The 72089-nt window shown below is 44.1% G+C and overlaps 1 protein-coding gene across 4 annotated transcripts; it reads right to left on the reverse strand.

Annotated features, from left to right (window-relative positions):
• Positions 1 to 34095: 34095 nt before the first annotated feature.
• LOC123119402 (uncharacterized) lies at positions 34096 to 38162 on the reverse strand. Of its 4 annotated transcripts, none has more exons than XM_044539207.1 (5): positions 37518 to 38162; positions 36563 to 36657; positions 36432 to 36460; positions 35728 to 35775; positions 34096 to 34471 (listed from the first exon to the last, which is right to left on the reverse strand). In XM_044539207.1, exons 1-5 carry the CDS (start codon positions 37797 to 37799, stop codon positions 34455 to 34457), a joined length of 471 nt encoding a protein of 156 aa, XP_044395142.1. In that variant the 5' UTR covers positions 37800 to 38162; the 3' UTR covers positions 34096 to 34454. The 4 variants fall into 4 exon arrangements, 2 of the variants coding, with proteins under 2 accessions (XP_044395142.1, XP_044395141.1); XM_044539206.1 differs by having other exon boundaries at positions 34096 to 35594; XR_006458646.1 differs by lacking the exon at positions 37518 to 38162 and adding an exon at positions 36760 to 37509 and having other exon boundaries at positions 34096 to 35775.
• Between the last annotated feature and the right edge of the window lie 33927 nt (positions 38163 to 72089).

Consider the following 72089-nt stretch of genomic DNA (forward strand, 5'->3'; position numbering starts at 1 on the left):
GTGCGCGAACGACGCCGCTCGCCAGGCCCGGACCATCAGGGCGATGTGGATGTTCATGGGTCGTGCCACGGGTCCTCTCCGCGACTGGCCCGCTGTCGGTCCGCACCGGTACCAACCCGGCAACCGATCGCCGTGGTCGCCTTCTTCTTAGGAGCCATGGCGATGAAGAACAGCTAGGTCAACTACTAGACCAGATTCTCACAACAGCGCTCCCCTACCTGGGGCGCCAAAGATGTCGAAGGGAAACGACACCTATGGGATCACTAGAATCCCTTCTACGGTTGCGGGGTGCGGGGATGGTGAGAAGGGCTGGACCAGCAGACAAAACAAAGGGATTTTACCCAGGTTCAGGCCGCAAAGGTGCGTAAGACCCTAGTCCTGCTTTGGTGGATGTATTTAGTGTTCTTGAGCTCTCGAACTAGCTCTAGGTGCTGCGAGGTTCGAAAGAGCCGAATCCTTTTCCTGGTCGCCTCGGGCCTCCTTTTATAGGGAAAGGGGTCACCACAGTGGCAGGCAGGAGGTGGAAAGGGTACAGTGCTGCGAGGTTATCCCTCGCATTACAGGACAAGATGCATTTAATGCATCGCTTAGGTGTCCTCTCACTTTATTGGGGATGGGAGCGAGGCCCGTCCCATCCGTCGCCGCTCCTCCTTGCTTCGACACGCGCCTTGGCCAGCGATGCATGCGGTGCCATGTAGGCAGGCAGGCAGCTGAGGTGGCGCGGTGGTGGAGCCTCCACGAAGGATTGCATGCCGCCACACAAGTGCCTGCCCAGCTGGTTGGGTCGGCAGCTGCATGCGAACGGCGGCGAAGACTTATCTGGTGCGGGCCTGGCAGTGGCCCTGCTGGTGTACTTTGGCGAGGGCCTTGCCGGATGGCCCGGCAAGGGTCTTGCCGTGGCACGATGGCCTCCCCGGCAAGGGTCTTGCCGGGGGTCTTGTGGGTTTCTTCGGTGAGGATGATTGTCTTCCTATCCTCACTTGATCTTGATTATTCTTTGTCTTCACAAAGATCTGCATGCCACCACGAAGGTGCCTCCCGAGCCCTGTCCCAATGCGTCTGTTTGAGCATTGGTGGGCTCAAGGGTGGCTCGCTCGGCTGGCGTGGGCGAGCTGCCCCGGCAAGGGTCTTGCTGGGGCTGCTGAGGCTGGCCCGGCAAGGGCCCTTGCCGGGGGAACCTGCTGCGCCTATCTGATCTTTGTGGCCTTGGTCCTTGTTGTTGCTTCATTTGTCTTTGTGGCTTTGGCTTCTCTCCAGCTCCCCTTTCCTGCTATGTCTATGCGTGGCCGTGGCGGGAGGCTCTGACTGCCCGTGCACAAGTAAAGGGGTCAAAAGCAGAGCCCCTACTTTTGTACACCGACATAGTTCAATTGTCAGTTTTCCGGTTAGAAACAACACGTGGACCAAGATATGAACGGAGATGGCAAGAAGTATTACAATATCAAGAGTTCTTAAGAGGTGGTGAAATCCTCACAACATTCTTAGCATACAAGTCAGTAATACTCCAAGATAGAATCATAACATAAGTTGGATAGGAAGGACCTCTAGGTACAACATAAAACAGGAACAATTTTGTGTTGGGGGGAAGGCAAGAATGTTGTCGATGATAACACAAATCATTGAGGGGCAATTTCTCATAATGAATTCGATTGGTATTCTAGGAGTCAAAAGGTTGATCATGATCATGACAAATTTTGTCGAGAGGCTCCATGAAGATGCAATCGCTCGGCGACGACATCAAGCCAAGGGAATGGTGAAGCAAAAGGCTATTATAACCATAGATAAGATGCCATCTTAGAATTCAGAGTTGTCTCTCAAGACAAACAATATGATGGTGAAAGTTCGATGTAAGCTTAGAGCACTGCCGGGATTGTGTCCTGAGGATGAAGGACATAGGTAGAATGGTCAAGCAGTCAGCCTGACGATGATGATGTAGTCAATCAGTTGGGAATGACATGATCGAGTACAAACTCGTAAGCAATGAAGCTTACTAAGAGTTGTCGAATCACAGTGCGGACTCGATTCACTATTCGATGTTCTCGGTTGATAACAACCCAGAACTCATGGAGTGACTATGACAGGGGTATTACTCCAGCACAAATTCATAACATGTAGTGCAATGGCACGATATCCTCGAGATACCAGGGGGATAATACTCGAAGGCATATCAAATTAAAGATTGAAGTGGGGTGTATAGATCTATAGAAGACAAGCGCTTTAACTTGTCTGAGAAATGGAATCAAAGGAAGAAATAATGGTCGGAACCACAATCATAATTGATCAAACCATGGATACAAGATGAACTTATAACAAGGGGGTAATTATTTTTACGAGCAGCTTCCATGATAAGTTCTACATCGTGTCCATGGGCATGAACACAAAGTTCAAGGTCGACTCCCACTTCTCCAATGCATAACCATTCATTCATTGCTCTAGATAAAAATGATTTCAATGTCAAAACCTACCTGGTGAATTACCAGAGTAGTATGACCCGTGAAAATTTTCGAGTTCACACAGATTAAGGAAGGCATAGGTTCAACCCATCGGGGCTTCTTGGAACATATACCATGAACTTCAGGAGTAAATAACACAAGCTCAAAAGTAGAGCATGGTTGACAAAAGTAGATGATACAATTTACCAAAGGCATTATGTATCAGGTAAAGAACTCACAATAATTTAGGTTGTGAAGGACACTATCGGATAATAACCCGGCAATGGGTATGGCGGTCCACAACGGGGCTGATGTGAGTATTGGTACTCAATCAGAGGAAGAAGTAATGCCAAGGCATCAGATTATAGAAACAACTGACTAATTCAAAGCTTAATGCAAAGAAATTTTATGATTTCCAAATCAAGGGATCAGAAGCAATCGCTCTGATCGAAAATGAATAAGTTCAATAGACTTAGAAGCACAACCGATCAAGGCATTGATTGGTCAAGAACTAGCTCATATCCAAATGACGTCTGAGCCGGAAGGATAATCCTAGGATTCGACTGATGATTGTGAACATTCACAACTTATTGAATCAATGGACTCAAAAATGATATTGGCAAAGGGTGCTAATAAGTTTACTATACTTATGGGATTAACCATATTGCAAGCAAGCAAGAATTTCAAGAACAACATGCTGCTGAGGATTCTCGAAAGACCGAATAGCATTTCAAAGAATTTTGTGAAACACATGATCAACTTGGGATGAACGAATCCTCGATAAGTGTGAGGAATTATTTGCAGGTGTATTCACGCTAAAAAGAGCTAACAGTTGGCACAAAGGATTCTCGAGATATTGGAAAATATTCTGTGCTATGTAGTAATAACAAGAGCAACTTCGAATGAAGGTATGAACGGCAAGTATATGTATTTATCCATAGGGATATATCGGTGCTAGGGAATTGCAAAAACGACAGGCACAAAGCCTCGAGAGAACATCGTAGAGTATCTTTGGAATCTTCTGGTGCAGCAGGCGATCATCTGTAATAAGGGGCTCTCCGGGTGGATGTGCTCACGAGATCCTAATGTCAGAGTTAGTAATTTCATTTTAACCCGAATAGAAGAGAGATCAGAGTCCCAGAGTATAGACGAGGAGTAAAAGATCCTAATACCACCCAAATGGCGACGTGGGCCCGTAAGACACACAGCCATGTTAGTAAAAGTTTTGTAATGTCTAGACTCAACTTCGGCCAAGCAGTGTGGAAGGGGGATTCCTAAAAGCAGTCCGCTCTGATACCAACTTGTGACGCCCCCGATTCAATCGTACACTAATCATACACGCAAACGTGTACGATCAAGATCAGGGACTCACGGGAAGATATCACAACACAACTCTAAAAATAAAATAAGTCATACAAGCATCATAATACAAGCCAGGGGCCTCGAGGGCTCGAATACAAGTGCTTGATCATAGACGAGTCAGCGGAAGCAACAATATCTGAGTACAGACACAAGTTAAACAAGTTGCCATAAGATGGCTAGCACAAACTAGGATACAGATCGAAAGAGGCGCAGGCCTCCTGCCTGGGATCCTCCTAACTACTCCTAGTCATCGTCAGCGGCCTGCACGTAGTAGCAGGCACCTCCACTGTAGTAGGAGTCGTCGTCGATGGTAGCGTCTGGCTCCTGGGCTCCAGCATCTGGTTGTGACAACCAAAAACAAAGGAAAGAGGGAAAAGGGGGAACAAAGCAACCATGAGTACTCATCTAAAGTACTCGCAAGCAAGGATCTACACTACATATGCATGGGTATATGTGTAAAGGGGCAATATTGGTGGACTGAACTACAGAATGCCAGAATAAGAGGGGGATAGCTAGTCCTATCGAAGACTACGCTTCTGGCAGCTTCCATCTTGCAGCATGTAGAAAAGAGTAGATGGTAAGTTCACCAAGTATCATCGCATAGCATAATCCTACCTGGCGATCCTCTCCACGTTGCCCTGTGAGAGAGTGATCACCGGGTTGTATCTGGCACTTGGAAGGGTGTGTTTTATTAAGTATCCGGTTCTAGTTGTCATAAGGTCAAGGTACAACTCCAGGCCGTCCTGTTACCGAGGATCACAGCTATTTGAATAGATAAACTTCCCTGCAGGGGTGCACCACATTACCCAACACGCTCGATCCCATTTGGCCGGACACACTTTCCTGGGTCATGCCCGGCCTCGGAAGATCAACACATCGCAGCCCTACCTAGGCACAACAAAGAGGTCAGCACGCCGGTCTAAATCCTATGGCGCAGGGGTCTGGGCCCATCGCCCATTGCACACCTGCACGTTGCGAACGCGGCTGGAAGCAGACCTAGCCCCCTTAATACAAGCACAGGCTTATGGTCCAATCCAGCGCACGCCGCTCCGTCGCTGACGTCAAGAAGGCTTCGGCTGATACCACGACGTCGAGTGCCCATAACTGTTCCCACGTAGTTGGTTAGTGCGTATAGGCCAGTGGCCAGACTCAGATCAAATACCAAGATCTCGTTAAGCGTGTTATTTTAAAGTAACCGCGGACGCCGACCAGGGCCAGGCCCACCTCTCTCCTAGGTAGTCTCAACATGCCATGTCGCTCCGCCACAAAGTAACAGTCGGGGGCCGTCGGGAACCCAAGCCCACCTTACCGGGATGGAGCCACCTGTCCTTTCAGCCCCCTCATCAGAATCACTTGCGGGTACTCTACGAGCCGACCCGACTTTAGTCACCACATGTATCATATAAAGTATACAAGTATATACCCGTGATCACCTCCCGAGTGATCACGGCCCAATAGTATAGCATGGCAGACGGACAAGAATGTAGGGCCACTGATGGAATACTAGCATCCTATACTAAGCATTTAGGATTGCAGGTAAGGGTAACAACTGTAGCAACAATGACAGGCAATGCAGCAGAATAGGATTAACCGAAAGCAGTAACAAGCTACGCTACTCTAATGCAAGCAGTGTAGAGAAGCAATAGGCGATATCTGGTGATCAAGGGGGGGGGGGCTTTCCTGGTTGCTCTGGCAAGGAGGGGTCATCAACATCGTAGTCGTACTAGGTAGCAGCGGCGTCGGTCTCGGTGTCTAATGAGAGAAGAGGGGGGAGAAACAATAAATATAATGCAAACATAAGCATGATAGTGTATGACATGACAATGAGCGGTGCTAGGTGTGCCCTAACGCGGTAGGAGGTGATCCCGGCGAAGGGGGAAACATCCGGGAAAGTATCCCCGGTATTTGATGTTTTCAGACAGATGAATCCGAGGGGAAAGTTGCATGTTCGCTATGCTAGGAATGTGTGGCGGACGAACGGGCTATGTATCCGGATTCGTCTTGTCGTTCTGAGCAACTTTCATGTACAAAGTATTTTCATCCGAGTTACGGATTATTTAATATTAATTTTCAAATTTTTTAATTCATTTTTAGAATTAACAGAATTAATTTAATTTATAAAATGCCATTATAATGTCAGCATGATGCCATCAGTCAACCAGTCAGTTGACTTAGTCAACTTGACAGGCAAGTCCCACTATCATTGAGACAGTTTAACTAAACATAACTAGTTCGTTTTAGTTAAGTGATTAGGCTAATTTAACAGACTTAATTAAGTTAATTGATCATTTAACTAATTAATTATTATTTTTATTTATTTCTAAATCTTTTTTTATAAAACAAGGACGTGGGGCCCTAGCAAGCAGTGGCCCATAGGCCTAGCGGGGCGGGGCGCTAGTGGGTGGAGCCGGGCGTTGGGCACCCGACTGGGCGTTGCGTGGCGCCGGCGGTCACGGCGTCGGCCGGGTGGCTGGAGCAGCGAGAAGGGGAGGCACAGTGGCGAGCGCGAGGGGAGGTGGTGGCCGGGCGCGCGGGGCAAGCAGCAGGCGTGCACGGCGGCAAGCGGCAGCGGCAGAGGGAGGCGGGCCTGCAATTGAGGGCGCCGGCAAGGGGCTGCACGGGAAAGGCGGCAGGGAGCAAAGCAGCAGTAGGGGCCGCCGAAGGCAGCAGCAGGCGCGCTGCGGCCTCGTGCGAGGCGACAGAGACAAGGCCCCGGCGAGGCGGTGACGAGGGACGAGGTGAGGCCAGCCGCAGGGGAGCAGTGGGGCGCGGGCCTGACTCGGCACGACGAGGTCGGGGGCGGGGTGAAGCGGACGCAGTCACAGGCGGCGGCGAGCATCGTCGGGCCGCGCGGGGAGGAGGCCAGGGCGTGCGGGGCACGGACGGAGCACAGCCGTGGATGCGGTGACCGCGGGTGCGAGCGAGGCATGTGCGCGGTGAGCAGGGGGAGCGGAGGGAGGCGGGATCTCACCGGTGTGGCCATAGGGTCAAGGGCAGCGGGGCTCGAGGAGGAGGAGGGGGATGATGGCGGGGCAGCTCCGGCGAGGTCCAGGCGGCAGCGTGGCCACGACATCTGCGGCCTTCGAGCACGATCTCGAGCAATGGGAAAGGGCGAGGGAGACACGATGGGAGGGCGCCGACGGGGTCCTGCGACGGCGGGACGAAGGGGTAGGCAGCGGGGCGCCGGGCGCCGAGGTCGTTGCCCTGATCCAGATGGGATCGGGGAGTGGGGATGAGAAGTGTGGCGATGAGGGTTAGGGTTTCCGTCGGGGTGGGGATAAGGGGAGTGAGGGGTGGCTGGCTGGGCCGGCCTGGTCGACGGAGCCGATTGGGCCAAGAGACCGAGTGGGAAAAGGGGGGCGGCCTTTGCCTTTTTATTTGTTTTCTTTTTTCATTTCTTTTTTGTTTTATTGCATTCATCAATATTTTAGTTTTGTAAAATATATTATTAGTACCTAAATTAGTTTTATGAATTACAACATGGCCACAAAAGTTTAAACCCCAAATAAATTAGTTTAAAATTTTATAAAATATAGAAGGTACTTAACTAAATTTTTTTGCTACTGTTTTATTTATTCAAGAGCATTTAATTATTTTATAAAAATGTGGTCTCTCTACCCTAATTACCTATGCAATATTTGGTTCACTCCGAACATTTTAGTTTTAATATTTGAAAACTTTTATTGTTTGCTTGAATTTGAATTTGAATTTGAATCGGTTTCAAACTAACGCGAGATTAGCAACAGTAATCGAAGTGACGTGGCATCATTAGTAGAGGGTTACTGTAGCTTAATTATCCGGGCGTCACAGTGGGTGAACAAATTACTGCCGAGCAATTTATAGAAAAGCGCATAGTTATGAAGATATCTAAGGCAATGATCATGAACATAGGCATCACGTCTGTGTCAAGTAGATCGAAACGATTCTGCATCTACTACTATTACTCCACACATCGACCGCTATCGAGCATGCATCTAGAGTATTAAGTTCATAAGAACAGAGTAACGCTTTAAGCAAGATGACATGATGTAGAGGGATAAAATCAAGCAATATGATATAAACCCCATCTTTTTATACTCGATGGCAACAATACAATACGTGCCTTGCTGCCCCTACTGTCACTGGGAAAGGACACCGCAAGATTGAACCCAAAGCTAAGCACTTTTCCCATTGCAAGAAAGATCAATCTAGTAGGCCAAACTAAACCGATAATTCGAAGAGACTTGCAATGATATCAAATCATGCATATAATAATTCAGAGAAGAACCAAATAATATTCATAGATAATCAAGTTCATAAATCCACAATTCATCGGATCTCGGCAAACACACCACAAAAGAGTATTACATGGAATAGATCTCCAAGAACATCGAGGAGAACTTTGTATTGAAGATCAAAGAGAGAGAAGAAGCCATCTAGCTAATAACTATGGACCCGAAGGTCTGTGGTAAACTACTCACGCTTCATCGGAGAGGCTATGGTGTTGATGTAGAAGCCCTCCGTGATTGATTCCCCCTCCGGCAGATCGCCAGAAAAAGGCCCCAAGATGGGATCTCACGGGTACAGAAGGTTGCGGTGGTGGAAAAGTGGTTTCGTGGCTCCCGTAATGTTTTTAGGGTATAAGAGTATATATAGGCGAAAGAAGTACGTCGGTGGAGCTGCGGCTCACAAGGGTGGGGGCGTGCCTACCCCCTGGGCGCGCTCTCCTGCCTCGTGGCCGCCTCGTTGCGTCTCCGACTTCATCTCCAAGTCTTCTGGTTTGCTTTCGGTCCAAGAAATATTATTGCGAAGGTTTCATTCCGTTTGGACTCCGTTTGGTATTCCTTTTCTACAAAACTCTAAAATAGGCAAAAAAACAGAAACTGGCACTGGGCCTCCGGTTAATAGGTTAGTCCCAAAAATAATATAAAAGAGCATATTAAAGCCCATTAAACATCCAAAATAGATAATATAGTAGCATGGAACAATCAAAAATTATAGATACGTTGGAAATGTATCAAACATCCCCAAGCTTAATTCCTGCTCGTCCTTGAGTAGGTAAATGATAAAAACAGAATTTTTGATGTGGAATGCTACCTAACATAATTATCAATGTAATTTTCTTTATTGTGGCATGAATATTCAGATCCGAAAGATTCAAGACAAAAGTTTTATATTGACATAAAAACAATAATACTTCAAGTATACTAATAAAGCAATCATGTCTTCTCTAAATAACATGGCCAAAGAAAGCTATCCCCACAAAATCATATAGTTTGGCTATGCTCTATCTTCATCACACAAAATATTTAAATCATGCACAACCCCGATGACAAGCCAAGCAATTGTTTCATACTTTTTGTTGAGGATATAGACCTTAGAGTCACCCGCCAGGAGGGGCCGGGTTACTCATATGGTCATTGCCAGAAGCCCGGCACCAAGCTTGAAGACGGTGGGCCAAAGATGGGCTTAAGACCCGGATATGGCTTAAGGCCCGTAGTTGCAATCATTGTTTTGGTAGAACTTGTAGTGTAAGGCAAGAATAGTTGAGAGTCCGAGCCGGACACTCTTATGAGCCGGCCGGGACTCTGAGAGCTGCTGGGCGTCAGCCTCCCTATATAAAAGGAGGACCCGGCAGCGGTTTAGGGACAAGAACAATCTCATCGAGAGCCGGGCATAGCAGTTTAGCTCCTGGTGATCGTAACCCTAATCAATACCACCTCAACTGGACGTAGGCTTTTACCTTCACCGTAAGGGGCCGAACCAGTATAAACCCTCGTGTTCCTTGTCCCACATTAACCCCTTCAAGCTTCCTAGTTGCGATGGCTCCACGACTAAGTCCTTGCACGAGGACATCTGCCCTGACAATTCCACGATAGTTGGCACCCACCGTGGGGCCCGCGCACGGTGGATTTGAGTTCTTGAAGGGCAGCTTCGAAGGGCTCAAGGGATACGCTGTGGGCCGGATGACCAAGAGTCGTCGCGGCAAGCTCTACATCGACGATGCAAACTGGGGCCCCGACGCCGGCTCAATTGAGTACGGGTACCGGGTCCCCTTCGGCGGAATTCATGTCTTCATTGGCAAGATTGGTGAGCCGGGCCCTGAGCCGGGTCTCTGCGCCGATCTCGTCGAGACGGCTCAGCATGCACGACCCGCCCGGGCCGGGCCTGCCTTAAGGCATGCTTTTGTGGGGTGCATCCATGGAGGACTCTCTGATCGTTCTGGATCTGGTGATGAGACGGCCGTCGGCTCTGACGGCGAGTCGTCCACCGATGAGTCAAACTCGTTATATCAACTTCAAGATGGCTGGCTCATGGGTTGTTCCGATGGTGACAGTATTCCGGACCTATTTGAGCCGCCAAACCAGGTTGGAGTCTTTATGGCCGGTGCGCAGCCTGTTCAGAACCCCGCTGCTGGAGCGGGAAACCCGGTGCCTTCTCCGGCTCAGGTGCTAATGGATCTCACGGATAAGATGACGGCGCTGTTAACCGCTATGGTTGACCCGGCAGATCAAGCTCAGCATGATGCGGAGGTGGCGCAGTTAAAATTGGATTTAGTGAAAGCTAAGGAGGATCTGGCAGCGGAGGGGATCAAGATGGCTGCGGAACGGGCGGCTCTCGACGCCCGAACCCAGTTGATTCAAGCACAGTCCTTCCGGCTCACGATGGATCAAAACGCGTCCAATGAGGTCCTGAGAAGGAGGCATCAAAAGGCCCAATCTCGACTCCCTCCGGTTTACGATCCGCGAAACCTCTTCAACACGCCGGGTGCAGGGTCTAGTAACCCGCCAGGGGTCATAGTGCCCGGGTCTGGGACCCCTATTCAGCCGCAAGTGATGGGGCCTCCCCAGGTGCCCCCTGCCCCGCCTCAGTACGTGCCAATACCCCCGGGTCATTATAATAACCCACTGGAGAACATGGTCGCCGCGGCGGCACGGCTGGCAGCTCTCCCGGTTGACGGCGACTCTCCGACGGCTATTGAAACCCGCCGGGTCAGGGAACTCCTTCAGACAGCACTGGCGCAGCAAGAGGCGTACTCCTATAGCCGGGACAGGATCCACTCGACCCCTCGCCCAGGCCGGAGCCCGAGTTACAGCAGGCACATGGTCTCAGCGACCGGCTCAAGTAACGTCCGACGCCATGACCCGCCCCCTGGCCATGGCCCGGTTCATAACGGAGCCTTCCACGCAGCAGACCAGGACAGAGCGCGGCAAGAGGCGGAGCAGGTGCCTCAATTGACGGCTTACCAGACCCCCCCCCCCGGCTTATCCGACGACTTCCGTTGACGTGGGTATCCCTACCAGGACTGGGGGTGTCCCTTGTTTAGTGCCAGCTATCCGCAATGAGCGTCTACCCAAGGACTTCAAAGGCCCTAGGAAGGTGCCTAATTACACAGCAGACTTACAGCCTGCAGCCTGGATCGAGAGTTATGAGATGGCTATGGAGCTGCTGGAGGTCAGTGAGGCGGCCATGGCTAAGTATTTTACCATGATGTTAGATGGGACTGCCCGCACTTGGTTGAAAGGGCTACCACCGAATTCCATTGGGTCTTGGGCTGAGCTGAAAGCCCGGTTCATCCAAAACTTCAAGGATACCTGTAGGCAATCTATGTCAATTGTGGATTTGACCAACTGCAAGCAGCAAGAAGGGGAGTCTACAACACATTGGGTTCACCGGGTTAAGGAGATAATACACTCCTCGGATAAGATGGACGCCAGCTCTGCAGTCTTAATGTTGGAGCAGAATTGTCGTTTTGTGCCCCTAAAGATGAAACTCGGGCGGCTTAAGCGCGACTGCAATGATATGGGTACACTGATGGCGGCTCTTGTCAAGTACGCCGATTCTGATGGTACCAAGGACCCCGCTTCAGATGATGAAAGGACAGGGAAGGGAAAGAAGAACGGCAATGGCAAGGGTCCTCAGCATAACCCGGGGAACCAAGGAGGAGGCAAGCGCAAGGCCGAAGGCAGCCTAGAGTTTGTGGCCAACGCCAGCTCACAAGGGAATAACCAGCGACGTAAGGGGAGGCCCCCTCCCCGAGGCTGCGGGTCGGGCCCGACGCTGGAGCAGCTGTTGAATGAGCCTTGTCCAAGGCATGGCTCTAGAGAGAAGCCAGCGACTCATCTATGGAAGGACTATGCAATCATGAAGGCCTTTAAGAACTACAATGGCTCGGGCGGCGGCTCAGGCGCCGGCGGCTTTCATGGCCCGGGCGGCGGCTCAAATTCTAACCCTCAGAACGGTCAAGGGGGCTTTAATCAGCAGTCTGGCCAGGGTCATCAACAGCAGCAGGGAGGTTATCAGACCAATCCAAAGCAGCTTAGCGGTGGGCAGTATCATGTGTTTACCACCAGTCTGTGCAAGCGAGATCAGAAGCTTCATAAAAGGGCCGTGAACGCTGTTGAACCGGCGGTTCCACGCTACTTGCGGTGGTCAGAGCAACCCATAGTGTGGAGTAGGGAGGATCACCCTCCCCGGGTGGATAATCCGGGTCACTTGGCCCTGGTGGTGGCTCCTCAGGTGGGAGGATATAAGTTCACTAAGGTCCTCATGGACGGAGGCAGCAGCATCAACATCCTCTATTATGAGACGTTTCGTCGTATGGGATTGGTTGATAAGAACCTCAGCCAGTCAAACACTATCTTCCATGGTGTGGTACCTGGTAAGTCGGCTTATCCAGTCGGCAAGATCGAGTTGGAAGTGGCTTTCGGAGATGAAAACAACTACAGGGTGGAAAAATTGACCTTTGAGGTGGTCAAGATAAGAAGTCCGTACCATGCTATATTTGGGCGGCCGGCTTACGCCAAGTTCATGGCACGGCCGTGTTACGTATATTTACAGCTCAAGATGCCGGGTCATAATGGGATCATTACGGTTCACGGCAGCCAGAAGGTGGCCTTGGAATGTGAGGAAGGCGATGCAGCTTATGCAGAGTCTGTTTGCGCAACAGAGGAGTTGAAGTTTTACAAGGAAAATGTTGACCCAACAGATATGACCTCTCTGAAAAAGCCGACTACGGAGCATGAGCCGGCGATGAAATTTAAGTCGGTTGATGAGACTAAACTTGTTGATTTCGTTCCAGGAGATTCATCTCAGCAGTTCAGCATCAGTGCCAATCTGGACCCGAAATAGGAAGGCGCGCTCATCGAGTTCATCCGTGAGAATAGGGACATCTTTCCATGCAAACCTTCTGACATGCCAGGTGTACCTAGAGAACTTGCTGAGCACACTCTCAATGTTGATCTGAAATTTAAGCCGGTCAGGCAGTTCCTTCGGCGGTTCAATGAGGAGAGGCGGAAAGCTATTGGTGAAGAGGTGGCCCGGCTCTTGGCGGCCGGGTTTATTGTTGAAGTCTTTCACCCATAGTGGTTAGCTAACCCGGTGCTCGTGCTCAAGAAGAACGGCACTTGGCGGATGTGTGTGGATTATACAGACTTAAACAAGGCGTGTCCGGCTGATCCTTTTGCCCTCCCCCGTATTGATCAAATCATTGATGCTACGGCAGGTTGTGCACGCTTAAGTTTCTTGGATGCTTATTCCGGATATCATCAGATTAAGATGGCAGTTAAGGACCAGGAGAAGACGGCGTTCATCACTCCCTTTGGAGCCTTCTGCTATGTGTCTATGCCCTTTGGACTCAAGTGTGCACAGGCGACTTACCAGCGTTGTGTACAGAACTGTCTTCATAAACAGATTGGGCGCAATGTTCACGCTTATGTGGACGATATTGTGGTTAAGTCCATAAAAGAGGAAACCCTGATAGATGATTTAAGGGAAACCTTTAATAATCTCCGAGTCTACAAGATGATGCTTAACCCGGCCAAGTGCGTTTTTGGTGTTCCTGTAGGCAAGCTCTTGGGTTTTTTGGTTTCTGACAGAGGCATTGAGGCTAACCCGGAGAAGATCAAGGCCATCACCTCCCTGGCTAAGCCGGCGTGTATAAATGACGTTCAGCGTTTGGCGGGTCGCATCGCTGCTTTAAGCCGGTTTATAAGCCGTTTGGGTGAGAAGGCCATGCCATTATACCAGTTGATGAAGAAAACTGATAACTTTGTCTGGAATGATGCAGCTAATACCGCTTTTGAGGATTTGAAGAAGCAGCTGGCAGAGCCCCCAGTCCTTGCAGCTCCGGTTGATAAAGAGCCCTTATTACTGTACGTGGCGGCAAACACACGAGCCGTCAGTGTGGCTGTGGTGGTGGAACGCAAGGAAGAGGGTAAGGAGCATCCGGTTCAGCGGCCGGTTTATTATGTCAGCGAAGTGCTTATCGAGTCCAAACAGCGGTATCCACATTGGCAGAAACTGGTTTATGGTGTGTTTATGGCAAGCCGGAAGCTTAAGCATTATTTCCAGGGTCATCCCATAACCGTGGTCAGTTCTGCTCCTCTCGGTGATATCATTCAAAACAGAGAGGCCATAGGGAGAGTGGCTAAGTGGGCTATCGAGCTCGGGCCTCATGGTCTCAAATATGTGCCACGCACTGTTGTTAAATCTCAGGCCCTGGTGGATTTCATCAATGATTGGACAGAGTCACAAGTGCCCGAGCAAAAGCCGGATAACACATATTGGACTATTCACTTCGATGGGTCCAGGCAGTTGGAGGGCTCGGGGGCTAGAGTTGTATTGGCTTCCCCTAAGGGTGACAAGTTCCATTATGTGCTACAATTGATGTTTCCTTGCACTAACAATGCGGCTGAGTACGAGGCCTTGCTCCACGGCCTTCGGATGGCTAAGGAGATGAGCTTGAGCCGGGTAAGGTGTTTTGGTGATTCAGACTTGGTGGCTCAACAAGTATCAGGCAAGTGGGACTCTAAGGACCCTCTCATGGCGGCTTATCGCCGCGAAGTTGATGCCATCGCAGGGAACTTTCAGGGCTACCAGGTAGAGCACATTGATCGCAGGAAGAACGAGGCGGCTGATGCTTTAAGCCGGCTAGGCTCTCAGCGAAAGCCGGTGCCGCCTAATACTTTCCTGGATGTCCTGTATAATCCTTCTGTTAAGTTGCCTACCGAGGAAAACTTGGCCGTCCCCGACCCGGAGGCACGGCTGGTGGCAGCTCTCCATATCATACCAGACTGGACAATGCCCTATCTGGCTTACATGACCCGGGGCGAGTTGCCTGAGGATGAAACTTTGGCCAAGCAAATAACCCGGCGGGCTAAGTCAATGATTGTTATCAACGGTGAGTTGCACCACCGCAGTGTTACGGGAGCGTTTCAGCGTTGTGTCTCCCCTGAGGAAGGGCAAGAGATCTTGCGTGAGATTCATGAAGGGGATTGTGGCCATCACGCCGGCTCAAAGTCCCTTGTGGCCAAGGCTTTTCGTCATGGTTTTTATTGGTTGACGGCTCATGCTGATGCAGAGGACTTGGTCAGTAAGTGTGATGGTTGCCAAAGGTTCTCGCGACGGGCTCATGTACCGGCTCAAGAGCTGAGGATGATCCCAATTACTTGGCCTTTTGCGGTCTGGGGGCTGGATATGGTTGGGCCTTTCAAAAGATCCAAGGATAAGAAGACCCACCTTTTGGTGGCAGTTGACAAGTTTACCAAGTGGGTTGAAGCGGAGCCTGTTAGCAAGTGTGATGCAGCCACGGCGGTTCAGTTTATGAAAAAGGTGATCTTTCGCTTTGGTTTTCCACACAGCATTATAACTGACAATGGCACCAATCTCTCCAAAGGCGCCATGGAGGAGTTTTGTCAACGAGAGCATATCCGACTTGATGTTTCCTCAGTGGCTCATCCTCAATCCAATGGTCAAGCTGAGAGAGCTAATCAGGAGATTCTGAAGGGCATCAAGCCCCGGCTTTTGGTACCTTTGCAACGGACGCCGGGTTGTTGGGTGGAGGAGTTGCCCTCCGTGTTATGGAGTATCAACACTACTCCTAACAGGTCTACAGGTTTTACGCCTTTCTTTCTGGTTTATGGGGCAGAAGCAGTCCTCCCCAGTGACATCCGTCATGACTCACCTCGAGTGGCGGCTTACGTTGAGACGGATAATGAACAGGCGCGCCAAGATGCTCTTGACTTGTTGGATGAACAACGTGATGTGGCAGCAGCCCGTTCAGCAATTTACCAACAAGACCTGCGCCGTTATCATAGCCGCCGGGTCAAATCCCGGGTCTTCCAGGAAGGTGATCTCGTGCTCCGGCTCATCCAGGATCAAACAGATGCGCACAAGTTATCCCCGCCTTGGGAAGGGCCCTTTGTGGTCAGCAAGAATCTGCACAACGGGTCATATTACCTCATTGACATTCGGGAGCATAAAGATTCACGTAAGTCGGAGGAAGAGACCCGACGGCCGTGGAACATAGCTCAGCTTCGGCCTTACTACACTTGAGCCACCGGCTCTCCTGATGTACATACTTCTCTAAGCCATGTATATATTATGATAAGCAATAAAGCAGGACCTCTGTCCTTTTTTCTCCTCCAAATGTGCACATGTTGTTTTCATTGCCAGGTTACATGATAATTTGAAGGAGGATCCGGCTTATGATCATACTCGGATCTAGCCGTAGATGATAAGGTCACTTGGGGGCTTCCTGTTCAAACATAGGTCGTATTCGAACCAAAGAGAACATAGCTGTCGATACCCATTTGATTGGCAAAGTGCCGAGCTCATTGAGGAGTTTTCTTTGATCATATTTGAATCTTAGTTTAACCCCTTTGAGAACCGACGTGGATCGTATCCGAATCAGCGTCGTTAAACAATTCTTAAAGTCATTAGGGGGCTTCCTGTTCAAACATGGGTCGTATGCGAACCAAAGAGAACATAGCTATCGATACCCTCTTGATTGGCATCGCCACACCCACTGGGGGCTATATGATCGCATTCGAATCCTAGCATAACCCCTTTGGGCCGGGTCTCTGGTCGTATCCGAACCGGAAGCCCCAAAGTTCCTCTGCTTTATAGCAAGTTTCTTCTGATTATTTCAAAGTGTGTACGGCCGGGTCTCACTTTGCCGGTTTAACTTTGGTTTACAGTGTTAGTTGCACACAATGGGTGTCATTAAGACAAGTAAATCGGAATTAAGGTACCAACCTTATTACCCGGGTTATCTAAACCGGACGTATGCTTGCAGGCCGCTAAGTGTGTTATTACGGCTGTATTAAGGATATAATTGAGGACCAGTCTTTTTTTATTCATATTCCGGGTTATGTATCTAAAACATATGATTCTCAGGGCGGTAAGCCGCCTGGAGACTTGTGATTCGTCTTTCTATGCAGGATAGTTAAAGACAATTATTTGAGACTACGGAGAATGAATAACCCGGAGAAATATAAAGGAGACAACTTCAATAAAACTTCAAGCATTCAAGGCGTGCACGATGGCACGGCAAAGATAAAGTGTTGGTCCTACTCTATTACAAGACTCTTTGAGTCCAAAAGGGTGAGGCATTGTTTGGTAAACCGCCAGCAGAATTACGACGCTTGATGGGTTGATGTCTCCGGCTCGTCTCTTTCTTCTCCTCCGGCTGTTCCCAGGATCTGGAAAGTCGAAGACTTCCAGTCGATGCCGCTCAGAGCTTCGAACTGGGCTTCCTCGTCAATTAACCCGGCCGGGTCAATTTCCGGAGCGAAGGTGTGCTGACGAGCCGGCGGGATTAAACTCAGAGCTTCATAGCGAGGGGTCGGGATCCTCTGATTCTCCGCATTGTAACCCGGCTGATACTTGGTCAGATCTGTGTCGTTGCCGATAAGAGTGGCCACCGGGCGTACAGTCTTCACGCAAGCTGCGAAGTCCTTCTGATCAAAGGCGGTGCCGTCTTCCTTCAGGCTTGGGTAGCCGAGGGCGATGTCCGCCGGGTCTAGCTCTGGCAAGAACGCCTTGGCCCGGCTCAACGCAGCGATTGCTCCGGCTCTCGCAGAGGCCCGTCGCAGCTCTTGGATACGCTGAGGCAGAACGGCGAGCCGGCGCAGGACTTCTGCCAGGTGAGTCGGCACCTCGTTGGATAGGGCCACCACAGCTAAGGCACGCTGTGACCCGGTGTAGAGCTGCTCCACCAGGGTATACACGGCCTTCAGCTTGGTTACCACGCTCTGGTTGAGGTTGGCACTTCTGGGACCTGTTTACAGAATCAGATAAGCAGCCGACAAGTATGAATTATGAGATATAAACATTCTAAACTTGATCAAAGCCGGTGAGGTGACTTACCGAAGATGGCGGCCACCATTTGGGACACCTGGCGCTTTAGGCCGGAGAGCTCGGCGGTCTTCTCGGAGAGAGTCTTCTCCGTCTGTTCCGCTCGGTTCACCAATGCGGCCTTCTCTTCGGCCCACGCCTTCCGCTCAGCGTCAAACTCTGTCTTCAGCTTCTCTTGAGCGGCAATGCTAGACACAAATTTGGCATTTGCCTTCCGGGTCTCCATCTCTTGCATCTGCAGCCGGCTCTTGAGATCAGCCATGTCAGCCTCTAGCTTCTTGCCAGCAGCCTGCATACATTTTCGGGTTATGACATGAACAGTTACTATATAAATTTTAAGTCCCAAGCGTTTTCCAAGCAAAGACACTTGGCACTTGGGGGCTAATGCATATTGAACGTATTGCCGGTTCAACTGAGTAAGCCGGAACCTAAGTCTACAACATACTTAATCATAAGTCGTCGACTTGGGGGCTAGCATGATAAAGGTAACTATGCAGTAAGTAAGAGGATAGCAGAAGGATACCTCAGATTTTTGCTGGATCTGGTTCACCATGGCAACCTCTGCGTCCCGGCTCTTGTGCACTTGGCTGATGTAGCCAGAGACGAGCTCTCCAATGCTCAGGTTGGTGTGGTCGGAGAGGTCCAGGTTCACCCGATGGGGCTGCAGCAACTCCCCCTTAGCGGAGCACTTAGCCAGTGCGGTAGGTCTCCCCGGCTCAACAAAAGCCGTCCGGGTGATTACCACGTCCGGTTCATTTGTTGGTTGAGCCGCGCCGGAGGCCTCCGGGTCAGCAGAAGCTTCTACAGGTGCCGTGTCCGTTGGAGTGGTGGCTTCGGGGCGGAAGCAGCTGGAGCTTCTTGGACCGTCACCTCCGGCTCAGGCAAATCCGGCACTCCGGCCGACTTGGTTTTCTTCGCCCTCTTGGTGAGCTTTGCCTGGGCACTGAAAGAACAACAAAGGTTAGTATAAAAAGTATGAGCAAGGACCAGAACAAATATAAGAGGGTTATCATTACCTGGGCACGGTCTTGAAAGCCGGAAGACTCGACTGCATAGAGTTGCCCGAAGAGGGGGAGGTCTCCTAATAATTGGAGTCAGAAGAATTGAGTGGCTGATGGATAACACCCGCCAACGGATGAAAAGGGTACAAGTGGGAAATAACCTCAGTTTGGCGTTTCCTTGATGCGTCAGGTAACCCGGAGGAGAGGTCGGTGTCCTTGTTGGTCCGGGTGTGACGCCGGCTTTCATGAACCTGTCGCTTCAAAATAAATTGAGGGTCTTGGTAAGCTAAAGGATGTGAAAAGCTTACTTTCCGGGTTACCCTTCGGACTTTCAGCTTTGGCAAGGGCTCCGGGTCGGAGGAAAGTGACATTACCTCTTCAACCACCGGGTTACTTGCGCCGGTGTCATCCTGTCAATGAGCAAGTATTGATAAGGCGGACAGCAACAAATAACAAATACAGCAAGGATTTAAAGGCTCAGGGGTTACCTCTGACTCAGAGTTGTCGCTTAATTGCATCAGCTCTGAAGCAGTAGGCCTGCTTCCTTTCTTGCGAGGGGCGGCTTTCTTGGCGGCTTTCTTCGCCTTCCTGGCCTTCTTGGCCGCTTCATGGTCGTATTTGACCCGCCAGAACTTATCATCAGCTTGAAAAATGCAATGAGGTTTTCTTAAAACAATTCAGATGAAAGTCATGTGCAGAAGAAGATAGGATGTTCAGATTGGCGGCTTACCGCTGGGGCTGGGTTGGTCTTGCAGAAGGGGGCTAACCCGGTCCTTCCGCAGTCTGCCAGGCTCTCGTTCAAAAGAGCCTTGGTCATCTCTTCTGCAACGTCTTCAGGAAGATCGTTGCGGCTGTGTCTCTGAGGGTCATCTTTTCGGCCCGTGTACTCACACATTAAGCCGGGGCGGCGGCTCAATGGGATCACACGCCATGAGGTCCAGACCCGGACCAGGTCGATTCCATTCAGACCATTGCCCAGGAGAGACTTGATCTTGTTGATAGTGGGGAGCAGAGGTTGGCGCTCTGCTTGAGTCAGCTTGTCTGACAGTGGGTGAGTCGGCTCCAGACGCGAGGGGCGAAAGCCGGGCAACGGACTCTCGTCAGCCGGCGACGTGTCTTGGCAGTAAAACCACGTCAGATTCCAGTCCTTGGGGTGGCTGGGCGGCTCTGCGTAAGGGAAAAGGCAGTCCCTACGCCGCTGGATGGAGATGCCACCTAACTCCAGACTTGGCCCATTGGCGCACTCATTCTGACGGTTCAAGTAAAAAAGCTCTCTGAAGAGCAGCAGACTAGGTTCTTCTCCAAGGTAAACCTCGCAGAATACTTGGAAGTTGCAGATGTTGGACACTGAGTTGGGTCCTATGTCTTGAGGCCGCAAATCGAAGAAGTTTAGAACGTCTCTAAAAAACTTTGAGCCGGGCGGTGCGAAGCCCCGGCTCATGTGATCCGCCAAAATCACTACCTCCCCATCCTTTGGCTGTGGTCTCTCTTCTGACAGGTCAGGGGCACGGTAGGACATGATGTCTTTCTTGGGCAGATATCCAGACTTAACAAAATCCGCTAGGGTCTCATTGGTGACATTGGATCTCATCCAGTTGCAAGTGATGGAGGCCTTGGGAGCTTTGGGAGGCTTGGTGAAAGTCGGCAGTCTATGATAAAAGGAAAAATGTCTGGGTTAACTATGAGCCAGAAGAAATCTACAGTTCAATGTCAATGTGGCGGCTTATGAAGGGGACTAATGGTATACACTTAAGTGCATCGGGCTATTTAAGCCGCCGAGGGATTGAGAGTAATTTGATTGTCTACAGGCCTTATCACAGCTAAGCCGGAAATTTTATGGCGCATGATTTTCTTTAAGCCGGAAGGTTCTACGGCGCGTGGTTTCTTTAAACCGGAACTGTAAACCGCCGGGATTCAATGTTTGCAATTTTTACTAAGTGTGGTAAAACAGGTTTCACACATCGCAGTAAAAAAATTTGGATCAAAACAGTCGGGCAAAAGAAAAGTTTCTAGACCTAGAAACAGACGCTGGAGAAGTTCTTGAGCTCGAATGAGGCTTTTATGCAGTGAAAAGAGACCTACTGGCATTTGAAATGAGTACTAAACAACCGCCGCACTAGTTCTATACAAGGCTAAGATTAAACAGGGGCAGTAACTATAAGAACTATCGGAGCTTGTGGGCGACGGCGACGAACGCGGATGAACACAGATGAACCCTACTGCAGATCTGTTCTACGGGGTAGTGAGGACTTACCGGTGCTGAAGATGTGCGGGGGTCGCCGCCGTTTGTCTGGACCGAGTCAGGGTGATGCAACGGCCAAGATTGACGAAGACCGGGGGCGACGGCGGCGGCGGTGGAGTTCGAGCTCGGGTAGAGGAGCAGTGGCGCGAGGAGAAAGAAGGGTGGCAGAGAAGCCCGTCGGGCCGGCCTATTTATAAGGGCGAGTTCATGAGTGGGCGCGAGGATCAAGGAGTCCACGGCGTGGTTATCTCCTCACGAAACGCCTCGATTTTCGGGATGACAGTAAATGAAAAGATCCGTTGCGGATCTGGCGGAGTAAAAAACAGGTTTAATGGAAGATGACGTCACGACGGATTATCCGAAGTCCAGAGGATGACGTCACGCCGGGTTATGGCCTTCACACAATTGTAAGCCGGAGGTTTACTGTCGAAGGAATGGAAGATTGACATGAGCCGGCTCAAATCAATCTGGGGCCTAATGTTGAGGATATAGACCTTAGAGTCACCCGCCAGGAGGGGCCGGGTTACTCATATGGTCATTGCCAGAAGCCCGGCGCCAAGCTTGAAGACGGTGGGCCAAAGATGGGCTTAAGACCCGGATATGGCTTAAGGCCCGTAGTTGCAATCATTGTTTGGTAGAACTTGTAGTGTAAGGCAAGAATAGTTGAGAGTCCGAGCCGGACACTCTTATGAGCCGGCCGGGACTCTGAGAGCTGCTGGGCGTCAGCCTCCCTATATAAAAGGAGGACCCGGCAGCGGTTTAGGGACAAGAACAATCTCATCGAGAGCCGGGCATAGCAGTTTAGCTCCTGGTGATCGTAACCCTAATCAATACCACCTCAACTGGACGTAGGCTTTTACCTTCACCGTAAGGGGCCGAACCAGTATAAACCCTCGTGTTCCTTGTCCCGCATTAACCCCTTCAAGCTTCCTAGTTGCGATGGCTCCACGACTAAGTCCTTGCACGAGGACATCTACCGTGACAATTCCACGACACTTTTGATGTTCTCAAACTTTTTCAATCTTCACGCAATACATGAGCGTGAGCCATGGACATAGCACTGTAGGTGGAATAGAACGGTGGTTGTGGAGAAGACAAAAAGCAGGAAGATAGTCTCACATCAACTAGGCGTATCAACGGGCTATGGAGATGCCCATCAATAGATATCAATGTGAGTGAGTAGGGATTGCCATGCAACGGATGCACTAGAGCTATAAGTTTATGAAAGCTCAACAAGAAACTAAGTTGGTGTGCATCCAACTCGCTAGCTCACGAAGACCTAGGGCAATTTGAGGAAGCCCATCATTGGAATATACAAGCCAAGTTCTACAATGAAAAATTCCCACTAGTATATGGAAGTGACAACATAGGAGACTCTCTATCATGAAGATCATGGTGCTACTTTGAAGCACAAGTGTGGTAAAAGGATAGTAGCATTTCCCCTTCTCTCTTTTTCTCTCATTTTTTATTTGGGCCTTTTCTCTTTTTTTATGGCATCGTTTTTTTATTGATTGTCCGGAGTCTCAACCCTACCTGTGGGTGAATCATTGTCTCCATCATCCTTTCCTCACTGGGACAATGCTCTAATAATGATGATGATCACACTTTTATTTACTTACAACTCAAGAATTACAACTTGATACTTAGAACAAAATATGACTCTATGAGAATGCCTCCGGCGGTGTACCGGGATGTGCAATGAATCAAGAGTGACATGTATGAAAGAATATGAAGGTGGCTATGCCACAAATACGATGTCAACTACATGATCATGCAAGGCAATATGACAATGATGGAGCGTGTCATAATAAACGGAATGGTGGAAAGTTGCATGGCAATATATCTCGGAATGGCTATGGAAATGCCATAATAGGTAGGTATGGTGGCTGTTTTGAGGAAGGTAAATGGTGGGTTTATGGTACCGACGAAAGTTGCGTGGTACTAGAGAGGCTAGGAATGGTGGAAGGGTGAGAGTACGTATAATCCATGGACTCAACATTAGTCATAAAGAACTCACATACTTATTGCAAAAATCTATTAGTTATTGAAACAATATACTACGCGCATGCTCCTAGGGGGATAGATTGGTAGGAAAAGACCATCGCTCGTCCCCGACCGCCACTCATAAGGAAGACAATCAAAAAATAAATCATGCTCCGACTTCATCACATAACGGTTCACCATACGTGTATGCTACGGGAATCACAAACTTTAACACAAATACCTCTCAAATCCACAACTACTCAACTAGCATGACTCTAATATCACCATCTTCATATCTCAAAACAATCATAAAGAATCAAACTTCTCATAGTATTCAATGCACTTTATATGAAAGTTTTTATTTTACCCATCTTGGATGCCCATCATATTAGGACTAATTTTATAGCCAAAGCAAATTACCATGCTGTTCTAAAAGACTCTCAAAATAATATAAGTGAAGCATGAGAGATCAATAATTTCTATAAAATAAAGCCACTACCGTGCTCTAAAAAGATATAAGTGAAGCACTAGAGCAAAATTATCTAGCTCAAAAGATATAAGTGAAGCACATAGAGTATTCTAATAAATTCCGATTCATGCGTGTCTCTCCCAAAAGGTGTGTACAGCAAGATGATTGTGGTAAACTAAAAAGCAAAGACTCAAATCATATAAGACGCTCCAAGCGAAACACATATCATGTGGTGAATAAAAATATAGCCTCAAGTAAAGTTACCAATAGACGAAGACGAAAGAGGGGATTCCTTCCGGGGCATCCCCAAGCTTAGGCTTTTGGTTGTCCTTGAATTTTACCTTGGGGTGCCTTGGGCATCCCCAAGCTTAGTCTCTTGCGACTCCTTATTCCAAAATCCATCAAATCTTTACCCAAAAACTTGAAAACTTCACAACACAAAACTCAACAGAAAATCTCATGAGCTCCGTTAGTATAAGAAAATAAACCACCTCCTTAAGGTACTGTAATGAACTCATTCTTTATTTATATTGGTGTCAAACCTACTAGATTCCAACTTCTCTATGGTTCATACCCCCCGATACTACTCATAGATTCATCAAAATAAGCAAACAACACACGAAAAACAGAATCTGTCAAAAACAGAACAGTCTGTAGCAATTTGTAATGCTTGAATACTTCTGGAACTCTAAAAATTCTACAAAATTAGGAAGACCAGGGTAATTTGTATATTAATCTACTGCAAATAATCAGGGCAAAAGCTCTTTTCTGTGATTTATGAAAATTATTTTTGTGACCACAAAGTTTCTGTTTTTTACAGCAAGATCAAACAACTATCATCCAAGAAGATCCTAAAGGCTTTACTTGGCACAAACACTAATTAAAACATAAAAAACACAATCATAACAGTAGCATGATGAATAATTTATTACTAAACAGTGGAAAAAAGCAAAGAACAAAAATAAAATTGGTTGCCTCCCAACAAGCGCTATCGTTTAACGCCCCTAGCTAGGCATAAAAGCAAGTATAGATCTAGGTATTCCCATCTTCTCCCTTTTGGTGATAAAGAGAGAACTTCTTATCTAAAGAACTTATCTTTCTATTTTGTGAGAGTACGTGACCAGCAATGGTAGAAGAAATATTAAGCACACTACGAAAATTTGCATCTAAGCTAGCCTTCATCTCCTTGATAATTTCATTCTGATAAAAACACAAAAGAGAGGTGGATTCAACATTTTCACTCATGGGGTGCCCAAATATAGCTTTCATCTTTTCATAGGTATCGATGGCACCCCCTTCAAGAAAAACTTTTTCAAAAATAGAATCTAAAACTTGCTTGAAAGAAGAAGGTAAGCCAACATAAAAACTTCTTAAGTAAATCTCAATTTGATATTCGGGCACATAGCTGGCTCGGATCCTTAATAGCCTATCCCAAGCATCTTTCAAAGATTCATCAAGCAAATAACGAAAAATTCCGGGATCATCTTCATCAAAATTATTCAAATTCTCATCGATAATCCCAGTAGGTCTTTCCATAGCATCATTATTTATGAGCTTAGAGAGGACAGAGGGACTAATCAAAGTATTAAAACCCGGGAGAAAGCCCTTAGCCCCTTTTGGTTCGGCCATGGCGATAGAAAGGCAAAGGTTTTCGAAAATCGTTTTAGAAGTGGGGGAGAGGAAAATGAGAGGCGAATGGCAAATAATGTAATGCGAGGGAGAAGAGTTTATGATGGGTACTTGCTATGTCTTGACATGGCGTAGATCTCCCTGGCAACGGTGCTAGATATCCTTCTTGCTACCTCTAGAGCACGCGTTGGTTTTCCCTTGAAGAGGAAAGGGTGATGTAGCAAAGTAGCGTAAGTATTTCCCTCAGTTTTTGAGAACCAAGGTATTAATCCAGTAGGAGACAACGCACAAGTCACCTAGTACCTGCACAAACAATCAAGAACCTTGCAACCAACGCGATAAAGGGGTTGTCAATCCCTTCACGGTCACTCGCAAAAGTGAGATCTAATAAAGATAGTAAAGTAAATATTTTTGGTATTTTTGTTGTATAGATTGGAAAGTAAAGATTGCAAAATAGTAAATGAGATGCGATGTAAATAAAAGAGATGCAATATAATATGAAAGAGACCCGGGGGCCATAGGTTTCACTAGTGGCTTCTCTCAAGATAGCATGTATTACGTTGGGTGAATAAATTACTGCCGAGCAATTGATAGAAAAGCGCATAGTTATGAATATATCTAAGGCAATGATCATGAATATAGGCATCACGTCCGTGTCAAGTAGATCAAAACGATTCTGCATCTACTACTATTACTCCACACATCGACCGCTATCCAGCATGCATCTAGAGTATTAAGTTCATAAGAACAGAGTAACGCTTTAAGCAAGATGACATGATGTAGATGGATAAACTCAAGCAATATAATATAAACCCCATCTTTTTATCCTCGATGGCAACAATACAATACGTGCCTTGCTGCCCCTACTGTCACTGGGAAAGGACACCGCAATATTGAACCCAAAGCTAAGCACTTCTCCCATTGCAAGAAAGATCAATCTAGTAGGCCAAACTAAACCAATAATTCGAAGAGACATGCAAAGATACCAAATCATGCATATAAGAATTCAGAGAAGAACCAAATAATATTCATAGATAATCAAGTTCATAAATCCACAATTCATCGGATCTCGGCAAACACACCGCAAAAGAGTATTACATCGAATAGATCTCCAAGAACATCGAGGAGAACTTTGTATTGAAGATCAAAGAGAGAGAAGAAGCCATCTAGCCAATAACTATGGACCCGAAGGTTTGCGGTAAACTACTCACGCTTCATCGGAGAGGCTATGGTGTTGATGTAGAAGCCCTTCGTGATTGATTCCCCCTCCGGCAGATCGCCGGAAAAGGCCCCAAGATGGGATCTCATGGGTACAGAAGGTTGCAGCGATGGAGAAGTGGTTTCATGGCTCCCCCTAATGTTTTTAGGGTATAAGAGTATATATAGGCGAAAGAAGTACGCCGGTGGAGCTACGAGGGGCCCACGAGGGTGGGGGCGCGCCTACCCCCCGGCGCGCCCTTGTGCCTTGTGGCCGCCTCGTTGCGTCTCTGACTTCATCTCCAAGTCTTCTGGTTTGCTTTCGGTCCAAGAAAGATCATCGCGAAGGTTTCATTCCGTTTGGACTCCGTTTGGTATTCCTTTTCTGCAAAACTCTAAAATAGGCAAAAAAAACAGAAACTGGCACTGGGGCTCCGGTTAATAGGTTAGTCCCAAAAATAATATAAAAGAGCATATTAAAGCCCATTAAACATCCAAAACAGATAATATAATAGCATGGAACAATCAAAAATTGTAGATACGTTGGAGACGTATCAGCTTCTGATCTCTACTCGCCCCCAGCCGTCTGCCTCGCCGGCGACATGCCGTCCCCGAACGGCATGACTCTAGTAGGAGACGCCGGACTAACAGGAGGTCAGGAGCCGCTCGCCCAACAGCGTCACCGCTGCCCGGGTGCGCCGCCGTGCCTACCTTCCCAGTCCGTTCAGGGCTCAGGCGTGCAGAACCCACTAAGCCAACCCGATTTATCCTGAGATACATCCTCAACACTCAACAGCCACTCCTCATCACCCATTTTCTAATTGATTCATTACTCATTAGGAAGGACTGTCATTAGGGTTTGTTGTGTGCTGAGTGCTACCTACACTTAATGGTTCAGATGTATTTCAGTAATCTTTAGTACCTGTAAAGTTCACAAGGTTTCAAAATTCCGGCCCTAGGAACAGACAATAGTAATTTTGGATGGTTGGTCGTAGTGATATTGACCCAGATTACTATTGCAGGCCAGGTTTGTTGACAATTTCACTTGTCTTTCTTACTCATTCGATATGATATCCAATTATTCACGTCGATTAGTTGCAACCAATAAGTGCTAGACAAACTTCTTGATTCAGATTTTGGACGGTCTCTTACTGCAGTTACAATTCTGCATACGTGTCCTAGTAAGCTCACAAGTAAATGATTGATTCACTACATCTATGCTTGCCTTGTCATATTTGTATTTGTTGTCAATATTCTTTTAGGGTGGACCACCCTGTTTCAAAATACTGGAACCGTAGACATGAGTGAATAGTATTTCTCTGTGTGATCTCTTCCATCATGTGTGGGCAACGAAAACTGCATTGTATAGAAAGAAAGTGTCATTTCCTGGTTTTACATAGACTACGATCGTTTACATGGAATACAATCTGCCTACTTGCTTTGTGTCGCACTACCAGCACTCCACCCTTGAAGCTAAACATTATGCCACTAATAATTCCTTAGTTTATTTGTTCAATACAATTTTGATATGATTCTAATGTTCCTACTTCACTCTTTAAATGTGTGTCTGCCTGTTATAGAGACATAAGAGGTTTGTATTTCTGTGTGTGGTCTGGTCAGCACGGTTGGGGGTGACCTTTGCATATGTAGGGGTTTATAGGGAGACACTCTTCGAGTTGAATCCGCAATGCATTCCATAGATAATCTGACTACTTCTTATGTTTTCATGAATCTCATATTTTGAACAACACCATAATGATTATGAGCTTGCGCGCATGAAAAGAATAAAGCAGAACACTGCCATGACTGTCAAACTTGGCATTAAGGGACTGAAATCAAGTCTGGATGCAATGCAATGCGAATGCTCTCCACCTACAGATTCATGCTCAGAATATGATCCTAAAAGTAATTCTGAGCTAGAGGGAGACCTACGTCAATGTAGCTCCCTAGTGGAGGAGTCAGAGGCAGATGCCCTATCTTATTCACCCATCAAGGTGCTTGCTCTAACTTTCCAAGGTTATATTGGTCGCACATATCTCGCAATTGATGCTTTGCATTGCTTCTATTTTGTTGCACTGTCGTTAGCTTAGTTTACACATCGTGTATGTGAATACGCCCTGCCTATCCATTTTCAGTACATATTCCATCTGTCATCATACCATATTTATCCATTCAAATGCTATTCTTGTGTATCAGACATTCAAAAGGAAGAGGGCGATTGCTGATCGCGGAGGAGCACGAGCAAAGTATTTGGAAAAGGTAGTGACACCTGATAAATCAAATAGCCCATTAGGTGTAGTTGCAATATCACCTGGCCCACAAAACACCCCAACTCTTATAGACTCTAGCCCTACTACGCTGGTAATTTCTGATGCCCCAACTCAGCAGACCCCAACTGCAGCAAACAGTGTGATGATGCCAGTTGACATAGCACCATCTCTACGATGCAAAACCCCCATTCCAGCAAAGAGTACACCAAATCCAGTTGCCAAATCCCTTTTTGAACCAGAGAGAGCCCCAATTGCAGCGAATAGGACCCCTGTTCCATTTCTTCCTAGTTTAGAAGATGAAGCTTATATTGTTGTCAAGAACTTTGTGCACATCTTTCCTTCATGGAAAGATTATACCGTAGACACAGAACAATTCCCAGTCTTCCTCCGCAACTTATGCGTAAGTAATGTACTAATGTAATTCATGGTAATTACTGCATATGTTTCTGCTGAAGAATACAAAAGATTTCATTCTTTTAAATAGGCGAGGACCAAACTAGATTGTCAAGACAAGCAAGGGTTGGTTGCGCTTTTCAAGCACTCATTGATGAAGATCGTTCCTACCTGAGGCAAGCGCACTTCGATGGCAAGCCTCTAAATGAAATTTCTGTAAAGTCTTCGGTGTTACATTTATTAGACAATGACTGGAATAATCTTGTTACACATTGGTCTCGTCTGCAGCGTAAGGTACTGTCTATGATATCACATCACAATTTAAACTACATTTCTACATTTGCCTTAACGTCTCACTTGTACGAAAACCGTTAGCTGAAGAACATTCATTCTCAAGGGACCACAGAATCTTGCAACTATATTGCACACTGCATTGCTCTTGTGAGTACCTCTTGCCCTGTATGACCATACTTACTTTCATAGCTGTTTGATTATGTAGCATCACTGCACATGTTAGCCTCGTTATCGTCAATTTGGTGGACATTATAAGATCCGTATGGACTCTTACATAAATTTAGAATCAACCCAATGCTTTTGAAGAGGTTTAGCTCTGCAGTCCTCTTGTAAGGACTGAACGTCGTCTATCAAGAATGTTTTGTACAGTACACCAGTGTTCAAAACACTCTTGTATTATGGGAAGAGGGATTGGTTCATTGTGTATCATTCTGCATCTTATCTCCCTCGCCCACCATTTACTAAAAAATATCAGATCTATATTTAATCTTACCAACAACTTGAATACACAGACAATGCTAGTGTAGAAGTGTAGCCCATTGCTCTTGTCAGTACATTTTGTCCTGTAACGCTTGTACTTTCAGGGATTGGTAGTTGATTATGTAGCATCAATATGCATCTTATTTTCATTATCCTCTACCCCTTCTAGTATTATCATATCTATAATTACTCTCTACAAAATGTAGAGTACATGCAATGCTTATGAAGAAGATTCTGTGCTGAAATTCTTGAGTTATCCTTCCCTTGACATGGAGAAGGGCATTATAAAGTCAGTGTTAACTGTTAATGTAAGTCAGTCCTTCTAAAGCCTTTATCCTCAACTGCTGTTTAATTTGCTCATACTCCCTATCGTTTACTACTGTTTAGTTTGCTGTTTCTATCAAAATGCATGTTCACAACAAACGTAAGTTCCAAGTTTTACTTGTAAAACCAAATCCCTTATTCATACCATGCACATTACTCAATACTCCCTATATGTATGCTTGTTTTTGTGGATCTATAATCCAGTGTGTGGTGAAGCAGCCCACGTTTGCACCTTGTCATCTCATGTTTTATCTTACTGATGTGGCTGATGATATGAACAACATGCCATGCACATTAACCAAAATAGATACAATGATTGTCTTTGCCCTTCATCTATGCTTGTTATGTTGACATGGTAATCCAGTAGTGTGGTGAAGCTCCCTGCATTATGAACAATGCCAAATTATGCTATTGATATTTTGAACTTAGTCTTTATTTTCTAATTTGAAATTGGATGGAATTGACATCACAGTTATCATCTTTGTTTATACACGTGCAAAACCTGTCATCTCTCTGCTTGGTTCAGGGTGATATGCCTGATGGCATGCACAAGTCTGCTGAAGGCTGTGAGACAAACCCAACATATATTGCAGCAAAGAAGGCAAAACATTTTGAAGATAGCGAGACAACCCCAAAGACTTGTCTTGATGCAGTGTTCAAGTTACTTGAGACTAGCAGTCAGACAATCTCACAGAATTCGCTGTTTGAATCAGTTCGACTTCTTCAATCCAAAGTTCTAGCAAAAAGGCATTTTGCAACTCAACTTCGACTTGAAGTCCTATCTCTAAGAAAGATTGCGGAGAACACCAATGAGAACCTCATTGCTAAATAGCTACACCTGGAAGCTATGACCGACATGCTAGGCCGGTCTCACAGCCTTGCTCAGCAGCTTGCCCAGCAGTTCCCGGGCAAGGCTAACCTTTCTTGAACTATCTTGGAAGTGGTCTCGGTTCAGTATTATTTTGTTACGCTGCAATGGTGCCTAGTTTTTGTAATTTGCTTCTTCGTTGCGCTTTATGATCACTGGTGGCGAACTTCAATGCCCAGTGGATGTAATATACCATAAATCCTTTATTGTATAGTGTAGGTTTATTCTAAGTTACTATGTCGTAATTTCTTTATTGTATAGAGTAGGTTCGTTCTTAATTCCTACTAGTTACTGCCATCATTCGCTATCTGAAAAAAATCTGATGTAGTTGACCGGGCCAAAACATTCGCCTCTAATGGGCCTGGTTTTTAGCGGGCCACAATTGGGCCAGCCTGCACCTTTCTTGGGCCCGAATGGCCATTGGGGCCTTCACACTTTGCGCCAGGCCCACAACTTACCCCGGCCTATATTCAGCCCAAATTTTAGTTGGGCCTTTTATGGACCCAGCGCTTAGTTTGGTCAATGTAGCATTGGGCTATTAACAGGCTGAATATTCTGCTGGTCTGTTTGGCCTTTAGCAGGCCAAAATTCATGTTGGGCCTCAATTTTCACTAGTCGTCGACAGGCCTTCAGCAGGCTGAAATGTAGACCGGGCCTTTTTTGGCCCAGTTATATAACGGGCCGTTACCAGGTCGAAACATATCTCGGGCCTTAGTTGGCCCACTGATATCATGGGCCTTTAAGAGGCCGAAAGCGTAGTATAGGCATCAACGGGCTGAATTATATAACAGGCCTTTAACAGGCTCAAAGTCACATTAGGCTGAACTGTTGCCACCTTTATCACGGGCCGTTAGTGGGCTGGATGTCGCGTCGGACCATATATGGCCCATGGGCAGCACGGGCCATTCCCAGGCCGAAAGACACACCAGGCTGAAATGGGCCCATGTCTACATCGGGCCTCTAACAGGCCGAAAGTCACTGGGCCGTAATTGGGCCCAAATATTTGGCGAACAATTAACGGGCCAGATCTGGCTTCGGGCCGTAAATGGGCCTTTATTAAATAGGCTATTATTGGGCTGGCCCACTAGTACCTGAGTAAGTACTACGGGCCTTTGACTGGGCCGGCCTTTTTAACCTATATGGGCCTCTGTTGGGCCTTTGCCACGTGTCGACGTATCATAGGCATGTCTCCTCCAATGGACAGACGACATCTGGCCCACTGAGGAGCAAACACGTGATAGAGGCAGGGTGTCCCGATCTTTTGATGAGATGATAACTATCGATTTGGTGGAAGCCGACTTTGACGATCCGACTACAAACATGCACGACGTTGCGCCTTAGCAATCGCCAAACCAATCTCCCAAGTTTACTGACAATGCTGGAAGCACGATCAGCCTGACCACGAAGGTCTATTCCTGCACGCAATCGAAGAACAAGAAAAATATGATAATGCAATCTGAATATTGATAATATAGATGAAGTATTGATAAAGGTGGGGATCCGAAAGCGGTCTTGGTCTGGTCGTTGGACACAAACGAAGTACACGAAGTTGCAATGGCTAACTTTTAACTAAGCAAATCCCAAGGAAAAAGCTACTAGATGGATCTACTTATATAGAAGCAAGGGGTGGCGGACAAGGAGGTGGAACGACGTCCCAAGACAGCCTAAAACTAACCCTAGGTCGTACAAGGCTCATGGCCCAAGGGGAGGTGATGCAACACCTTTGGACTTGTAGTTTGACTCAGATTCTGCTGCAACGTCAGATTGTTTCGTTGATATCTCAACGCTCAAGAAGAATTTGAAGGTGAAACCAATTGGGTTGGAAAGATCACGAAATCTACTTTTCAACAAGAAAAGAATCACCCAATTCGGAGTCCGTATGAAAGAGTTCTTGACGTTTTGAGTCAGGTATGTCTGTGTAGTCCGAATTTGAATGCAGAACGTGAGAGACTTGGACTCTATCTTCTCTTGGTCCAAAAGTGACGTGAGAGGACTTTTTGAACATCACCTAAACTTCTCTTTTTCCCTTATCTTCATATGTGGATTGTACAAATGTCCCATACACCTGTAATTAGACATGTAACAAAAGTGTGTGAAGTATTTTTGTCCTGCATGACATAAATAAATTATTTTGCATTAGAAATCACCTCACAAATATACATGTATGCAATATTTTTGGTCGTATCCAAGGTAGTCATGTCCTCATCATCCTCCCCTTCTTGAAAACAAAGCCGTCCTCGGCGTTGCTTAATCTGAAATGTGGCTAACAAAAGAGACAAGGTGTACATGTTGTATATGTACTAGCACAAATGCCCGTGCGATGCAACAGGAGAAAACATGGACGGACACTGCCGCCATCTATTTCAACACGGCACCCTATTTTAAAATAGTAACTAGTTCAAAGTTATTCAGTGAAATACTAACGGGTTATTTCTATAGAAAAAATTAGCAATTTCAAAGTTATAACTCAATTTTGTGATGCTTAGATTGGATGATGAACTTCAAACTCACCCATCTCTCCTTTGTATGTATAGGTATATAGATGTGCTTCGCTGAAGAGAAAGGGCGAGAAGTGACTCTGTCACAACAAACGCTAAAGTTTCTCTCACATCATATGTCTCTACCTCCACCACAGTGCGCTTCATCAATCCGCCGGCTTCACAATGCTTAAGTTGTAAATCAAATTGGAAGATCAAATGCAAGCACCATCGAAGATAAGCAAATGAGACGACACAAGAGCTAGTTAGCTTTTGTTTTTACGGTAAAAACCATTGTAATTGGGCCGATGAACCCTAAACTTTTCTCAATGTAATCTCATAAACAATGTAACTATTATTTGATACCAACAAAGGGAACCGCCATCACCTCCCCTAAAAAAGCAGCTGACTGCCCACGAATTTCCATACTGTTGCTTTTGCATGTTCCACTTCAACTATCTGCCTTGATCCTTCATGAAGCAACACGTTCCTCGATACCACTTCCTGAAAGTTAGAACAATATCACGGGCATAGGTAGTACAACACTATTACTTCGTGAAAGTTTCTGCTGAACTATCTTTACTATATGTTTTTGGAAAAATAGAACCCTCCTTGCTGTACCAGAAAAGCACACCTACAATGGCAGAACTGCATCAACTATGAAATATACCACTTTGATTCTACAGAAAATAGGGACACCGAGAAAGAGTGAGGTATAGAAAAAACATTTCAACTATGATTCAGTAACCAGCCAAAGGGCTGCTAAATCTCTTGAGGCATAGTTGAAGCCACCATCTCTTTTAACCCCTATCAAAGGGATTTGATGACCTTCAATGAATATTGCACGAGCAACCTCACTTTCTTAGACCAAACCTTTGCTTATTCAACAGGCCTGGAACTCGTGGATTGTAAGGATTATAACAGCTCTCCCCCTGAAAGGTTAGTAATTAGCTATGTTTCTCATTTGAAAACATAAACCAATAACCAGTGAAGAGACAGTCGTCATAAATAAGCATCTCAAGAAAAAAAAGACGCACACCAGTAAATAAATGAAGCTAATTTGTAAAATATTGGCAGCAAATGTAGAATATTGATATTTGGCACTTCATATGACAAAAATAAACCAGGATAAGCCACCTCAAATAATTTGACCGTATCATCTTCAGTATGGTTCAAATGAGGGAGAAAATAGAAATCCATTAAGCACAAATTCCTTGTCAGCAACCATTGCCATATTTCAGTTTTATAAAGTACCAATAGTTCATTTTGCATACAGAAACAGGTCAACATTCTAGAAACAGATGTGTTCGTCTTCATCTAGAGTCCAATTGACATAAAATAAATCAAGTTGCAGCTGCATTCTGTTGACGCATTGCTCAGCAAATTTTTAGAATTATAAGTCAAATTCCAGTAGAAAGTATGACTACTGCATCTTAAAAATGCACATCTAATAGCTTGTAAACCTGGTCAATTTGCTGCCTGCTAATTTAGAATATTTCTTCTCGCATACCTGCAGTTTCGAATATTCCTAGGCTCTGCATGTAAGAGGAGCAACGGACCTAATGGAACTACATCTTGTTAACCGAACATGAGGCGAGTCATGGGCAATATCGCTGCCTGCGCTCTCCCAGGTGAGGCGGTGAGGAGGCAACGACGGTAGTGCGCCTATCAAATGGCGGCCATGGAGCTCCAAATTGGAGGAGGAGAGGGTGGTCTCCGGTCTTGCTCTGTTGATTGGCAGCCATGGAGCCCCAATATAGAGGACGAACGGATGTTGGATTCTGCCATACTCATCGAGGAAGATATGCATGTCCAATAGGGATAAACTATCAATGCTGGACTGGAATATGTGTTTCGATTGCACCGAACTCCGGACTTTCTAGCTATAAAAATTTGTGATGTGAGCAAAACAATGGACAGATATAAACTGAAAACCAATACAGTTTATTTCATACAAGTACGCTTTGAAAAAACATGCCCATGCAAAGAGGGTCCAAAGTTGATGATGAGAGGCAAACTAATCTCCCCTATTTGAAGTATGGTCATGGAAGCAGCCTGCATTGGAAGGGTGTGCCATGGTCCAGTAAGTATGACCCTTACGAAAATTGGTTAACTCAACAATGCAAGGAATCTATGAACAATGCATATAGAAATCTGAATGATATATAAATGAAAAATTACCACTTACTCAATAGGTCTAGTGAGATGCGATGTAGCACTTTGACAGCCAAATTATCTTGCAAAATGCAAATACAGTACGTACATTATTGAATTTCCCACCTCAATAGCAAATTCAGGTTAGAATTTTATGTCGACAAAAACACATCAGTTCCGGTAAGTAATATGCAGTAAAGACTCCGCATTGCCATTACGAAAGGACAAATCAGAGTAGAGCTAACAGCAACTGAAGGCTGAATACTAAAACTATCTAGCCTCTGCACCATGGCTGGCTCTACCATGTGAACTACTCCCTCCGTTCCTAAATATAAGTCTTTTTAGAGATTGCACTACAAACTACATACGGATGTATATAGACATATTTTAGAGTGTAGATTCACTCATTTTGCTCTGTATGTAGTCCATAGTGAAATCTCTAAAAAGACTTATATTTAGGAACGGAGGGAGTATTTGCTACAGAGTTAAGAAATGTCTGAATGACTACCTACACGAACAGTAGTACAAGATGGGCTTGTTCATAAATCTACATACTTTCTCAAACAGCAGCTCTATGTCTAACTTGCATAAACATAATCTACTAAAAGTATAGCAAACTATTATAACCACCACTAGCAATTTAAATCAATTTCCCATGTCAATAATACAAAATAAATGGTATTAATGTTATTGTGTTCTAGCAACACATGACTAAAGATTGGAAAGGATCATGCTCACATGTTGAAGCGGTCTTGGCACTTGACATCCTGCAGATATAGAAAACAAAGACAAAAGGGGACATGAGACAAATCAATTGAACAAGAAATTTGTATCTCCTCTGGACCATACATGATCTGATGTGCACATACAGGATGAGCTGATGGACTGCACGAGATGCTTCTTCTTGTGCTTGCTTCTCTAGCTCAGCCAGCGGGTTAAGGAGATTGACTTCATTCTGTAACACCTGCTCGGATTCCCAACAAAAAAGACAGATATGTTAAATTCCATGGCAAACAGCAGGGAAGGAGGAGCGTCATGCCACAGGAGAGTGTCTAGAGGCAACAACCACATGTATGTATGTGCAGTTCGGCACCATTATTTGTTTGGCACTATCATCGAAGAGAAGAGAAACCAATATTAGTGTTTGCACAATAGTGCTTCTCTACTAAATATTGTAAGAGATTAACTGTATTGCCTCGTTTATATCCTCTGGTTTCTCCAGGTAAGTGCTGCCTTTGAGCGGAAACTACTGAAGAAGAGAAATAAATAAACAGAAGCAAGAATTGATTCATGAAAAACTTGCCATGACAGATGACATCCCAATAGACATTATTGAACTGCTTTTGAGAAGTCAGGATAAGAGACCATGGATAACTAAGGCCCTGTTTGGTTCATAAGTTCTAGGACTTTTTTTAGTCCCAACTTATAAGTCCCAAGTCCCTAAAAAGTCCCAACCTGTTTGGTTCCTGGGACTTAACATGGACTAAAAGACCATATTACAATTATAAGTTCCTATAAGACTCGCCTTGAGAGTCTTATTTCATAAGTCCCAAATGCCCACTTTAAGTTCATATAAGTCCCTCCTGTTTGGTTTAGATGGGACTTATAGGGACTTTTTCAAGTCCCTAAACCAATAAGTCCCTGGAAACAAACACCCTCTAAGGCTAATTCTGCTGAAGATTGACACTACTTTTCAGCAGAAGCATTTGAAATCACACTACTTTTCAGCATAAGCCTTTTGAACCAAATAGTTCTAGGATTTTGTAGCAGGCTAGCAGACAAATAGAGATGAGGGAGCGGAGGCTAGAGTGGCAGCGAGCTCACCGAGAGGGAGGAGAGATGCTGTCTGGAGGGCTCGCCTGCAGCAGGATCTTGCCACTGGGCGACGACGAGCCATGGAGGGGGCGTGAACAACCTGGTTCTCGGCCTCTGCCATGCTCGCCCTGCCGTGCCTCCCCTGTACGGCGGAGCAACCATGGTGCCGCCACGGAGAACCCCGACGCCTTGCAAGGTCCTACCGCCGCTCGCCTGGATCCGTACGCCGCCGTCATCCCGCGCGTCCGACCCGTCCGCCGCCGCTCGCCTGGATCCGTACGCCGCCGTCATCCCGCGCGTCCAGCCCGTCAACCGCCGCTCGCCTAGATCCGTACGCCACCGTCGTTCTGCGCGTCCAGCCCGTGAACCGCCGCTCGCCTAGATCCGTACGCCACTATCGTTCCGCGCGTCAAGCCCGTCCGCTGCCCCCTGTGCAGATCTCACTCGATCGGATCGAGCGGGAGAGCAGCCTGCCGCCCCACACGCTCGTTGACCAGCCTCATCTAGAGATAGGGGTAGGCGCGCCGGCGGGGTAGGCGGTGGCGGCGTGGGGCGCGGTGTGGCGGCGCGCGGTGAGGCGAGGCGGCGTGGGCGCGGCGTGGCAGGCGGCGGGCTGGAGGTGGGATCGATAGGATTGTCATGGGGCTGGGTTAATTTTTTTTTCTTTTCTCTCGCAAATACCGGTTCGTGTTGACTTATTACAAGGACTGCGGGTTGAATTTCTAGAAAATAGGAGGGCCTTTTTGCAAAAGCGCCGCGACGGGGGTGAGCGGGCAGAAGCCCTAATCGCTTTATTATTTGAGAAAGATATGTCATCCATTTTTACTTCCCTTGGTTTTTGCACATATAACACATGTATACATGAGTAATCTTCATAGTTCATAAAATCTATAGCCAAAACATTATCACAAGAAGTAGAAGGCATAGAAATATTGCAACTCAGTTTGCACATATAAGTGAAGCTCTTATTCATATCAAAAGATTGACAATATTCATCATTAAACCATCCCAACATTGGTGAATAAACCTTACGTGCATCAAATTTACATGCTACAACATGCTTAAATAAGAAGGTCACTAAGATTAGAGGTCATATCAAAATGATTAAACATTAGCACAATTATTTTAAAATGTATTTGATTCAAATATGATTAATTTCCTGATTCAGATGGTTCTTTGACATCAACAGTTAATTCGATGGGCGCACTCACAATTGTTGGTATTTCAGTTATTTGATCACATGATGCATTCATGACAGTAACATGATTCTCTAAAATAGGTGGCGTGCTCAAATCAACAGGTAACTCAACACATGATGTATTTAAGTTAATTAGGCATGCATCATTCTCATGTGAAGTTATATTATCAACACCTTTACTGTTACCTTGTCCCAAAGACGTAGCTGATGTAGGTATGGACAATGACAATGTACCATACACTTGAGATGATGTCGCACTCACAATCCGAGGTGTGGCTGCTCTAGTAGGTGCAACGGTGGAGGAATCAATCGATGGTAGTGAGTATGAATTGGAATAGTAGTTGTTGTGGTCACCCAATGCATCCTCCTGTAACTGTCTCTCAAAGATACAAGCACGAACATACATACCAGTAATGTAACGAGGAATATACTGAAATCTTGCATGAATATCATGGTTCAAACCACCAAAAAATCTATTTATTGTATCATCCTCAGATTCTTCTATGTCACAATGATGCATATAAGATTTGGACTCTTGGTAGTAAGCATGAACAGTGTTGTTGCCTTGTTTAAATTGTTCGAATTTGTGAAGCAATTCACGGCGATAGTAAGGAGGGAAAATTGTTGTCTCATTACATCTTTCAAATCTTTCCAAATTGTGGGTTGGTTATCAATGTCTTTCTTACAATGCACACTCCACCAAACAGAAGCAAAACCAGTAAATGCTCTAGTGGCAGCTCATACTCGCTCAAGTTCAAAAAAGTAATGGTGAATAAAAACTTGTTCTACTTCAAGCGCCCAATCTAGATAAATAGCAGGATTAAATCTACCCTCAAATGACGGTAAAGAGATAACATGACCATGTGCTTGTGTGTGTTGTCCCAACTCTCGTGTTGGTGAAGATGTGTCCGTCGTCCAAAAACTTCTATCTCCGGAACCTGTCATGATTAGTAAAAACAAGAAACAAAATTCAAGAATAATGTTCCTATGAACTACTAGGATGTGGTTGTAAAGTGCTCACAGTAAAGCAAATATCAATTCTTACAAGTTCTTACCATGCGGCAGGTGGTGACAGGCAACTAGCGGTGTCAAATAACTCCAAAGATTGTGTAAAGCGATTGCCAGGGGAACGTACGTATACACGGTGTAGAAATATGTGGAGCTAGGTTGGCTATATATGGTAACAAAAGATTAGCAATAATCAATTCAGAGATGCAATGTTGAATAAACGCTCAGCGACGGTACTGTGCTGGTCCTAGGCTAGACCAGACTAGAGATGCGAGCCTAGAACACTAATGAGGTCACGACGTAGCACAACTAGCATCAATGAAGGATACTAAGTAGCTCTGGACAGCAAGATATAAGTGAAGATCACAACGGCAGTAAAGATAATGATGAAAAACAACTGCCAAGCAGGATATACAAAAACTTTCTCTCCAACTTTTCTCTGAAAAAGTTTGTGCCAATTTTCTAATAGTTTTTCTCAAGAATGGCACTGACTTAAGCTTTCAAACGCAAAAAGAATCATTCAATTCCGAGTTGATATGAGGAGTCAAAAAATTCTAAAACTGGCTTGAAAAACCGGAATAAGCTGTCTCGCGAACTTCGGAGGGCAAATGGACCTATTTAGAAGCCGATTTTGAGGTGTCAAATATTAAACTAGCTTCTACAACTATTTAGATGCGGCTCGTCGCTAGCTAAAACGGACTTCGTATGAGGAAGTTATGCCTGTTTTACTGAACAGTCCACATAACAGATTCCAATCCGAATTCAACTATGAGATTGAGTCTAGATAGATCCGAATTTTGTTTTTTTCTTCTTTCTTTTTTTTCCTCACACTTTTTTCTTTCTCTCTTTTTTTTCTCTGACTTTTTTTTCTTTTTTTCTTTGTCTTTTTTTCTCTCTCCCTCTTTCCAAAATAAACTAGATAAGATGCAGATTGGATCAAGCGAAGATGTGAACAACCTCAACTATGATTGTGACAATGAACGATGGGTAGCACGTGGTGGAAATTGATGGATGGGTTGGTGGACAGCGAAAGGGATAACGATGCAGCAGCGATGTGACTAATGTGAACAGAACTCGAAACACCAAACGAACTAGACACTAAGACCAGCAACTCGACATGACGATGCAACCGATAATTCAATAATGCAAGCAATGAAAAGAAAATTGCAAAGGCTCGGACTGGCAAGGACAAAGGATGAATAGACCTAACTTTTTTTTATGGCTTTTTCCTGGACAATAGGTAAGAAAATAAATCTAATCTAGGGATAACTGGAAATTCTCATCGAGCAACCTAAAAACTGATACCACTTGATAGAGGCGGGGTGTCCCGATCTTTCAATGATATGATAACTATCAATTTGGTGGAAGTCGACTTTGACGATCCGACTACAAACGTGCACGACGTTGCGCCTTAGCAATCGCTAAACCAATCTCCCAAGGTTACTGACGATGCTGGAAGCACGATCAGCCTGACCACGAAGGTCTATTCCTGCACACAATCGAAGAACAAGCAAGAATATGATAATGCAATCTGAATATTGAGAATATAGATGAAGTATTGATAAAGGTGGGGATCCGAAAGCAGTCTTGGTCTGGTCGTTGGACACAAACGAAGTCGAATTTGCAATGGCTAACTTTTAACTAAACAAACCCAAGGAAAAAGCTACTAGATGGATCTACTTATATAGGAGCAAGGGGTGGCGGCCAAGGAGGTGGAAGGACGTCCCAATACAGCCTAAAACTAACCCTAGGTCGTACAAGGCTCATGGGCCCAAGTGGAGGTGATGCAACACCTTTGGACTTGTAGTTTGACTCGGATTCTGCTGCAATGTCAGATTGTTTCATCGATATATCAACGCACCAGAAGAATTTGAAGGTGAATCCAATTGGGTTGGAAAGAGCAAGAAATCTACTTTCCAACAAAAAAAGAATCTTCCAATTCGGAGTCCATATGAAAGAGTTCTTGACGTTTTGAGTCAGGTATGTCTGTGCAGTCCGAATCTGAATGCAGAACGTGAGAGACTTGGACTCTATCTTCTCTTGGCCCAAAAGTGACGTGAGAGGACTTTTTGAATAGCACCTAAACTTCTCTTTTTCCCTTATCTTCATATGTGGATTGTACAAATGTCCCATACACCTGCAATTAGACATGTAACAAAAGTGTGTGAAGTATTTTTGTTCTGGATGACATAAATAAATTATTTCATAGTTTGCATTAGAAATCACCTCACAAATATACATGTTTGCAATATTTTTGGTCGTATCGAAGGTAGTCATGTCCTCATCAACACGTGTTTCCTCCGGCCAATGAGAATTTTACACGTGGAAAATCTCCATTGGTCCGGGCTGTTAACGGGTTATCGGATCCAAAACCGGACCCGATAGCTTAACGGCGACCCGTTGCGGTCGATGCCACGTGTCGGTCACCCTTGACAAAAGCACTTCTATGATGCGCGATTTATCGTCATGGAAGTGGACACTTCCGTGATGATAATTTTGGTAATGTCATTGAACACTTCTACGACAGCACAAGTATGACTATTTTGATTCTGCCATAAAATCGTCATGTATGTACATGCATGATAGAAAACGTGACTTACTGTGACAAACACGTATCATGACGGAAGTGTATTTTTTGTAGTGGTGGGTTGTGCCCACCTCGGGTGCCCCTCGGACCGCCTCTTTGCTCTATAACTACCCCAATATTCCAGAAACCCTAGGGGAGTCGACGAAAATCAATTCCAGCCGCCGCAGACTCCAGAACCACCAGATCCAATCTAGACACCATCACGGAGGGGTTCACCACTTCCATTGGTGCCTCTCCGATGATGCGTGAGTAGTTCTTTGTAGACCTTCGGGTCTATAGTTAGTAGCTAGATGGCTTCCTCTCTCTCAATTGATTCTCAATACAATGGTCTCTTGGAGATCCATATGATGTAACTCTTTTTGCGGTGTGTTTGTTGGGATCGGATGAACTTTGAGTTTATAATCAGATCTATCTTTTTATATCCATGAAAGTTATTTGAGTTTCTTTGATCTCTTATATGCATGACTGCTTATAGCCTCGTATTTCTTCTTAGATATTTGGGTTTTGTTTGGCCAACTTGATCTATTTATCTTGCAATGGGAAGAGGTGCTTTGTAGTGGGTTCGATCTTATGGTGTTTGATCCCAGTGACAGAAGGGGAACCGACACGTATGTATCGTTGCTGCTAAGGATAAAACGATGGGGTCTATCTCTACATAGATAGATCTTGTCTACATCATGTCATCGTTCTTATTGCATTACTCCGTTTCCCCATGAACTTAATACACTAGATGCATGCTGGATAGCGGTCGATGTGTGGAGTAATAGTAGTAAATGCAGGCAAGAGTCGGTCTACTAATCTTGGACGTGATGCCTATATAATGATCATTGCATGGATATCTTCATGATTATTTGAAGTTCTATCAATTGCCCAACAGTAACTTTACCCACCGTTTGCTATTTTTCTCGAGAGAAGCCACTAGTGAAACCTACGGCCCCCGGGTCTCTTTCTCATATTATTTTCCTTTGGGATCTACTTTTCCTTTGCTTTTATTTTCAGATCTATTAAACCAAAAATACAAAAATACCTTGCTGCAATTTATTCTTATTAATTTTAGTTGGCATTCAATCTATCAATCAACTACAATTTATTTCACGTCCATTTGCCTATCTTGACGCGCCGCTACCCGAAAGGGATTGACAACCCCTTTTACACGTCGGGTTGCGAGTATTTGTTATTTGTGTCTAGGTGTTGTTTATGTTGTGTTGTTTGGTTCTCCTACTGGTTCGATAACCTTGGTCTCATAACGGAGGGAAATACCTACCGCCACTGTGCTACATCATCCCTTCCTCTTTGGGGAAATACCGACGTAGCTTCAAGCCGCATCAAAAGGAATTTCTGGCGCCGTTGCCGGGGAGGATCTTCAACATATACCAGGTTCCTAATCACAAATCTCATCTCCTCGCAATTTACATTATTTGCCATTTGCCTCTCGTTTTCCTCTCCCCCACTTCACAAAAATTTGCCGTTTTATTCGCCCCTCTTTTTCGTTCGCCGTTCTCTTGCTTACTAGTCCTGATGGCTAGCGTGTCTACTCCTCCTTTGTCACCAGACTTTGAAGTTCTATACTTCAAGCAAAGACAAGGAGAAAATTTGAAATATGCTTGGTATAGGCTTATGGAATCCTATCATATTTGCAATTTAAAGGGGGGGGGTGCCAAGATCTTGCTTCGTAATTTTACATAGGATTGGCTTTGCATCATAGACAACTCTTAGATTTTGCCGCCGAAGGGAATTTTATTGAGCTTGATGCCAATGCTTCCTATGAAATTTTAGAAGGTATTTTGGGGGTTCCGCCTCAAAAGAAGGGCTTTTCTTTCACCCCAGAGGGAGTTCAAATGTTAGATAAACTTGGTGATTTGCATAAACATATGGTTGAATTACAAAAATATAATGAACCCCTCAAACATCTCAATAGTAGTATCAATCGCATGAATACATTGATTACTCTTTGCAACAAGCGATTGGATATTTTGGATCTAAAGATGGTTTATTTTCCAGAGAATTTAGGGAAGCATAAAGAGCCTCCCGGGTTTGAGAAAACCCTTACAAAATTTGCCAAAACTACGGATGACAAAACTTAGATCCTTGCTTTATGCCTAGCTAAGGGCGTGAAACTATAGCGCTTGTTGGGAGGCAACCCAATGAATAGAATTTATTTTTGCTTTTTGCTTTCTCTTCTTGAGTGTTAGCACAATTATGCTATTGTTATGATTGTGTATTTTGTGTTTTAATTAGTGTTTGTGCCAAGTAAAGCCTTTAGGATCTTCTTGGGTGATAGTTGTTTGATCTTGCTGAAAAAACAGAAACTTTTGCACTCACGAAAACAATTCTCATTTTTTACGAGAGCGTGATAAATACAAATTCTTTTTGGAGAATATTAGTATAAAAATTTCTCAGGTCGTCCTAATTTTTCAGAATTTTTGGAGTTTCATAAGTATTCAAAATATCTAGATTGCTACAGACTGTTCTGTTTTTGACAGATTCTGTTTTCTTTGCATTGTGTGCTTGTTTTGATGGCTCTATGGTTTTCTTTGATGAATTTTTGCCATAAAAAAGTTGGAATACAGTAGATATAATGCAAGAACAAAATGTGAATTGGTTTGCTACAGTACTTATAGTAGTGATTTGCTTTCTTATACTAACGGATCTCACGAAGGTTTTGTTGAGTTTTGTGTGATTGAAGTTTTCAAGTTTTGGGTTATCTTACGATGGATGAAGGAATAAGGAGTAAGAAGAGCCTAAGCTTCAGGATGCCCCGGCATCCCAAGCTATTATCCAAAAGAGAGCAAGCAACTAAGCTTGGGGATGCCCCTAGTGGCATCCCCACTTTCTTCAAACGACCATCGGTATTTTACTCGAAGCAATATTTTTATTCATCACATACTATGAGTTTTGCTTGGAGCATCTTGTATGATAAGAGTCTTTGCTTGTTTTATTTTGTGTTTTAAGTCTTGATTCCTTGCTGGACACACCTATTTGAGAGAGCCAAAATTATGTCATGACTTGTTAGAATTGCTCTCTATGCTTCACTTAAATTTTTATGAGCTATGGACTTGCTCTAGTGCTTCACTTATATCTTTTTGAGCACGGTGTGCTTTAGTATTTTTGAAGAAATGCTCTCTTGCTTCACTTAGATTTATTTGAGAGTTAGTAAAATTTTCAAGAAATTCTCTCTTGCTTCACTTAAATTAATTTGAGAGAAAGAAATATTATGCTCATGGTCTTCACTTATATTTGTTTGAGCTTATCAAAAGCAACATATGAAAATTAGTTCCTGATACGTCTCCATCCTATCTACTTTTCCAAACACTTTTGCCCTTGTTTTGGACTCTAACTTGCATGATTTGAATGGAACTAACCCGGACTGACGCTGTTTTCAGCAGAATTGCCATGGTGTTATTTTTGTGCAGAAATAAAAGTTCTCGGAATGACCTGAAACTTCACGGAGAATATTTTTGGAATAAATAAGAAATACTGGTGAAAGAATCAACACCAGGGGGCCCACACCCTGTCCACGAGGGTGGAGGGCGCGCCCCCTGCCTCATGGGCCCCCTGAGGTTCCACCGACCTCAACTCCAACTCTATATATTCACGTTCGGGGAGAAAAAAAATAAGAGAGAAGGATTCATCGCGTTTTACGATACGGAGCCGTCGCCAAGCCCTAATCTCTCTCGAGAGGGCTGATATGGAGTCCGTTCGGGGCTCCGAAGAGGGGAATCCGTCGCCGTCGTCATCATCAACCTTCCTCCATCACCAATTTCATGATGCTCACCGCCGTGTGTGAGTAATTCCATCATAGGCTTGCTGGACGGTGATGGGTTGGATGAGATTTACCATGTAACCGAGTTTGTTTTGTTAGGGTTTGATCCCTTATATCCATTATGTTCTAAGATTGATGTTGCTATGACTTTGCTATGCTTAATGCTTGTCACTAGGGCCCGAGTGCCATGATTTCAGATCTGAACCTATTATGTTTTCATGAATATATGTGAGTTCTTGATCCTATCTTGCAAGTCAATAGTCACCTACTATGTGTTATGATCCGGTAACCCCGAAGTGACAATAATCGGGACCACTCCCGGTGATGACCGTAGTTTGAGGAGTTCATGTATTCACTAAGTGTTAATGCTTTGGTCTGGTACTCTATTAAAAGGAGGCCTTAATATCCCTTAGTTTCCAATAGGACCCCGCTGCCACGGGAGGGTAGGACAAAAGATGTCATGCAAGTTCTTTTCCATAAGCACGTATGACTATATTTGGAATACACGCCTAGATTACATTGATGAACTGGAGCTAGTTCTATGTCACCCTGTGTTATAACTGTTGCATGAGGAATCGCATCCGACATAATTATCCATCACTGATCCAATGCCTACGAGCTTTTCACATATTGATCTTTCCTTAGTTACTTTTCAGTTGCCATTGTTACAATTACTACAAAACTGCTATTGTTACCTTTGCCACCGTTACTGTTACTTCCATACTACTTTGCTACTAAATACTTTGTTGTAGCTTTTAAGTTTTTGAGGTGTGCTTGAATTGACAACTCAACTGCAAATACTTGAGAATATTCTTTGGCTCCCCTTGTGTCGAATCAATAAATTTGGGTTGAATACTCTACCCTATAAAACTGTTGCGATCCCCTATACTTGCCGGTTATCAAGACTATTATCTGGCGCCGTTGCCGGGGAGCATAGCTCTATTCTTTGAGTCACTTGGGATTTATATCTGCTGATCACTATGAGGAACTTGAAAGACGAAAAAACCAAGATTTATCCCTCAACTACGAGGGGAGGTAAGGAACTGCCATCTAGCTCTGCACTTGATTCACCTTCTGTAATGAGTAAATTTGTGACACCTACACCTGCTATTGATTCTGATAGGTCGCATGTTACTGATGATGCCACTTCTGCTTTGCATGATACTTATGATGAAACTACTTCTATGCTTGATAATACTATGCCATTAGGTTAATTTCTTGATGAACAACTTGCTAGGGTAAGAGAGAATGAAATTATTGAAACTGATAATATTGATGAAAGTGATGATGAAGATTCTCCCCCCTAGATATGAACTGCCTGATGTACCTGAGGGTTATGTTATGGATGAAGAAACTGCTATAGACTTTTTTGCTTGCAAAGATAGATATGATCTTAAGAAACTGTTAGCTAAGCTGAAAGAAAAGTCTTTAAATGCTAGAATGAAATATGACCCTGCTTTTGCTACTTCACCTATCTGCATTGCTGATAAGGATTATGATTTCTGTGTTGATCCTGAGATAATTACTTTGGTTGAATCTGATCCTTTTTATGGCTATGAATCTGAAACGGTTGTGGCACATCTTACTAAATTGAATGATATAGCCACCCTATTCACTCATGAGGAAAAAATTTGTTACTACTATATCCTCAAGTTATTTCCGTTCTCATTAAAGGGTGATGCTAAAACATGGTTTAATTCTCTTGATCCTGGTTGTGTGCGTAGTCCCCAGGATATGATTTATTACTTCTCTGCTAAATATTTCCCCACTCATAAGAAACAAGCTGCCTTAAGGGAAATATATAATTTTGTGCAAATTGAAGAAGAGAGTCTCCCACAAGCTTGGGGGAGGCTTCTCCGATTACTTAATGCTTTGCTTGATCATCCTCTCAAGAAAAATGAAATACTTGATATCTTTTATAATGGACTAACCGATGCTTCCAGAGACCACCTGGATAGTTGTGCTGGTTGTGTTTTCAGGGAAAGAACTCTTGATCAAGCCGAATTGCTATTGAAAAATATGTTGAGTAATGATAATAATTGGACACTTCCTGAACCAACTCCTAAGCCAACTCCGAAGAAAAGGGGCATTCTATTTCTCAGTCCCGAAGATATGCAAGAGGCAAATAAATCTATGAAAGAAAAGGGTATTAAAGCTAAAGAGGTTAAGAATTTACCACCTATTGAGGAAATACATGGTCTTGATAACCCGACACAGGTTTTAAAGGTAAATTCTCTCTATAGATTTGATGAAGGTGATATTCCTCGTTATAAGTCTGCTAGCCAATGCTTAGATGAGTTTGATAATTTTATTGTTAAACAAGAAAACTTCAATGCTTATGTTGGTAGAAAATGAAACGTAATGCTTATATGATTGAACACTTGAGTGATTATATGTCTAGAGTTAAAGGTGAACTTAAACTTATGAGTAAACATGCTTCTATGGTTACCACTCAAGTAGAACAAGTGCTTAAAGCTCAGAATGATTTTCTCAATGAATTAAATAATAAGAAAAATGATAATGTCGTTAGAGTTATGACTAGAGGGGGTAAAATGACTCAGGAACCTTTGTATCCCGAGGGCCACCCTAAGAGAATTGAGTAAGATTCTCAGAGAACTAATGTTGATGCACCTAGTCCTTCTAAAAGGAAGAAAGGAAAAATGATAGGACTTTGGATGCTTCTAGTGAACCTGTTGTTGATATACCTGAGAACCCCAATGATATTTCTATTTCTGATGCTGAAACACAATTTGGTAATGAACATGAACCTAGTGATAATGTTAATGATGATGTTCATGTTGATGCTCAACCTAGCAATGAGAATGATGTAGAGATTGAACCTGCTGCTGATCTTGATAACCCATAATCAAAGAATCAACATTATGATAAGAGAGACTTCGTTTCTAGGAAGCACGATAAAGAAAGAGAACCCTGGGTTCAGAAACCCATGCCTTTTCCTCCTAAACCATCCAAGAAAAAGGATGACGAGGATTTTGAGTGCTTTGCTGAAATGATTAGACCTATCTTTTTGCGTATGCGTTTGACTGATATGCTTAAAATGAATCCTTATGCTAAGTACATGAAAGATATTGTTACAAATAAAAGAAAGATACCAGAAGCTGAAATGTACACCATGCTTGCTAATTATACTTTTAAAGGTGGAATACCTAAGAAACTAGGAGATCCAGGAGTACCAACTATACCATGCTCCATTAAAAGAGACTATGTAAAACTGCTTTTTGTGATCTTGGAGCCGGTGTTAGTGTTATGCCTCTCTCTTTATATCGTAGACTTGCTTTGAATAAGTTGACACCTACTGAAATATCTTTACAAATGGCCGATAAATCAACTGCTATACCTGTCAGTATTTGTGAGGATGTGCCTGTTGTGGTTGCAAATGTTACTATTTAAATGGACTTTGTTATTCTTGATATTCCCGAGGATGATAGTATGTCTATTATTCTTGGTAGACCGTTTTTGAATACTGCAGGGGCTGTTATTGATTGCAACAAAGGCAATGTCACTTTTCATGTTAATAGTAATGAGCATACAGTACACTTTCTGAGGAAACAACCTCAAGTCCACAGTATCAATTCTATTGGATAAATTCCAACGATTACTATTGGAGGTTTTGAATTTCCTCTTCCTACTGTCAAGAAGAAATATGATATTCTTATTGTTGGGGACGTGCATATCCCAGTTGAAGTAACCTAGTGCTATTCAAAAATTCTCCGGTTTCATGCGATTCGGAATGAGTTTGTTAACAAGACTTGATCAACCTTGTTAGTGGATTCCTTTTGATGAGCATGAGGTGGATGAAGTTAGAAAGCACAACTCTCTGTACCCTCCTTTTACTTTCTGTTATTTAGATTAAATAAAGCAAAAATAGTATTTTCTGTCTGTTTTCTGAATTATCCTTGCAATAAAAAAATACCCCGAAAATAAAAGTTCTCCAAATGTCCTGAAAATGAAATATGATTTTTTGTAGAATATTTAAGAATATCTGGCACTGAGAACACACTAGGGGGACCCACCATGTGCCCACGAGGGCGGAGGGCGCGCCCACCCCACTAGGGCGCGCCCCCTGCCTCGTGGACCCCACGTAGCCCCCTCCACTTATTCCTGCACCCACACACTTGTTCCTCCAGAAAAAATCCTCCCCTAGCTCAAACCCATGTTCTAGCTCATCTTGCTGCGATTTTCGATCTCCTTGCTCAAAGCTCCATTCACAAAATTGGTTTGGGGGGTTGTTCTTTGGTATGTGACTCCTCCAATGGTCCAATTAGTTTTTGTTCTAGTGCTTTATTTATTGCAAATTTTTGCTGCTTAGGTGACCCTGTTCTTGAGCTTGCATGTCAAATTTATATGGTCCCAAGTAGTTCTAATGCATGATATAGCCTCTAGGCACTTGTGGGAGTAGTTGCTATCAATCTTGTTGAGTTTGGTTCACTTTTATTTTGAGACACTAAAAATTTCAGAAATTTTTCAGAGGAAGAAATATGTTTAGGAAAATGTACCATGGTGGTTCCTCAAGGAAACAGGCACCTAGGCTCGCGACGTGAGCCGGACTATGAACTACCGAGGGAAGCTCAAGTGCGGCCTTGTGAATGGCCGTCAGAGGAGTTTATGGTCGGAGCAGGTATCAAAGATGAATTTCACGTGTATGTGCGCAATGCTGATCTTGAGGGCTTCGCGTCAGATAAGTGCCCGCAATACCGCTACCTAACTGATTCCTTTGTGAGAAGGTTTAAATTTACATCCTCGTGCAAGTCTCACACAGTTCTATTTGATCTTTATGATAAATAATATACTATGGACCTAGAAGATTTTAATGCTGCTGGTAAACTCCCACAGTGGGGTAATGTTAGTGAACCGCGTAAATCTGAATATAAAGATTTTCTTGCTAGTATCACTGTGGGGGAATCTAGAGAAATCACACAAGCTACCATAGGGAGCATTCATTTTCCTGCCATACATTATTTTACTCTCTTCGTGGGTAGATGCATTAATGGTAAAGATGAGTATTGTCACATGTGCATTCCAAAATCTTTGTGTCCTCAAGAGTGCGGTATTAGGTGATAAACAATATAACTTGGGGGCCATCGTTGCACGAAGGTTGCATCTTAATAGTTTAAGTGGAGACTTGTTTGGTGGAATTTATGCAACTCGTGTAGCTAATTATCTTGAGATACCCATACATGAAAATGATATGGAATTGCCCCCTGCTTATCTAGATTATAATGCTATGGTTCGTCATCAGTTTGTTGAGAGGAATGAACAGTTCCTCCAATACTGACTAATCTTTGACAGACGTCGCGTTGTCCATGTTGCTCTCCCTGCTCCTGCTTTCTGTGACTTTCAGGCAAAAGGGAGATATGTTATAATAGGGGAGGAGGCAAACGAGTATGAGAGGAGGACAGAGGCAGCCCGCCTCCAAGCTGCAGCTCGTCAGGCAATAGCCGCTGCATCTCAGTACGACCCCATTTACAACTTCGGATATCCGCCAGGCCAGCCGTGGCCATAGACCAACTTAGGCCAAAAGCCTAAGCTTGGGGGAGTATGTATTTCTCATCGACATTACATTCATGTTCACACACTCATGCCAGTTGTCGGTGCTCATACTTTTTCATTGTACTATCCATGCTAGTTTATTTTCTGTTTGAAGCCATCTTCTTGTGTGTTTGAAAAACCTTAAGAAAAAACCAAAAAATTAGTTGTAGCTTTTAGCTAGTTTACTTTCCATGCCTGTAGTAGTAATAATTAAAAGAAAACCCAAAAAGATTTCTCGTTCTTCTTTTGCTTGTTGGGAGCTTTCCCGTGTAGATAGTTTTATTTCTTTTCTCTGGGGGTCGAGAGGAGAAGACCATGATGAAAATGTTGAGTGGCTCTTATATGCATCATTGTTGATTTAACAAAGAGCCCATATTACCTTGTCTTCTCCCTTGTATTAAATACTTGCAGATTCCAGCTTAGTCCAATGCACGTGCACTATTATTATTATCCACACCGTTCGTCGTGCGAGTGAAAGGCAATAATGACGATATATGATGGATTGATTGAGATGAGAGAAGCTGGTATGAACTTGACCTATCTTGTTTTTGTAAATATGATTAGTTCATCGTTCCTGATTTAGCCTATTATGAACGAAACATGTTTGCAATGACAATTAGAGATTATAGTTGCTCATGCCATGCTTAATTTGCTAGGAGTTTATAATGGTTTACCTTGCGTGCCAACATGCTATCAAAATGGTTGTGATGTGGTATGATATGGTGGTATCCTCCTTTGAACGATTCGAGTGGCTTGACTTGGCACATGTTCACTCATGTAGTTGAAACAAAATCAACATAGCCTCCACGATATTTATGTTCATGGTGAATTATATCCTACTCATGCTTGCACTCATTGTTTATTAATCTTAATGCACGTTCATGATTGTTGTCGCTCTCTAGTTGGTCGCTTCCCAGTCTCTTTCTAGCCTTCACTTGTACTAAGCGGGAATACTGCTTATGCATCCACTTCCATAAACCCCAAAGTTATTCCATATGAGTCCACCATACCTTCTTATATGCGGTATCTATCTGCCGTTCCAAGTAAATTTGTATGTGCCAAACTCTAAACCTTCAAATGAAATTCTGTTTTGTATGCTCGAATAGCTCATGTATCAACTAGGGTTGTCTATATCTTCCATGCTAGGTGGGTTACTCTCACGATGAGTGGACTCCGCTCACCATTCACGAGAAAATGGCCGGTAACTGGGATGCCCAGTCCCATGCTCAAATCAAAATAATTGCAAACAAAACTCCCCCATGACTGTTGTTAGTTGGAGGCACCCGTTGTTTCGGGCAAGCCATGGATTGATGCTTGTTGTGGTGGGGGAGTATAAACTTTACCATTCTGTTTGGGAACTGCCTATAATGTGTGTAGCATGGAAGATATCGAGATCTCTTGGTTGTTATGGTGAGAATGAAAGTATGCCACTCAAAATATTATTTATCTCTATTTCAAAAATCGAGCTCTGGCACCTCTACGAATCCCTGCTTCCCTTTGCGAAGGGCATATCTATTTACTTTTATGTTGGGTCATCATCCTCTTATTAAAAAGCACCAGTTGGAGAGCACTGCTGTCATTTGCATGCATTACTGTTAGTTTACATTGAGTATGACTAGATATCTTTTACCATGAATTACAATGTTTAGTCAGTCCTTGATCTTCAGAGGTGCTCTGCATTTATGTTTTGCGGCCTCAGAAAGGGCTAGCGAGATACCATCTTGTTATATCATATTATGATTGTTTTGAGAAAGTGTTGTCATCCGAGATCTATTATTATTGCTCGCTAGTTGATTATGCCATTGATATGAGTAAACATGAGACCTAAATGTTATTGTGAATATGGTTAGTTCATAATCTATGCTGAAAACTTGAATGCTGGCTTTACATATTTACAACAACAAGAGCAAACAGAGTTTGTAAAAGTTTTTCTTTATCACTTTCAGCTTTTCAACTGAATTTCTTGAGGACAAGCAAATGTTTAAGCTTGGGAGAGTTGATACGTCTCCATCGTATCTACTTTTCCAAACACTTTTGCCCTTGTTTTGGGCTCTAACTTGCATGATTTGAATGGAACTAACCCGGACTGACGCTGTTTTCAGCTGAATTGCCATGGTGTTATTTTTGTGCAGAAATAGAAGTTCTCGGAATGACCTGAAACTTCACGGAGAATATTTTTGGAATAAATAAAAAATACTGGCGAAAGAATCAACACCAGGGGGCCCACACCCTGTCCACAAGGGTGGAGGGCGCGCCCCCTGCCTCATGGGCCCCCTGAGGTTCCACCGACCTCAACTCCAACTCTATATATTCATGTTTGGGGAGAAAAAAATTAGAGAGAAGGATTCATCGCGTTTTACGATATGGAGCCGTCGTGAAGCCCTAATCTCTCTCGGGAGGGCTGATTTTGAGTCTGTTTGGGGCTCCGGAGAGGGGAATCCGTCGCCGTCGTCATCATCAACCTTTCTCCATCACCAATTTCATGATGCTCACCGCCGTGCGTGAGTAATTCCATCGTAGGCTTGCTTAACGGTGATGGGTTGGATGAGATTTACCATGTAATCGAGTTAGTTTTGTTAGGGTTTGATCCCTAGTATCCATTATGTTCTAACATTGATGTCGCTATGACTTTGCTATGCTTAATGCTTGTCACTAGGGCCCGGGTGCCATGATTTCAGATCTGAACCTATTATGTTTTCATGAATATATGTGAGTTCTTGATCCTATCTTGCAAGTCAATAGTCACCTACTATGTGTTATGATCCGGTAACCCCGAAGTGACAATAATTGGGACCACTCCCGGTGATGACCGTAGTTTGAGGAGTTCATGTATTCACTAAGTGTTAATGCTTTGGTCCGGTACTCTATTAAAAGGAGGCCTTAATAGCCCTTAGTTTCCAATAGGACCCCGCTACCACGGGATGGTAGGACAAAAGATGTCATGCAAGTTCTTTTCCATAAGCACGTATGACTATATTCGGAATACATGCCTACATTACATTGATGAACTGGAGCTAGTTCTGTGTCACCCTATGTTATAACTGTTGCATGAGGAATCGCATCCGACATAATTATCCATCACTGACCCAATGCCTACGAGCTTTTCAGATATTGATCTTTGCTTAGTTACTTTTCCGTTGCCATTGTTACAACTACTACAAAACTGCTACTGTTACCTTTGCCACCGTTACCGTTACTTCCATACTACTTTGCTACTAAATAATTTGCTGCAGATATTAAGTTTTCCAGGTGTGGTTGAATTGACAACTCAATTGCAAATACTTGAGAATATTCTTTGGCTCCCCTTGTGTTGAATCAATAAATTTGGGTTGAATACTCTACCCTGGGAAATTGTTGCGATCCTCTATACTTGTGGGTTATCAGTTCCGAAGTGATAGATATCCAAGAAGGATATAAGAAAAACTTTCATGAACATCATTGGAAAAAATAAACTTGATTCTTAGTAATAGTTTTGAGATATGATGATGTGATATGTGAGTCATGTTGATGAGTAATTATGCTTTAGTAAGAATATTGGTGTTAAGGTTTGTGAATCCCTATGCAAGCACGAAAGTCAATAATTATGCAATGAAATTATATCCTACTTGTGGTGCATTATTCAGTGTTAATTATGCTTAATGCTCCTTATGCGATTATTTGTTTCTTGGTTGGTCGCTTCTCAATATTTTGCTAGCCTTCATTTTGCACTAAGTATGATCACTACTTGTGCATCCAAAAACCTTTAAACCAGTTTTGACACATGAGTCCACTATAGCTACCTATATGCGGTATTCTTTTGCCGTTCTAAGCAAATTTGTATGTGCCATCTCTAATATTCAAAATAAACTTCTCTTTTGTGTGTTCGTACCGCTCACGGAGCCGTGAAGGGTGGCTAATATTTTCCATGCTAGCTTTGTTATTCTCACGATGAGTGTTTATTCACTTGTCATTGCACGAGAGTAAGGCAAAGATATTAGGGATGCCCAGTCCCGAAATGAAAAATGAATTTATTTTATGTTGTCAAATAATAAATTCCTTGGAAAGTATTGGTATGGAAGGCACCCGTGGATACGGTTAGCCATGGAAGTGAAAGTATGGTGGAAAAAGGAATAAACTTTAATTTCTGTTTGGGAACCGCCTATGATATATCTAGCATGGAAAGTGTTGGGAACTCCAAGTCGTTTTCGTTGGTGGGAAAGGCACACCTCCCAAAATGTTTTTAGCTCTAATTTTCTCGCTTCGAGCTCTGGCACCTCTACAAATCCCTACTTCCCTTCGCGAAGGGCCTTTCTTTTACTTTATGCAATTTTGTTTTGAATTTGAGTCTCCATCTTCTCTTATAAAATCACCAACTAGGAGGCACTATGATCGTACTTGAGCATTGGGTGTAGTTAATATGCGAGTGTGTTTCATGAATGGATCAATGATTGAGTATAATGGGCTAGGGATAGCTTATTTTAGCGTTGATATTTTGAAAGACATGGTTGCTTGTTGGTATGCTTGAGTATTTAAGTTATCATGTCAAAACTAGTGCTTTGAATCACATAAAAGTCCAAATGTCCATGCTATAAAGAAAAGAATATGAGATGACATGTTAGGCATCATTCCACATCAAAATTTCTGTTTTTATCACTTACCTACTCGAGGACGAGCAGGAGTTAAGCTTGGGGATGCTGATACGTCTCCAACGTATCTATAATTTTTTATTGTTCTATGCTGATATATTATCAATCTTGGATGTTTTATAGTCATTTTATATCATTTTTTGGTACTAACCTATTGACATAGTGCCAAGTGCCAGTTGCTGTTTTCTGCATGTTTTTACATCGCATGAAATCAATACCAAACGGAGTCCAAATGCAACGAAACTTCACAGAGTTTTTTTATGGACTAGAAGACACCCAATGGGCCAAGGCAGCGCCTGGGGGTGCTCCGAGGGGAGCACAACCCACCAGGGCGCGCCAGGAGGCCCAGGCGCGCCCTGGTGGGTTGTGCCCACCTCGGGTGCCCCCTGGACCGCCTCTTTTCTCTATAAATACCCCAATATTCCAGAAACCCTAGGGGAGTCGACGAAAATCAATTCCAGCACCCGCAGAGTCCATAACCACCAGATCCAATCTAGACACCATCACGGAGTGGTTCACCACTTCCATTGGTGCCTCTCTGATGATGTGTGAGTAGTTCTTTGTAGACCTTCGGGTTCGTAGTTAGTAGCTAGATGGCTTCCTCTCTCTCGTTTGATTCTCAATACAATGGTCTCTTGGAGATCCATATGATGTAACTCTTTTTGTTGTGTGTTTGTTGGGATCAGATGAACTTTGAGTTTATGATCAGATCTATCTTTTTATATCCATAAAAGTTATTTGTGTTTCTTTGATCTCTTATATGCATGATTACTTATAGCCTCGTATTTCTTCTCCGATATTTGGGTTTTGTTTGGCCAACTTGATCTATTTATCTTGCAATGGGAAGAGGTGCTTTGTAGTGGGTTCGATCTTACGGTGCTTGATCCCAGTGACAGAAGGGGAACTGACACGTATGTATCATTACTACTAAGGATAAAACGATGGGGTCTATCTCTACATAGATAGATCTTGTCTATATCATGTCATCGTTCTTATTGCATTACTCCATTTCCCCATGAACTTAATACACCAGATGCATGCTGGATAGCGGTTGATGTGTGGAGTAATAGTAGTAGATGCAGGCAGGAGTCGGTCTACTAATCTTGGACATGATGCCTATATAATGATCATTGCCTTGATATCGTCATGATTATTTGAAGTTCTATCAATTGCCCAACAGTAATTTGTTTACCCACCGTTTGCTATTTTTCTCGAGAGAAGCCACTAGTGAAACCTACGACCCCCAGGTCTCTTTCTCGTATTATTTGCCTTTGCGATCTACTGTTCCTTTGCTTTTATTTTCATATCTATTAAACCAAAAATACAAAAATACCTTGCTGCAATTTATTCTTATTAATTTTATTTGGCGTTCAATTTATCAATCTACTACAATTTATTTCACGCCCGTTTGCCTATCTTGGGGCGTCGCTACCCGAAAGGGATTGACAACCCCTTTTACACGTCGGGTTGCGAGTATTTTTTATTTGTGTGCAGGTGCTGTTTACGTTGTGTTGCTTGGTTCTCCTACTGGTTCAATAACCTTGGTCTCATAAATGAGGGAAATACCTAACGCCGTTGTGCTGCATCATCCCTTCCTCTTTGGGGAAATACCGATGTAGCTTCAAGCCACATCAATCACCAATTGGGATTGTTAGAGATGTTGAAGTCTTGTGTGGGAACATAAAATATCCTACTAATTTTCTTGTCCTTGGTTCCTGACAAGATAATTTTTCTCCCATTATATTTGGTAGACCCTTCTTGAATACTGTTAATGCTAAGATAGACTACAAGAAAGATATTGTTACTGTTGGTTTAGGGGCCCTGTCTCATGATTTTAATTTCTCTAAATTTCGTAGACAACCCCATGATAAAGAATTGCCTAGTAGGGATGTTGTTCTTTGTGTGGGGTCTTGTGTAGATTCATCACTCTGATATAATTTGGGCAACTTGAGTGCTTTGTGATTTTATTGGTGCACCGTGTTTGTGTTCTCTCGTCCAAATTATATATCTTTGGATCTTGGTAGGCTTGTGCATGTATATTTATTTATATTCTCCCTCATGCCTTTCTTGCTCTTTGTGTTCCTCTATATAGGGTAAAGTCCATAATATCCTTAATGGTTAAAGATGTGCATGAATTTTGAGTTCATATCCATATGCACATATTTAATGTGGAGTTTGCCCTATGTATTGTAGTTGGACTAACTACTTCGGACCCAATAAGTTTGGGACCAAATTGTACCTTAATGTGTTTTAGGTACTTTGGAGAAGCATTGGATGCTTGGCTTATTCATGAGGAAGGTGGAGACACCATGGGAAATTACTGAGCCAAGCTTGGTTGATTCTTTGATTTGAGGGAGAAGATAATTGAAAACCCGGTTTGGTTGTAGGTGTTTCATTCTCATCACGAAAACCCGATTAACTAAAGTTTGGGTCAATTTGTTGGATATGCATCAAACTCCCACACTTATCGTATTCTCAATAAATCCACGGGATGTATTGAGGAAACGGTGAATGTGGAGTGTGATGACAATAATGGCTTGCATGCAGAGCAATTTGTTTCAAGTATTGTAGGTGATGAGGCTCCTTCCCAAGCTACAAGTACAATGGGGATCAATCATATTCTTCCACAAGAAACACCCCATGTCCATGTAGAAGAAGAAGGAGTAAGAGCCCCTCTTGTGGATCCACCATAAGGGAAGTCATCACCCCAACACAAGAGCAAGATGTTATGGGAGATCATGTACCTATCCAAGAACAAGATCAATTCTCTCACACTACTGCAGGATGCTGCTAACGCGACACTACGATCAGAGACCCTTTGACGAAATTGTGTGCGATGCAATAATCGCAAACGGTGGTGTAAAAAATCATCAAAAAGGGTGCAAAATGTTTGCGATGATGGATGCATCAAAAACGGTTCAGATTTTGGTTGCGTGTGCGAATCAGGGCATACAGTTCAGTTAAGTTAACTGTTTGCAATGAGGAGGAACAAAAGAAATGGGCTGTCGGATGAAGGTGTGTGCGATATGTAGCATACAGTTCACTCGGATGAACTGTTTGTGATTAGGCAACACAAAAGAAACGGTCAGCCAGATCAAGGTGTGTGCAATATACGGCATGCGGTTCACTCGGATGAATTGTTTGCGTTGAGACAAGAGAACATAAATGGTTCAATATAACAAGATGTGTGTGATACGCGGCAAACAGGTCTGTAATCAAAAATGTGCGCGAAGACCAATAATAACACAGACGATTGCTTCTAATAAGACGCATGTGATATGCTGTGTCTACACAACATCTATTGGCCATTGGGGGACAGACGGTCATCCGGATACGCCGTAAGGATGCGAAGAGGCATCCTATATCAGCAAGGACTAGCTGTTCCACCACCACCAGTAGCTCATGTAAGAGAACTGTCAAGTTAAGTGTGCTCAGGCTGGAGCAGCCATCAGATGGGTGACTGGATGGGAAGTTGTGTTGATGTTAAATTAACTGATAGGATGGGTCATATCTGTCAAATTAAATGACTAATATGACCCATCCCATGAGTTAATTTAACCTCGAGGTCCTTGTTTTTTTAACACATGTTAAAGAAGGTCTACCGCATTACTTTTTGACAATGTGCGATACGTGGCATACAGTTGATCCATTTGACCTGTTTGTGATGGTATAAGCCGTGTGTGTTGTGGGCAAACGCTTGCTAGTATTCAACTATTTGTGATTGATGAATTCATCACCGACGGGTTCCCTAGTGTGGTCCGTGTTCATCTGATCATCATCTACTTCTTGTGGTAGCTCGATGTTCCTTCTATGCTAAGTTTCCATTAATTGATGGTGTTTTATGAACACGTCACCGTTTCCCGCCATTTCCTCACCTGTTTCCCGCCACCCAGCGATATTGCGCATAAACCTAGGCGGCACGCGACGCACGGAGGCGACAAGCGCAACCTGTAGCACATCCACCTTTTCCAAGCATGCCAACCCACCAAAGCGTCGCCTCTGCCATCAACCTCGTCGACGAGGAAAACGAGCAGGCGCCACGGCCCATCAAGGCCGAGGCGCTCCCCGGCAATGCGATGGACGACGCCGTGATGCGTGTCGTCGCCAAGGTTGAGCAGACCTTTGGCGCATGGCGCTTGAGCACCGCGGATCGAGATAGGCATGTTAGCGCCGACAGGTTGCAGCTCGCCGCACAGTGAGACCGTTGGAGCGCCGCAAAGCGAGAGGCGCGGCGCGCCGCACAACAAGAGCGGATCCATCGGTGCTTGCCTGCTGTCGGCACGGCGTCGCAGCTGGGTACACATCCCGTCAGTACCCCCATTCCTCGCCAGGAGTCGGCAGAGGCCCTCTGTGTCGTACTTGCACCAGAGGCCGGCCACGCCGTACTTGCACCAGACGCCCGCCGCGCCGTTCGCATGGGTCGCGCCATTCGCCTTGTCCACGGCCCGCTCAATGCCAACATGCTGATGGTAGGCTCGACCGCCTCCTTGGCCCAGGTGTCCACCTGGGCGCAGTAGAGGAACATGGCCATCGCATCCTCGAGCTGGTGATCTCCAATGAAATAGCCAACTTGGAGCTCGAGATGGCGCTCCAGATGTACCACGAGCGTGTCGACCGCTGGGACGAAGGCCTGCACGAGTTCAGGTAGAGCCAAGAGCTACCGTAGGCAAGGGCTGCTAGTCATGGTCTCATGGACGCGTTTTATTTTGTTGAGTCGTTCCGACATGGATAGCTATGTATTCGCAGCAATCATAGTATTGCTCTGTTTATTGCTCTATTTCAATGTGTGTACTCTGTTTTCCGTTCTTATATGTTATGTTTCAATGTGTGTGTATACGCTTTCCATTCTGTATATGTGGATGATAACAGCTAGATTCAAATTAGTATACAAAAACAGATAGAAAATGGAATTCATAATATATATATAGTGTGGATTTTTCAACACCCGGGGACTATGCCACCCCTCTGGGTGGCAGTGCCACCACATGTTATCCCCGTTCAATGCATGCCTCGTGATCCGTGCAAACACTATGCTATCGTCATTCCTTTATGGGGATTCAGTTAATGAAGCATGCTAATGATCACACTAATACAGTTCCACTAGAGTACTGTTAGACTAGGGGTATCAAAATATTATGTCATGAATACTTAACCAAAAAGATTACCTAATAGTCTAAAAAGTAGTATAACTTACTAACTTTCTATAATAGTACAAAAAAATTGTTGGTGATTAAAACTTATATTCCTAAAAGAAGTTCCCCATGAACTGAAAAAAGATTCATGTGTATGCACGTGTATCAACATTTAACCTTGTTAATACTTAGTGCTATGAACTCGTCTCAGTGCAATTAGACAAATGTAAGACTAATCAATGGCACACATAAAAGATGCTACATGGATCTCAAAGCCAGATCAGACGGAAGCCAGAGGGGGGGGGCAATGCCCACGGGTGGCAAAGACATAATAATCATATATATATATATATAAATTGTTCATTAGTTCATCACAGAATATATATATATAATATCATCACATATACATGATGATACTTAACTACTAGGTACAATGCATAAAATTGAAAATGAATAATATTAAAACTAATAATCCCTCCTGGGGCCATTATTCCGGCAGCCCCTCGCCAGTAGCTCCCTGGTGTGCGGCGTCTTCCCAGTGCGGAGGCAGTACTCTGCCTCCTCCACCTCACAGCGCTTGACGTACCGATCTGCCTCTTGCTAGCAGACGAGCGTGAACGATCTTGCCATTTTGTTGGGCGCCCACCGGAGCTCCTCGTTGGTGGCACGCTAGAGCTTATCTTCCCACCTCCACGCGGCGACGAGGTGCCCAATGCCATTGACCTTCCTCGTGAAGTACCCGTCTTCGTGCACCTCCTCCGCATGACGACGCGCCCGCCCCAAAAGCTCTGCCGCCTCCTTTTTCCAGGCGGCATCACGGGCTTCACAGGCCGCCTAGTACCAGGCTTCCTCCTCCGCCATCTCCTTCATGAATGCCACTTGTCTGGCTTTCTCAGCCGGCGGCAGGGACTTCCACAGACAAAGATTGTACTGGCCCCAAAACCAATCCAAAGTTCGGGGTCAGCACAACCTTGCCCGGCGGTGCGTAGGGGTCCTCGTCGCTGCTATTCGAGTGAGCATCCTCAGGGGCGGTGACTCCTCGTCGGCGCGTGGGCAGACCGGCAGCGCCATGGCAGAGATTTGAGAGAGAGAGGGCGAGCGAGGGGAGGATGTAGATGAGAATGCGGGCGGGACGACGTGAGCAAGATAGTATTTATTGGCGGCCAGAATCTAGATCGACGGGAACAGTACACAGGCCGGTCGCCGGAATTTACGAGTACTGTAGTTTGAATTACACACGATTCCCGCAGCAAAATCCGTGTGTGAACATAATAGCTTACGGTTTCCAATACAAAACCGTGTCTGATTAATGATCCCCGCCACTCACCTACCAAACCTCGAGCCGCGAGATAGAGTGCCAATCGTGTGGGGGCCGATTTTCTAGCCAGATCTTTACATTTTCTTTTTTGAATACCAGATATTTACATCGTCTGATATTTTTTTTTAACTTGCACACAAGTACACAAAAATATGATATTTCAAATCGTTATGGTTAACCATTTCATGTAGATGTAGTTCAAATTTTAATTACGGTCATTAAATGGCTAGAAAATCACTTAAATGTCTTTAAAAGGTCAAATGACCCCTGAAATATTCCAAATTTTCACATGACAGATTTATTAGTGCACGTTAAACATAGAAATTTTTTTGAAGGCCATAAGAGGAAGCTATCTCCCGTTCGTCATCAAACATGCATTGTTCCCTCTCGGAACCACGAACCTTCTAGTGAGTTGCTCCGGTTTGTGAGGGGGGTGTGTCCAAACTTTCGTCAAACAGCCAATTTTTTTACCACATCATCTCGGTGGCATGACATTACATCAAGCAAGGTTTCATGTTTTTCTGATCATTTTTTAATTTTTTGGAATTAAAATGCCATGGCACTCCATGCATACATATGCATGTGTCCATGTCATGAGACCAATATGTTTGAAAATTCCTTCTAATTTACTGCACATGGAATTAACTCGCACACAAGTACACAAATATGATTTTTCAAACCGTTATGGTTAGGCGTTGTATGTAGATGTAGTTGAAATTTGAATTACGGTCATTAAATGGCTATAAAATCACTTAAATATCTTTAAAAGGTCAAATGACCCCTAGAATTTTCCAAATTTTCACATTATAGTTGTAGTAGTGCACGTTAAACGTAGAAAAAATTTGAAGGCTGTAAGAGTAAGCTATCTCCTGTTCGTCATCAAACATGCATTGTTCCCTTTCGGAACCACAAGCCTTCTACTGAGTTGCTCCGGTTTGTGACGGGTGTGTGTCCAAACTTTCGTCAAACATGCCAATTTTTTTACCACATCATCTTGGTGGCATGACATTACATCAAGCAAGGTTTCATGTTTTTTGATCATTTCTTTTTTTTGGAATTAAAATGCCATGGCACTCCATGCATACATATGCATGTGTCCATGTCGTGAGACCAATATGTTTAAAAAATACTTCTAATTTACTGCACATGGAATTAACTCGCACACAAGTACACAAATATGATTTTTCAATCCGTTATGGTTAGCCGTTGCATGTAGATGTAGTTCAAATTTGAATTACGGTCATTAAATGGCTAGAAAATCACTTAAATGTCTTCAAAAGGTAAAATGACCCCTGAAATTTTCCAAATTTTTACATGACAGTTGTATTAGTGCACGTTACACGTAGGAAAAAATTGAAGGGTGTAAGAGGAAGCTATCTCCTGTTCGTTATCAAACATGCATTGTTCCCTCTCAGAACCACGCGCCTTCTAGTGAGTTGCTCCGGTTTGTGAGCGGTGTGTGTCCAAACTTTCATCACACATGCCAAATTTTTTACCACATCATCTTGGTGGCATGACATTACATCAACCACAGTTTCATGTGTTTCTGATATTTTTTTAATTTATTGGAATTTAAATGCCATGGCACTCCATGCTTAATTGTGTCTTAGCCGTTAGACCAATATGTTTGAAAATTCCTTCCAAATTACTGCACATGGAATTAAATCGCACACAAGTACACAAAATATGACTTTTCAAACCGTTATGGTTAGCTGTTGCCTGTACATGTAGTTCAAATTTCAATTACGGTCATTAAATGGCTAGAAAATCACTTAAATGTCTTAAAAGGTCAAATGACCCCTGAAATTTTTCAAAATTTGACATGACAGTTGTATTAGTACTACAAGTTTTTTCATACATTTAAAACACCATCCGTTGCCACTTTACTCCAAATTCGTCTTTCACGGCTCATAAAAAATTATCTACAACATCACACACAGTTGTTTTGTAGGAACCGTTTGCGGTGAAAATATCTGGGTCTAATTAAGTCTCCCTCATTAAGCTTCGCCAGCTCGTCTGCTCCAGTGCCGGCAACCCCCGAATCCACGAATCCCGAGCGCCGCCATGGAAACGCTTCGTGAAGGCCCGTACGATGGTCACGTCCCCCCGAGCGCCGCCGCCAACGCCGAGAGCGCGTTCGCCTACGCCGAGAGGGCCGCCGCATCCGCATTGAGCGCGGCCGCTTCCGCCGAGAGGGCGTCTGCGGCAGCCGACAGGGTAGCTGCAGCAACCGAGACTGCTGCAGCTGCTGCTGCAACGATGGCTGCAAACGCCGAGAGCGCTCGAGCTGCCGTCCGTGTCGCCGATGTCGCCCTGCCCTGGGTCGAGGCCATCCATGCCAAGATCGAGGATGCAAACGCCAAGATATTCCAGGCCACCTCGGACTCCAGCATGCAACCCACGTCCGAAAAGGCAGCAGTGTCCATGGAGCACCTGCTTCCTCATGAGGTCACCGATCGGGAGCTGGAGATGCAGGAGGCGGCGGAGATCGAGGAGCGCCGAGAGAAAGAGTTGCGCGTGGCCGAGGTCGAGGTAGAGAAGAGTATGTCCGTTGAGGAATTGGCGATGGAGTAACAACGCGAGCTCTGGCGCAACCACTACTACGAGTACTACCACCTTGAGGGCGGCGCCGAGGAAGAGGACGCGGTCGACTTCAGCAGGGGGACGCGGAGTCCACCAACGGCGGTATGTCGCCAGGACAAGTCACCGACGTCTCATCTCGCACCGGCGATGCATAGGCCGGTGCGGTGGCAGATTTGTTAAAATTATGCGTACTTAGGCTATGTTTTTAATGCTGGTCTTTTGTTAGAGCAATGTTTAGGTCAACTGGCTTTGTTTAATTACTAAAATTGCTGGATTCAGTAAGTGTGGTATGTCTGCTGTACGCTCTTTTGTGTGCCCAAATTAGCAAGCGATGTTAAATTATGCAATGACGTACTCGGGGAAATTTCCACCAAAATTTGAATTATCAAACTCATCCCATACGCGTAAAGCAGAAGAATCATTTTCGATGCACACAATCGTTCAAAGTGAACGGTCCGGCGGCACCGCGCGCAAAGTTTCCCTCCACATTTCCAAAATTTTGGCCTACCGCCAAAATATCTACCCCCGCCCCCTCCCCCCTTCCCCACCCCCTTTTCTCCCCGACCACAAGTCACATTTCCCCTGTTTCCTCCTTCCTTCCTAAGCTATAGCCGCTTCCTCGCTCTCATCGTCTCGCATCCTACCGCCGGGGTCGCCATGGTCTTCGTCAAAGACCTCTCCAGCGGTTCCTCCTCCGGCAATGACTCCTTCACCACCAGGGTATGCCTCTCTTCTCTCTCTCGGGTTATGACTTGGAATGAAGGATTTTTACCCGGCGGTCGATTTGAGTCATTTCTTCCTCTTGTAGCTCCCTAGGACCATCAGTGGCAATGAATGGAGCGGGGTGGCTGAAGATCTATCTGCTCGTTGTCACCATCAATCTCCATGCGTGAAGCTAGTTGCGTTTGAATCTGTGGATAGTGGGAGGAAGTTTCCGGCATGTGCAGAGAAGGTTAGACCCTCTTTCGTTGTTACAAATCATTTGCTAGATGTGATTCAAACACTGTCACGGTCCCAACCCATTCATACCACACCTTCAACCAAACGCATCATAAGACAGTGTCACATTTTGTGCCTAGTATCTAAAATTGTTGCCATCTCATCAGCGGTGCCATTAGAAAATTATTTGGCACCGCTTCAGCAGTTTGTGCAGCCAACTTTGGTGCACACATCCGAGCAGCCAAGCAGTAAAATACTAAGTCTTTATGGCACGAAGAAACTGGGCACCGGAGCAACTAGGTGCTCCGGAGTCCGGGTCCCTGATTTTTTTCCGCTGCATCGGCTCGCCAGTGCAGGGCACCGGTGCGAGATGTAGCAACAGTTGTCTTTACACCAGTTTTGGCATACATAGTGGACGGCCTTAGTGCTATTAATTCTATGTTACTAAATTTGTGTACACACCTGTTAGTATCAATTTGCTGTCATCCAAACACTGTCGCTATGCTGTTGCAGTTATATTTAACTTCCTCAAAAAAAATTCAATTTGTTATTTATTGTACATGATTAAGAACTTGTAGCGTTGTTGTTGTTAATTATAGCTTCCGATATTCCAGAATTTGGTTGTTGTTTCAGTAGCAATTAATTCATTTGCAGATTGGTCTTTCTGAGAAGATATGTCATAATTAACATGTTTCTTCAGTTTTTCAAAATAAGCATTGGTGATTTTCTATATTTCTATAAACCCATTTCCCCTAGAATTGTTACTGATCTATTTTTAAATATTATAGGATGAAAGGAAGTGTTCTTACTTGAAGTGGGTTGATCAAGAGTGGCCACAGTCTTTGAAGATGTGCCTAGCGAAGCTCTGGAGCATGTATGAGGAAGAGAACATACGGAGGCTTAGAGAAAGTGTTATCAACGCTGAACAATATTTGAAGATGCGGGGTAAAAAGAGGAAGGTGGAGAATGAGCTCAGATTTTTAAATCAAACTTTGCTAAGATGGTGTTGGCGAAGGAGGTAACACTTTCCCAGTTGACCAGTGCAAAACAGGTTCTTACTAAACTGAAAGCAGAGGTGGATAAGACGAGCCTGGATGATCTCGATTAGGGGAATGAATATATTGTTCTAATATTGTTCTTATGAAGTTGAACTAGCTATATGTTGTATTGTGCTGTTCTCATGTAGCTATCGTACTGTGATGTTAAAATATATTTATGTGCCTGATGTGAAATTGGCAAACAGCTGTTCGATATGAAATGTGAATTTATGTAATACTGGAATTATTAATTGTAAACTAATAAACCTGCTAAATGTGTGATGGAACTTTGCAAACGATTCTAGCAGTAAAAGCGCTTGTGATGGATAACCCAATGCCACACAGCTTTCTTCATCAAATCGTGTGTGATGTAGTTGATAAAAGCAAACAGTTAACCAAGGCAGAGCGTGTGTGATAGTTACACCTTTCACACACGAGCCTACACATAAAACTGTGTTGGATGTACATACGAACGGAAACTTTTTCCCTGGATTGACTATGTGGGATGTACATAAGAACGGAAACATGCTCCTTGGATTGACTGTGTGTGATATACATACGAACGGAAACGTTTTCCCTGGATTGACTGTGTGGGATGTATGTAAGAACGAAAACGTATTCCTTGGATTGACTGTGTGTGATATACATACGAACGGAAATGTTTTTCTGGGATTCACCGTGTGGGATGTACATACGAATGGAAATGATTGGGTTCCGATGCCTCGCAGGTCGCACACGAGCTCATTTTGCCCCAGCCTGTGTCCCAGGAGGGCCTATCCCCAACGATTTCTGGGTCGTGTGGGAAGGACCCCCCTATCGCCCACACTCACTTGGCGACAGTTCCAAATGCCGTCACGGAAAGGGGTTAAAAACCGTTTGTATAGCACCGACGCGTACCAGTGCTTAGGTCATCTCCACTTGAGGGAAGTTTGCTACTATCCTACAAAACTCTACGCTTGGAGGCCCAACACGAGTCTAGAAGAAGAAGGTTGCATAGTAGACATCAAGCTTTTTTCTGGATCCGTTGCCGGGGAGGTGAGTGCTTAAAGGTATATCTTTAGATCTTGCAATTGAATCTTTTAGTTTCTTGTTAGCTCACCATAGTTGCGAACTAGTTTGCCTACCCGCTGTCCAGATAATTTCCGATGACAACGCGGTGTAGCAGACCCATCACTAGGTGGTGAACGTGGTCTCAATCGATGAACGACCTCAGTCAAATCAGCAATCTTTTTTCCTAGACTTTCCTCAACCTTGTCGATGCGCCTTCCCACTAGATTCAGCACATAGTCACAAGTTGCCTCCAGCCCTAGCACAATAGCCGGCGCAACACTCGGATCATAGGTGTGCAAGGGCAACTCGTCTTCCACATCTCCTTCATGTGCACCATGCACACTTGAATGGTGATTTATGTGAATTCACCATTGTAGCAACTCAAGTAGATCAACTCAAGAACCAGAGTGAAAAAATTGCACCGTGATCAACCTTGCTCTGAATGCCACTTGATCAGACTCGACTAGACGACGAGTCTTTTGATGGCCCAATCTTTCACGGTACCCAATGAAGTTGAAAATTCCTGGACGAAACAGAAGTCGTAATAGCAAGCGTAGATGATGAAGTACCAGATCAAGTCTTCAAATCAAGCAATAAGCAAGAAGACCAAAGAATATAACTGACGTACGGAATTAAACAGATCAATTCCCACGCGTAACAGCACCTGAATCTCTCAAAGATCAGCAAACAAAAACGGATATTTGGCGTACCCAAACCTGGTACTTTTCTTGTATTTTTCTCAACTCAGGATGAAAACCAATCTGACTTGGCCGGAGCGGCCGGTACTTAAAAGAGCACGCAGGCTCAAATTGTGAACCGACTAAAACTAGCAGCTGGTGTGATGCTAACAAACTCTATCTATGCAAACTGACCCAACTAGTACTAGCAATATATTATTAGGACTCTCTCTCAACCATACTAATTAGGACATTTTTCTAATAAAATAATCCGGCAACGTTGATCACTTAGGATCTGACCCAACAAAAACAGATCACGTAGGATCTAACCCAACCTAACTAGGACTCTTACCAAAAAGAACTTCTGATCAAACTGGAACGTCGATTAGAATTTCACCAGCCAGGTTATAACTACACGGTGGCGTTCTGAAGTTTGGCTTGATGTCCTCCTTCTATGATTCCGTCGAGGGAATTTGGAAACCAAATGAGCCAATATAAAGTATAGATGAATCCCGTATAGTTACATGCATCGGCGCCTTCAATTCCTTGGTACTCATGCTACTGTGTCTCACCATATTTTGATATATGGCACAACACCGAACACCTCCATGGCATTTCTGTCTTTCATAGTAGGTGCAACACCAATGGCCACATCATCTGTCCCTTCCTTTGGCTTATAAGGCCCATAACTTGCTGGGGTGCCCGGAACCCTTTCCATTGACCCGATTACTTCCCGGTACATCCTGAAACACTTTCGGTGTCCAAATACCATCGTCCTATAAATCAATCTTTACCTCTCGACCATTTCAAGACTCCTCGTCATGTCCATGATCTCATCCGGGACTCCGAACAACATTCGCTCACAAAAACATATAACTCACATAACACTATATCATCAACGAACGTTAAGCGCGCGGACCCTACGGGTTCGAGAACAATGTAGACATGACCGAGACACCTCTCCGGTCAATAACCAATAGCGGAACCTGGATGCCCATATTGGCTCCTACATATTCTACGAAGATCTTTATCGGTCGAACCGTTATGACAACATACACAATTCTCTTTGTCCATCAGTATGTTACTTGCCCGAGATTCGATCGTCGGTATCTCTATACCTAGTTCAATCTTGTTACCGTCAAGTCTCTTTACTCGTTCCGTAATACATCATCTTGTGACTAACTCCTTAGTCATTTGCTTGCAAGCTAACGATGTGTATCACCGAGAGGGCCCAGAGATACCTCTCCGATACTCGGAGTGACAAATCCTAATCTCTATCTATGCCAACTCAACAAACACCTTCGAAGATACCTATAGAGCATCTTTATGATCACCCAGTTACGTTGTGACGTTTGATAGCACACAAGGTATTTCTCTGGTATTCGGGAGTTGCATAATCTCATAGTCAAAGGAATATGTATTTGACATAAAGAAAGCAATGACAATAAACCGAACGATCAATATGCAAAGCTAACGGATGGGTCTTGTGATCACATCATTCTCCTAATGATATGATCCCGTTATCAAATGACAACTCATGTACATGCTTAGGAAACCTTAACCATCTTTGATCAACGAGCTAGTCTAGTAGAGGCTTACTAGGGACACGGTATTTGTTTATGTATTCACACATGTATTTAAGTTTTCCGATCAATACAATTCTAGCATGAATAATAAACATTTATTAGGAATAAGGAAATATAAAATAACAACTTTATTATTGCCTTTAGGGCATATTTCTTTCGTGTACACCAGAGAAGGCCCGTGAATTGTTCAATCTACTTTTTCTTTCGAGGAGATTTGAAGGTATGAAGTTTCCAAATATTGTAGGAAACACGAACCATTATTTAAATTGTAAACAGTTTTTTGAAAGTTATGTACACTTTCAGAAAAACACGAACAAAATTTGAAACAGGAACATATTTTAAAATTCACAAACATTTCTTGAAAACAACCAACTTTTTTTATAAAAACATGAATATTATTTGAATTTTTGAACAGGAACATTTGTTGAAAATTTATAACTTTTTCGAAAATGTGTATCTTTTAACATTATTTTGAATTGCGAAAGTTCCACTAAAACAAGAGCATTTTTTAATTTGAGTATTTTTTGAATTTCCATTTTATTTTTAGAAATCTCGAACAATTTTCAAAAATAATAAAAGGTTTTTAAAAAATGGGAAACTTTTTCAAATTCCGAATATTTTTCAAAATAGCAACAAAATTTTGGAATTCTAAACATTTTCTACAATTTGAATTTTTTATGTATTCTGAACATTTTTTGATAATTTTGAATTTATGGAATAAATTTTATAAGAAAAATAAACTTAGAAGTGAAAAAAGAGATAGGGGAAGGAGAATAAAAATAGAAGTAAAACACATAAACAAAGAAAAATGGGCCAGCCCATTATTGGTTGTCCTGTGCGAAGATCTGACTGTTTGTCGGCCTGTGCGGAAAATAGAATTTTCCTAGTTGAGTGGGCAGAAAAATAAGTGGGTTGGCTTCGCTGGGCCAGAGAACGCGGCCACGTTTGAAATTCTAGAAAACATTTTTTCTAGCAGACAAACGCATAATACCACCTCGGATAGAAAAAAAATTCTTTTCTTTTTTCTTTTCAACGGTGAACAGATGAATTTTTTTGATGAAACGCATGTTGCTTTATTAGTAGGTATAGGTAGACCCGGGGGCCATAGTTTTCAATAGAGGCTTATCTCTTAAAAATAGCATACGATGGGTAAACAAATTACTGTAGGGCAATTGATAGAAAAGCAAATAATTATGACGATATCCAAAGCAATGTTCATATATAGGCATCACGTCTGAGACAAATAGACCGACTCCTGCCTACATCTACTACTATTACTCCACCCAAAGACTGATATCCAGGATGCATCTAGAGTATTAAGTTCGTAAAGAACGGAGTAACACCTTCAACAAGATGACGTGATGTAGACAATATAAACTCACGTATGAATAAACACCATCTTTTTATCCTTAATAGAAATGGTACAATAGGTGTCATGTCTCTTTCTGTCACTAGGATTGAGTGCCGCAGGATCGAATCCATTACAAAGCACCTCTCCCATTGAAAGAAATATCAATCTAGTTGGTCA

This window comes from Triticum aestivum, chromosome 5D (assembly GCF_018294505.1).
Source record: "Triticum aestivum cultivar Chinese Spring chromosome 5D, IWGSC CS RefSeq v2.1, whole genome shotgun sequence".
Taxonomy (NCBI): Eukaryota; Viridiplantae; Streptophyta; class Magnoliopsida; order Poales; family Poaceae; genus Triticum; species Triticum aestivum.

Excerpts from the sequence above, each read along its gene's own strand:
- LOC123119402 (XM_044539206.1), bottom strand. The coding sequence starts at position 37,799 with ATGACGGCGGCGTACGGATCCAGGCGAGCGGCGGCGGACGGGTCGGAC. Across the intron at positions 35,776-36,431 it reads TGCCAAGACCGCTTCAACAT|ATAATTTGGCTGTCAAAGTG; the intron begins GTGAGCATGATC and ends GCATTTTGCAAG. Across the intron at positions 35,595-35,727 it reads CATCTCACTAGACCTATTGA|GCTGCTTCCATGACCATACT; the intron begins GTAAGTGGTAAT and ends CTTCCAATGCAG.